Below are 72,089 nucleotides of genomic sequence, written 5' to 3' on the forward strand. Positions count from 1 at the left end.
AACTCAAAATAGACTAAAGACTTAAATATAAGACCTGAAACTGTAAAGGTACTAGAAAAAAAGAAGGTAAAAGCTCCACGACATAGACCTGAGTAATTATTTTTTGAGTATCACCCACAAAGCACAGGCAATGAAAGCAAAAATACAGACGGAATAGCATTAAACTAAAATGCTTCCCACAGTGAAGTAAACAATTGACAAAGTGAAGAGACAACCTGTAGAGTAAGAGTAATATTTGCAAACCATATATCTGATAAGAGGATAATATCCAAAATTTATAAGGAACTTAAAAACTCAGTAGTTAGAAAAATAACACGGTTGTAAAATGGGCAAAGAACCTGAGGAGACATTTCTCAAAAAACACATAAATGTCCAATAGTTTCATTTAAAAATATTCAACATCACTAATCATCAGGGAAATAAGAATTAAAACTACAAGAAGATATTACTTCATAGCTAATAGAATGGCTATCATCAAAAAGACAAAAGTAACAAGTGTTGACAAAACTACGAATCCTGTACACTAATGGTGGGAGTGTAAATTAGTATAGCCATTATCTAAAACAGTATGGAAGTTCCTCAAAGACTAAAAATAGAAATACCGTATTATCTAGTAATCCCCCTACTGAGTAAACATCAAAAGACTGAAATCAATGTGCTAAAGAGATATGTGCTGTCCCATGTTCACTGCAGAATTATTCACAAGAACTAAGATATGGAGTCAACCTATGCATCCATCAGTGGATGAATGGAGGAAGAAAATGTGGTATATATACACAATGGAACATTGTTCAATTTTTTTCAAATACAAAGTTATATTAATTTTCAGTAAACAGCAAAAAACAAAGTAGAGTCAGGCTGGGCGTGGTGGCTCACACCCGTAATCCCAGCACTTTGGGAGGCCAAGGCAGGTGGATTACCTGAGGTCAGGAGGTTGAGACCAGCCTGGCCAACAAGGTGAAACCCTGTCTGTACTAAAAATACAAAAATTACCTGGGCGTGGTGGTGTGCACCTGTAATCCCAGGTACTTGGGAAGGTGAGGCAGAAGGATCACTTGAAACTGGGAGGCGGAGTTTGCAGTGAGCTGAGATTGTGCCACTGCACTCCAGCCTGGGCAACAAGAGCAAAACTCCATCTCAAAACGAAAAAACAAACAAACAAAAAATGAAGTGGGGTCAATGCACTAATTTTTAAATCTGATACAACACTTAGCACAAACTATGCTCAATAAATAAAAACACATTATTATTAATGGAGTAAGATTATTCTTGAGATTCTCTAGGGTTGTATGTGTGTTTTAAACAAAACTGAGTGGTAGGTAAAGAAAGACACCCTACAGACGTGACTGAGAAGGGCTCAAAGAAAAGAACAGCCAAGGAGCAGTGTCCCCAAATACCAAGTTAGCAAAATGAATATGGGATTTTTCAAAGCAGACAATAAATCAGAGCTCACTGGGTTTGGAGATAATTCATGTTCAAGGCCTCATAATGAAATCTACCCATATTTCCAGATTCTTGATACGGAATCTGTCACAGTTTCAAGGAGCTTCTGCCGAAAGAAAGGAGATCACTTCTGCTGCCTAAAATGGCCTATGTCTCCTAAATTTCCTTTGACTCTGTCACTAATATAGCAAGGGTTCATTCCAGCAAAGGATTACTGCTGAGGACCAACTCCTCTCTGGTTTAGATTTTCCTTTCATAAACACATTGACCCTTGCCAAGGAGAGCTCTAAGTATATTCAATTTCTTTTCTTTTTATCCCCCCTATACAACTCTGCTTGGCTACAAAATCTAGGACTCTCACAGCAATGGCAGCATTGGTCAGAAGGTAAGTGCCAGTTCTAATGCAAGAACTCTCTAAAGTTCAATGGTCACAATTTCTTTTTTAAACCACTTCATCTGCTACAACTTTTTTTTTTTCTCTTTATCTTGCCAATTATTTCTTTTAAAACACAATCCTCTGAGCTACATTCTAAGCACCAAGTTTTTTGACCAATGCATCTCTGGTATCCTCATCTTTTTGCAGATCTATGTCATCTTGTCGGGACCAAATGGGGTATCTATCAGCTCTCTGACCAGATGCTAAGAAGGAAGAAGTAGCCTCCAACTCACCAATAGTTTTTAAGAAGGCCTGTGTAACTGTTGGTAGATCCAAGTTAATTTCTTCCATTAACTGCCGAATGATCGTAATGGCAGCTCCCACCCCTGGAAGTCCCCCTCCTTCTCTGCCTCTCCCCCCTCCTCCTCTTTCCCATTCTTACCTTTCTGCTCCTGCTGTGTTTCTGTCTTCCTCAGGCATGGGCGGAGTATCATCACACATTGTTGTATGTATTTCAAAATCAGGGCTCTTAACCCACATGTAGGAAGTGCCTTTCTGGGTAGTCCTGGACTGTTCTTTCAGCTCAGTTTTCCATCTCTCTGCGAGATGCTGACAAAAACCTGCTTCTATTCAATGCCTCCACTTAGCTGTAACAATACGTTAATCAGAACTGCCTGACATCCTCCTGAAAAAGACTTTCAATAGGGCCCAGTATGTTTCACTTCATCCTGAAGTTTAGCATCTTCTAAGATGTTTAAACACTCTTTTGCAGTGGCACTAGGAGCCAGCAGAGGAACAGATATAATTCTCTCAAGATGTCTCTCCAGCAGTACTTTTCCCCCTTTGTTTCCAAGGCCTTGGCTTTTCACATCATTTCCAGTGTATATGAGCAAGACACTATGCTATCACACATCCCCCTGCAGCTTTAAAAAGAAGCGGAAGTAAGCAGTACTTTCAGCCAGGCCACCAAGCACCATCATGTACCTGCCTGACAGCCCAAAGCCAGCATTATAGGTAACTCTGGCAGGACTAATCCCCTTCATTGCTTCACCACTGGTCCTGCTGATGACAAAGACTTTTATATTCCCATATTAGCTTTTACTCAGATGGAGTTAGTTTCCTATCCTTCTTGTGGTGGTCAGAGGGGGTTTTGCTCTACCAGAAGGCAGTCCAGCCAAACCCAACTTCCTTAATTTAGCTAATAGTACAGTTCCTGTTGTGTTTTCGTAGTTTGCCTTATTTCTTAAACACTCAGTGAAGCCACAGTCACAGTAATAGGTAATGGGGAGAGCATTACACATTGAACTTTTTCTCTTACCACATTATCCCAACTGGTTCAAAGCCCTGAGGAGAGTAGTCACTTTATTGGCCACTCTTTCATTTGTAATCACTTTAGTGTTAAAAATATTTACTCAGAGACAGGACCTAAGAGACCTGGTCAGGTAGAAAAGGTATAATCTACACTGTAGATAACACTGGTGCGCTGGCTACTACTTTTTCTACTTCTGTTTGGCTCTCCCCCGCGCCCCCCCCCACCAATGGTAATTTATTCTTCACACATTATTCTTCATTTCCAGAAGTTGTTATTTCATAGTGAGAGGTGACAACATGCTAGCAGCCCTCGCTCTCAGTGCCTCCTCAGCCTTGGCGTCCACTCTGGCGGTGCTTGAGGAGCCCTTCAGCCCGCCACGGCACTGTGGGAGCCCCTCTCTGGGTTCGCCGAGGTTGGAGCCGGCTCCCTCTGCTTGCGGGGAGGTGCGGAGGGAGAGGCGCGGGCGGGAAGCTGGGTTGCGCGGCGTGCTAGCGGCCCAGCGCGAGTTCCGGGTGGGGTGGGCATGGGCTCGGCTGGCGCCGCCAGCCCGGTCAATGAGTTCCGGGGGGGCGTGGGCGTGAGTTCCGGGTGGGGTGGGCGTGGGCTCGGCTGGGGCCGCCAGCCCGGTCAATGAGTTCCGGATGAGCGTGGGCATGAGTTCCGGGGGGGAGGGGTGGGCGTGGGCTGGGCTGGCGCCGCCAGCCCGGTCAATGAGTTCCGGGTGGGCGTGGGCGTGAGTTCCGGGTGGGGTGGGGTGGGCGTGGGCTCGGCTGGCGCCGCCGGCCCGGGGCAATGAGGGGCTTAGGACCGAGGCCCGCAGGTGCAGAGGATGCGCCGGGTCCCCCAGCACTACTGGCCGCCAGCACCGCGCTCAAATTCTCGCCGGGCCTCAGCTGTCTCCCCGAGGGACAGGGCTCGGGACCTGTAGCCCGCGACCGAACGGGGCGAGCGGGCATTTTCCTTCACGTAGGCCCGAAAGGCCACGTCGCCCGCGTCCGTGAAGGCGTCCCCGCGAGTAGTTACGGCTCGGGCTCGGCGGCGCGCTCGGCCAGGGCCCTGCACTGCCTGTATGTCCGGGTGGGCCGCCCAGGTAGGGCCCAGCGATAGGCCGCCCGCCCCGGCCGCTGCAGCCTTCCATGCAGCCAGGACATACTGCGCTGGCAAAGCCACCCGTGGCCTCCGCGGGCTCCCGCACCCCGCCCTGGGTGCAGCCGCTGCTTGGCGGAGCTGGGCCGCTCGTAGAAGGACATGGAGCTGCCGTCCTCCCTCGCGAACAGAGTTGAGGAATGGTTGGGCCCGTTGGGGTTTTGCCCAAATCCATCGCCTCCACCATGTCTTACGCTGGGCACCAGAGGAGCCACCCCTTCCCAAGCGCCTGGCACGCAGAGAGCGACTGATTGAGCCACTACTAATTTTTAGAAAGAAAATAACCCTCTTATTTGTGACAACATGGAGGAATCTGGAGAACATTATGCTAAATGAAAGAAGCCAGGTCCAGAAAGACAAATATTGCATGCTCTTAATTATATGTGGAATGCAAAATGCTTAACTCATAGAAGCAGAGTAGAATGGTGATTACCAGAGGCTGGGAGCAGGGGAGGCAATAGGGAGATGTTTGCCAAGGAGTACAAAATTTCAGTTAGATAGGAGGAATATGTTACCATGTAAATGGTGATCAAAAGAAAATAGGAGTGGCTATACATATATAGCCACTTAGTAAACTGGGTATTTAGTAAAGACAAAGTAAACTTCAGTCAAAAGTTGTCCCTAGAGACAAAGAAGGTTATTATATAATGATAAAAGGGTGAATTCAATAGGAAGATAGAATAATTGTAAACGTATATGCATCCAACTTTACAGCACCTAAAGTTAATATTGAGAGAGAAAAAAGGAGAAATTGACAGCAGGATAATGATAAGAAACGTTAACACTCCACTTTCAATACTAAATTGAACATCCAGGCAGAAAATCAAGAAATAGTGAACTTGAACAACACTTAGCCAAATGGGCTTAACAGACTTGTACAGAACTTTTCACCCAACAGCAGAATACACATTCTTTTTAAGTGTACAAGGAACGTTCTCCAAAATACATCACATGTTAAGCCACAAAACAAGTTTTAACCAGTTTAAGGAGATCAAAATTATATGAAGTATCTTTTCTGACCACAATGAAGTGGAACTAGAAATCAATAACAACAAGAAAGGGGGACAATTCACAAATACATGGAAACTAACATACTCTTAAAAACTACTGGATCAAAAAGCAAATTTTAAATACATCTTGAAGAAACATGCTAAAAGTTATGGGATGCAATAAAAGCAGTAATACGAAGAAAGTTTGTAGTGATAAATGCCTAAATTTAAGAAGTGGAAAGATATCAAATAAACAACCTAACTGTATACATCACAGAACTAGAAAAAGCAGCAGCAGCTAAGCCAAAGCTGGCAAAAGGAGAAAATAATAGGGATTAGAATAGAAACAAATCAAATGGAAAGTAGAAAAACTATAGAAAAATACCAAAAATAAACATTGTTTTTTAGAAAAGAATAAAATTGGCAAACTCTTAGCTATACTAAGAAAAAAAGAGTAAAGAAACAAAAGCAGAATTAAAGAGGAGTCATTACAACAGATCACTCAGAAATAAAAAGGATCGTAAGAGACTATTATGAACAATTATATGCCAACAAATTGGATGACATAGAGGAAATTGGTAAATTCCTAGAAACATACAACCTACTAAGGCTGAACCAAGAAGAAATGGAAAGCCTGAATATACCAATTACAAAGAGATTAAAGTAGTAATAAAATGCCTCCCAGCAGAGAAAAATCCAGGACCAATTGGCTTCACAACTGAATTCTACCAAACATTCAAAGAAGAAATAACACCAATCCTTCTTAAACTTTTCCAAAAAATAAAAGTAGAGGAAATGCTTCCAACTTATATATGAGTCCAGCAGCACTCTAATACCAAAACCAAAGACACCCCAAGAAAAGAAAACTATAGGCCAATATCTCTGATTAACATACATGCAAAATATCTTTGATAAATTGCTAGCAAACCAAATTCAACAACACATCAAAAAGTTTATACACCATGACCAAGTGAGATTTATTATTGGAATACAAGGTTGGTTTAATATGTGCAAAGAATATGATAAACCACATTAAGAGAATGAAAGATTAAAACCACATGATCATCTCTATAGATCCAATAAGCACATTTGATGAAGTTTAATATCCTTTCATGGTTAAAAAAAATCCAAGGAAAATAGATATAGAAGATGCTGTGGTATGAATGTTTGTGTTTCTAAAGTTTATATGTTGAAACCTAAACCCCAATGCAATAGTATTAAGAGATGTGGGCTTTAGGAGATGATTAAGTCAGGAGGGTTTCTCCCTCAAAAATGGGATTAGTGCCTTTGTAAAAGGGCCTAAAACAGCTTGTTCATCCTTCTACCATGTAAGAATAAGAAGATGCCATCTTGAAACAGAGAACAAGCTCTCACCAGACAATCGGCTAGTGCTTTGATCTTGGACTTGTCAGCCTCCAGAACTGCGAGCAATAAATTTTTCATGTTTATAATTTCTTATTGTAAGGGATTTTGTTATTGCAGCCCAAACAAATAAAGATGGCAGGAAATTTCCTCAACATAATAAAGGCCATTTATGATGAATCCCATTATCAATGAGGGAAACTGAAAGCTTCTGCTAAGGTCTGGTGAAAGAAAAGGATGTTCCCACTTGCCACTTCTATTTAACATGGTACTGAAAGTACTAGCAAGAGTAATCAGACAAGAAAAAGAAAGAAAAGCCATACAAATCGGAAAGGAAGAAGTAAAAGTGTCTCTGTTTGCATATAATATGATCCTTTTCTTAGAAAACTGTAAATGCTCCACCAAAAAAACTTTTTAGCAATAAAAATAAATTCAGTAAAGTTACAAGATATGAAATCAATATAAAAATCAGCTTGTTCTATACACTAACAAAGAAATATCTAAAAAGGAAGTCAAGAAAACAATACCATTTACAAAAGCTACAAAACAGAACATACTTACAAATAAATCTAACAAGGGAAATAAAACATCCGTACCACCTTTTCAAAAAAATGTTTTTTTTAGAGATGGGGTCTTGCTATGTTGCCCAGACTGGTCTTAAGCTCCTGGCCTCAAGTGACCTCCCAAATTGTTGGGATTACAGGTGTGAATCACCATGCCTGGTTCAGGTAAAAGATCTGTATACTGAAAACTATAAAACATTGATGAAAGAAATTAAAGAGGACATTCATAAACGGAAAGAAGACCCCATCTCTACAAAAAAAAAATCCTAAAATATTAGTCAGGCATTGTGGCACAGGCCTGTAGTTCCAGCTACGCGGGAGGTTGAGGAGGGAGGATCACTTGAGACCAGGAATTTGAGGGTTCCATGAGCTATGGTTACACCACTGCACTCCAGCATGGGTGACAGAGTGAGACCTTCTCTCAATAAATAAGTAAATAAATAGAAAGATATCCTGTGTTTTGGTTTGGAAGAATTAATACTGTTAAAATTTCTATATATCCTAAATGATCGATAGATTTAACACTATATAGAAATTTTAATGGCATTTTCCACAGAAACAAAAACATACTAAAATTTGTATAAACCCACAAAAAGTTTTAAATATCAAAATAATATTAAGAAAGAAAAATAAGGTTGGAGCATCATACTTCCTGACTTCAAAATTTATGGCAAAGCTATAGAAATCAAACAGAATGCTTCTGGCATAAAAGTCAACACATAGACCAATGGAACAAAATAAGGAGCTCATAAATACACCCAAGCACGTATGGCCAGTTAATTGTCAATAAGTTCACCAAGAAGACAAAATGGGAAATTGATAGCCTCTTCAATAACTGATGTGGGTAAAACTGGACATCCACCCACAAAAGAAATTTGACCCCATCTTACACCATACACAAAAATAAACTCAAAATGGACTAAACGCTTAAAAAATAATACCTCAAAATATTTAAATTCTAAGAAGGAAAATTTCTTAACATTAGTCTGAAAATGATTTTTTAAAAAATAATTCACCAAAAGCAGAAGCAATAAAAGCTAAAACAAATAAGTGGCATTACATCAAACTACAAAGCTTCTGCATGCCAAAGGAAGCAATCAACAAAGTAAATAGGTAGCCCATCAATTGGGAGAAAATATTTGCAAGCCATATATCTTATAAGACTTTAGTACTCAAGATACATAAGGAAATAACACTCAATAACAATAAAGCAAATAATCCAATTTTTTTTTTGCTTAAAACACTGCTAACCTTTATTTTTTCAGAGTCAAGAAAACTTGTCTTAAGCTACCTACAGACTTTCATAGCTAAGTAAAGTATATTACTGTAAATAGGATTTAAAGCGTGTTTCTCTCTGCCTAGGTCCTCCAGAATTTAAAAACTAGTTGTAGTATTCTTAAATTACAACAATATAGTTGTTTGCATAAGGTGGCTCACGCCTGTAATCCCAGCACTTTGGGAGGCCGAGGCGAGCAGATCACGAGGTCAGGAGATCGAGACCATCCTGGCTAACACAGTGAAATCCCGTATCTACTAAAAAAATACAAAAAAATTAGCCGGGCGAGGTTGCGGACGCCTGTGGTCCCAACTGCTCTGGAAGCTGAGGCAGGAGAATGGCGTGAACCTGGGGAATGGAGGTTGCAGTGAACCGAGATCGTGCCACTGCACTCCAGCCTGGGCAACTGAGCCAGACTCTGTCTCAAAAAAAACCCAAAAAATCTGTTTTCTGGCCGGGCAAGGTGGCTCATGCCTGTAATCCCAGCACTTTGGGAGGTGGAGGCAGATGGATCACCTGAGGTCGGGAGTTTGAGACCAGCCTGATAAACATGGAGAAACCTCGTCTCTAGTAAAAATACAAAATTTGCTGGTCGTGGTGATGGGTGTCTGTAATCCCAGCTACTTAGGAGGCTGAGGCAGGAGAATCCCTCGAACCTGGGAGGCAGAGGTTGTGGTGAGCCAAGATCACGCCATTGTACTCCAGCCTGAGCAACAAGAGCAAAACTCTGTCCCCCCCACCCCCAAAAAAAGAAGTTGTTTTCTTTTGTAACAAAACACAATTGGAGAAACTGGTTATTTTGCCAAGACTTTGACTGGAATGGTGTGGTCTACTTTAAGGAATCAAACTTGACTTATGAAGCCAAGATAGCCCTTGGAAGCTGGCCTCATATTCTGTGTACACAGCCCTTGTACAGGGTTTCTGACCTGTGGTAAGTAAAGAATATCATTTTCTCACAGGCCAGGAACCCCAAGTTATCTTAAAACCTCAAGAGGAAAGGAATTCTGCTGACTCAAAGGTGTTTAATAGTACAAATCCATGGCTGGGTTTGGCTTCAAAAAGTCTTATCTCAAATTCATTCTATGAAACAAAGTTTTTTTTGAGACAGAGTCTAGCTCTGTCGCCCAGGCTGGAGTGCAGTGGCCGGATCTCAGCTCACTGCAAGCTCCGCCTCCCGGGTTTAGGCCATTCTCCTGCCTCAGCCTCCCGAGTAGCTGGGACTACAGGCGCCCGACACCTCGCCCGGCTAGTTTTTTCTTTTTGTATTTTTAGTAGAGACGGGGTTTCACCGTGTTAGCCAGGATGGTCTCGATCTCCTGACCTCATGATCCGCCCGTCTCGGCCTCCCAAAGTGCTGGGATTACAGGCTTGAGCCACCGCGCCTGGCCATGGTTTAAATTTTAAACATATTTAACAGGCTTCCTAAAATCAAACTTTAGTCTCAAAATTGTCTTTCCTAACCCCTAACTTTTAGGTCCTGCAAAGGGCTCCTAAAGCATCTGGACAAATGGTAAACAGGATTATTTAACATGTTAGGTACATAAAATTGCCAAAACAACGCCTAATAGGTTATATTTTTAGGGAATAATATTAACATATGTTCCAAAACTGTATGAAATGTCTAAGGTTAGTGTCTGAATATGCGCTATTCATCACGATTAAGGTTGTTATGTTGGGTTATTGTAAGCCACAAAAATGACCAAATGTCTTTGTTAATTGTGTTTCTAACTGTATCCAAACTGGACATTTTGTCATTTACAGACAATTGTTGTTTTGCTTTAATTCTTTTCAAAAGGTGGTTTATAATCAAGCTGCAGGACTTTAACCAGTGCTCTCACATGTGAGTTTATCATAACAACAACAAATGCACAAAATGCATGGACAGCTAAAATGTTTATAAATATCGAGCAAAAGTTAATAAAATGGACCAAACTAATAGAAAACCAAAACAAGTTTTTACCTTTTGCTTAAAACACTGCTAATCCTTATTTTATTTTTTCAGAGTCAAGAAAACTTGTCTTAAGCTAGTTACAGACTTTCATAGCTAAGTAAAGTATATTACTGTAAATAGGATTTAAAGCGTGTTTCTCTCTGCCTAGGTCCTCCAGAATTTAAAAACTAGTTATAGTATTCTTAAATTACAACAATATAGCTGTTGGCATAAGGTGGCTCACGCTTGTAATCCCAGCACTTTGGGAGGCCGAGGCGAGCAGATCAGGAGGTCAGGAGATCGAGACCATCCTGGCTAACACAGTGAAATCCCGTATCTACTAAAAAAATACAAAAAAATTAGCCGGGCGAGGTGGCGGACACCTGTGGTCCCAGCTGCTCTGGAGGCTGAGGCAGGAGAATGGCGTGAACCCGGGAGGCGGAGCTTGCAGTGAGCCGAGATTGCACCACTGCACTCCAGCCTGGGGGACAGAGCGAGACTCCGTCTGTCAAAAAAAAAAAAAAAAAAAAAAAAAAAAAGAACAGAGCTAGGAATACCGTTTCCAGGGCCTAATAAACAAGCGTAGCCAAAAGACAAAGACAGATTTCGAGAGGTCCTTATTCACCTCTACTTCCAGGGGTTCTATGAAGAAAACAGATTTTTCCCAAAATGGGATTTGTGGTGCCTTTTCTGTTTTCCCAAGGAGTCCCAGGCCACGAGAAGTTATTTTAGGGTCTTTTATATATGCACCAAGAGTGGTAAGACAGAGTGGAGAAAAGTTATTTAGTTGACTGAGAAAAAACGTTTTCTAGGAAAACAAGATTTATGAAGAGAAAAACATAAAGGCCTTTTGAGTATTCTTATAGCTTGGATATTTAATTTTAATTAAGCTGAGAGTTCTTTTTTGCTGGGGGTGAGGGCGGAGGTTAGAATTATATAAATGTTATACCAAGTTAAATTAGAGGATTGGGTTAGGTGCAGGAATTCCCTGTGATAGTGGGAGGGATTTTTGGGAAACATTCCAGACACTGTTTGATTTGCAGCAAATCAGACCCGGAGAAGGGGATGTGAACATGAGTGATTCCTTCAAGCCCAGCCACTTCCCAGAGAGGGAGAATGGCAGAGGAGGTCTGACTGGTTGGAGTAGTTTTTGAACTGGTGGAGAAGGAGGGGGGGCGGCGCTTAAGGTAGAAGAAAATCTGAATATAGGGAACCTTTTGCCATTTGCCGTTTCTGGTGATAAAATCGTCAAGGTTCCTGAGAATTTGAAAAGTAAAGGTGCTGTTTGGGCCACTGGCTGTTATTATCCAGTTTGTATTGGGACCAGGATGCAACATAAAATTAAACGCTTTAGCTTTAGGCTCCCCAGTAAGCCAAGTTTGATGAGGTTGTGAAGACACAGTTCAGTGGGGAGCACGCAGGAATGTGGGGTTGTTTGGCACCCACGTGGACTGGTAAGAGGAAGCCAGGGGTGTCTGTTTAGTTCTAAGCGTTCCCAGACAAAAGACAGAGACCCCGAGTCCTCTTTCTGAGAAGGAACTGGGCGTCCCCAAGGCTTCCTCCAGCTTAGTCCCATGGGTCCCCCGAGGACCGGGACAGCAGGCTGGACTTTCTCTGGTACCGGGAGAAAGCCAGGGGAAGGCAGGTTTTACCCCTCAGCTGAATTAGTGTTCAGCATTGCATGTTCCAGTTGCAAACAGCAAAGGGCCTCCCAGACTGGAGCTGCGCGAGGAAGAGAGAGACAGAGAAGGGAAGAGGGAGCAAGGGTTGGAGAGTAATATATCAGTTGCGAGTGGTTGGAGGTGGATTCCAAGCCCTGAGGCTTTTGAGAGCCCACAGGGGAGTAGCCCCGGCCACAGTCTCACAGTTCCCTTCAGGGTAGGTTTCCTCCTCATGCAAATTGCTTGAAAAGTGAAGGGAGAGGCTGGGAGAGCTGGGCCTGGTGGCGGGTGGGCCTAAGGCGGCGGTGGCAGCGGCCGGGTGGCAACAGGACACCTGCTAATCGCATCTTTTCCCCACCTCTCACCTCTGCAGAGGGAGCACTATGTCTGCGGAAGAACTGGAGGCAGCCTCCGCGGAGGAGCAGAAGGAAATGGAAGATAAAGTGACTAGTCCAGAGAAAGCTGAAGAAGCAAAATTAAAAGCAAGATATCTTCATCTGGGACAAAAGCCTGGAGGTTCAGATTCCTTAAGGAAACGATTGCAGAAAGGGCAAAAATATTTTGATTCCGGGAATTACACATGGCTAAAGCAAAAATGAAAAGCAAGCAACTTCCTACTGCAGCTCCGGAGAAGACGGAGGTCACTGGTGACCACATTCCTACCCCACAGGACCTTCCTCAACGGAAACCATCCCCTGGTGCTAGCAAGCTGGCCAGCTGATTAAAACAGCTGAACTGCATGAATCTGCTAATTCCCATGATTTCTCCTTAATATGTTACTTACCTACTTTTTATTTTCTTTCATTCATTCAGTCATTTGAGACTGACAGTTTTGCAGGTGGCAGTAGTGTGTGCTGCTATTGTGGAATATACTTGTGTAGAGTTTTTGATTCGTTTAACAGTGCACTGGAGAAGAGGATGTGTTAGAGCAACATTAGTAAACTACTTGGAAATAATTGTTTGTATTACCTAACTCCAAGTGTAGTACTGGTTCTAACAAGTAACAAGCAGTTTTAAAATTTTAATGTTTTGGCTTTCATTACTTCATCTTAATTACAGCTTTGTATGTTACTCTTATTTAATATAATCTCTACTGTATTGATTTCTTCTGTATTTACCTTAAACAGAAGTTTAGGACTACAAGTTAGAAGAAAGGTCACATATTTCAAACGCAACTAGATGGGTCTCCATAAGATTTGTGTCTCTGCTTGAACTTGAATGGCCTTAAACCTGTTTCAGCTTTAACAGTAGAATTTTACTTGGGCAATATTTGCCCATTCTGGTGTAACTTATGTGTCTCTAGTGCTTAGCAGCTGCCGTTGAAGCTAATATTCTTACTCAGTTCTGTAGAGTCAGAATACCCTTTTGTTGTTGACGATGTGAATGAAGTATGCATGTGCATTGACTGTTGAATTCACTTTTGTGCCATTTTTGTAAATATAATAGTTTTGCACAACCTCTCACAAATGTCTGTATTTATTTCACGTATTTAAAAAGCAGATAATGTGCCAACCAGAAGCACAAGAGTTCCTACACAAAACTCTGTAAGTCATTATAGCTTTTGTATCATAAGAGTAGTTTACAATCTCGGGCTTATAGAATACCAAACTGAAATCTTAGTTCAATCTGTCATAGACTTAAGCTTTTCATTTGTTACTAATATCCACGACATTCAGTGGCCTTGTGCAAATAGGATGTGTTGCTTCGGAATAGCTTTTGTCCTATGCAGAACCTTTCATTTTGATATTTATGAAAGTTACAATTCATATAATTTATACAAACTTTTTTTTTTTTTTTTTTTTTTTTTTTTTTTTTTTGAGACGGAGTCTTGCTCTGTCGCCCAGGCTGGAGTGCAGTGGCCGGATCTCAGCTCACCGCAACCTCCGCCTCCTGGGTTCACGTCATTCTCCTGCCTCAGCCTCCCGAGTGGCTGGGACCACAGGCGCCCGCCACCTCGCCCGGCTAATTTTTTGTATTTTTAGTAGAGACGGGGTTTCACCGTGTTAGCCAGGAGGGTCTCGATCTCCTGACCTCGTGATCCGCCCGTCTCAGCCTCCCAAAGTGCTGGGATTACAGGCTTGAGCCACCGCGCCCGGCCTTATACAAACTTTTTAAATGTAGAAACTTTTTACTTCCACACTCAACTTTGGAGACACTAGAGTTAAAGTCTTCAGTACTCTGCATTCCATGCCCCCTGCCACCTGCTTTTCTTCCCCTTTGTTCTTCGAGTCAAATGGTATTGGGTTGTTTGTTCTATAGAGAAACATATCCTTACTCTTTTATATAACACAGTAATGTTGTTTTCCTTCTAATTTCTCAGTTGTTAATCTCTCTCTCTCTCTCTTTTTTTTTTTTTTTTTTTTTTTGAGATTAGGGTCTTGCTCTGTCACCTGAGCTCTAGTGCAGAAGTGCAATCATAGCTCACTGCAACCTTACTCCTAGGCTCAAGTTAACTATTCTTAATCCTTTATTATTACTAATATTCTACAATTGTTTAAATAAAAGGAACTTTATGATGAAACAGTACAGAATACTGGCTCAAGAACCTACATCAAGATGAGCTGAATTTTGGTAAATTATTTTAGGAATTATGACAAGCTAATAGAATTGGGCTTGTGACAATGAGAGGAATTTATATGACGGGTAAAACTTACTCATATTAAAAATGTTTAGCTATTTGCTTCTATAGATGTCCACTTTAATGAAATACCAATTTAGTTTTACTCATGGCTTATCTAGTTAGTAAGAACTTTAACAGACTTTATTGGGACAAGTGTACCACTCTTGTAGGAGGTCCTCTCACAAGCAGTTGTAGTGCCGTGCCATGATACTCAGGATCAGTAGCTTGAGATGTTACTATTTTTCTCTTCACCTTTGACTTGCAGAGAGCCTCCGCTTTTTGGCATCTTTTCTGAATCCTGTTCCCATTAGTGTACCTGCTCTCCTGTGATCCCAAATCGTCGTCAATGGTGCCTCGAACACAGCACCTTCAGTTAAAGGCTGCCTAGTGCTCTGGGGAAAGCTGGCTGATTATCTTCCTGCTCTACTCACCCTAAAATGCATAAAAGCAACATAGTCACTCCTGTGCTCGTTTGTAATTGTAAAGATCAGTTATATATAGATTTGTAATGAGAGCAAGTATATATCATTATAGGATCAATTTAAGAAGTTTAGGCCGGGCGCGGTGGCTCAAGCCTGTAATCCCAGCACTTTGGGAGGCCGAGACGGGCGGATCACGAGGTCAGGAGATCGAGACTATCCTGGCTAACACGGTGAAACCCCGTCTCTACTAAAAAAAATACAAAAAACTAGCCGGGCGAGGTGGTGGGCGCCTGTAGTCCCAGCTACTCGGAGGCTGAAGCAGGAGAATGGCGTAAACCTGGGAGGTGGAGCTTGCAGTGAGCTGAGAACCAGCAACTGCATTCCAGCCCCGGTGACAGAGCGAGACTCCGTCTCAAAAAAAAAAAAAAAAAAAAAGAAGTTTAAAATATCCCAAAGTAGAATTTCTACATCTAGTCTTGTTTTTTTTTTTTTTTTTTTCATGAATATTTGCAAGTGATTACCCTTAACTTCACACATAACAGATTAATCTGGAAGATCAGAGAGGCCACGTTATTCCTGATTGTGACAGAATTGATCCTGTGGTTTGGGTCAAGTAACAAAACATCTGCGTGAGTTTTGTTTGTAAAATACACTATTAATATTTGACCTACCTCAAAACGTGTTGAGGATCTGTGAAATGCTAAGTGCCTAAAATAAAATACTGCTGATTGTCTTTTTACTAAAAGTGAATTTCCTCATTAAGCCAACCTGCCTTCTGTAAGTCACAGTGCTTAAATCTCAGGATTTTTCAGTAGGAGAGACCTGTCGTTAAGGATTTGCAGGTATAATTGCTTAGCCTTCATCACTGGTGATTGGGATAGAGAGGTTTTACATTTTTCTGTTTTCTGTCCTGCCTCAAAGCTCAGTTTATTGGAGACATTTGTAAGCTATTGGATTATCACTTGAATCAAGATTTCGACTAGTGAGCTTAATTGTCCATTTCTTATGATTTCAAAGCTATAGTCTGAGAAATGGCTAATTTTAATAACTGTCCTATCATAAATTAATGTTGGGATAAACTGAAGTTGGAGATAAATACTTCATGAAAACTAACTAAAGTCTGACATAAATTACCTGTTTTACGTCCAATAGCTACTACATTTGATAGAACAGTTTTGAGAAACATTTCATTCTTGAAGGCAGTATCTGACATGGTTCTCAGCAAGTTGGAATAGTAAGGATTGTTGGGTTGTTTTGACGAGTGGAAGCAGCATGTTTGTAGCATACAAGTTATTTAATAATCTTGTGCTGTTGACCTAAAAATATGTCTTAACTCTTCATCAAGGCAAGCCTGGTGAAGCCTTTACTTGTTACTACTTCAACAGTTGGAATTAGTTGCTCTTTTTACTTGATGAAACAAAACTATACCTCTGAATATTTATGGATACTTTTTACAAAATCAGGCTTGTGTTCTTAATCCAAATTAGTAAAGTTTTATGGAAGCTGAAATATAATACAGTAGTCTCCCCTTATCTGCAAGAGATGCATTCCAAGACCCCTAGTGGATGCCTGAAACCTCAGATAGTACTAAACCCTTTCTAGACTATGTTTTTTCAATCTGACAACCAAGGAGGCTACTAAGCGACTAAGGGGCAGGTTGTACACAACCTGTGTGGACAAGCAAGACAAAAGGATGATGCACACCCTGGGCAGGACAGAGCAGGAGGATCATGAGATTTTATCACTCCATGGCTTGTGATTTATTTTATGTTATTATTATTATTAGTTTTTGAGATGTAGTCTCGCTCTATCACCCAGGCTGGAGTACAGTGGTGAGACCTTGGCTCACTGCAGCCTCCGCCCTCTGGGTTCAAGCAATTCTCCTGCCTTGGTCTCCGAGGCAGCTGGGAATGCAGGCGCCCACCACCACACCCAACTAATTTTTGTATTTTTAGTAGAGACAGGGTTTCACCATGTTGGCCAGGCTGGTCTTGAGCTTGTGACCTCAGGTGATCCACCCTCCTCTGCCTCCCAAGGTGCTGAGATTACAGGCATGAGCCACCATGCCCAGCCGGCTTGTGATTTAAAACACAATTTTAAATTGTTTATTTTGGAATTTTTATTTCTGGAATTTTTTATTTCTGGAATTTTCCACATAATATGTTTGGACCAAGGTTGCCTCGGGTAACGAACTACGGAAAGTGAAATTGCAGATAAAGGGGGTTTCTGCTCCTGTGCTCTAAAACTGGTGTTTGGGTGATCGGGAGCAGGTAGCCAATGGGAAGAGCACTTCTGAGTGATAACGAAAGCAGTTTCTTTGGTGGACTTTTCACATTCTCCAATGTTCAAGCATATTTTCCACTTTCCATTTTCTCTTTCACCTTATGTTGCCTCTCCATCCCCCATCCCTGCTTATTTCTTAAGCCCATTGATGGCACTCATTAAATTGTGTTTAGGGCTAATGAATCATTGTTCCTTAATATCCTTTTCAACATGCCACAATTTAGAACCCATTTAAAATGTTCTAAAACAATATCCTAATCTGAGTATTAACTAATTTGAGCCACATTCCCAACACTAACTCAGCACACACTGCCAGTCTTCCCCAATATCTCCTCTCAATTCCCCACCACACTATAAAATTGGAATCAGAAATCTCACTCTCATTGTTCATCTAAGAATAAAAACACGGATTTTAATACTGTTTTACTAGTTTCAGCCTTCTAAGTAGGTAGGCCTCTAGGTATTCTGCAGATCACCAGTGGTCTTGATAGTTATTAATATACATTCATATTATGTTATTTTTCAACCAAATCGCAGTTGGAAAAAAACCTCTTTAATATTATGCCCTTGGATCTGTTACTTCATCACTAATACTTGTGATGCAATAGGACACTTCGCCTGTACTAAAAGGGCCAAGAGTAAATGCCTTGTTTTGTTGTCATAGTTGTTAAACATGTCTATAGAGTTGGCAGTTAATGCTGAATTTGTCAAATAGTCCTTCCAAAATTATACTTGTATTTAAAAAATAAATGGATCAACCTAATTTCTATTGATTTAATTTGCAGTTTTGTCTTATTATTATTATTAAAGTGGCATGTTTTTCAGTGTAGTTTTTCTAAAGTTGATCTCTTTACATTTCAGCTCTTACTGTATGCGGAAATAAAATGACTTGTAATCTTTGATTTTTTTGCATTTGTAGAGGCTTTGTACTTAAGGCAGGATTACATGTTTACAGATTGTGAGAAAAAAAAAGAAAAGTGAAGGGAGAGAAAAGATGGGGCGAGTGGCCCGAGACCTTCAGGATCCAAGAGTTAACTCAGATTAACTCAGATACTTTGTTCAGCCAATTTTCAGACTTCTTTTTTCCTAACATAAGCACTTAAGGATAAGCCTTTCTGTAAGAACTGCCTTACACGCATCATACAGTGCTTTAAATGTAGTGTTTTCATTCTTCTTCTAGTCTAATTACCTTCAACTTCTATTATTAGTCTCTTAGACCCATTAGTTATTTAAAATTGTGTTATTAGCAATTTCTGAGTTCACGGGGTTTCCTTTTTTAAAATTGCTCTTTACCTTCGTTGCCCTTCATAGTGCTCTCCGTGGAAACTGCTTTCGATCTAGTAAGTGCTTATTCTTCGTGCATGTCCCCAGACTTGAAATCGCTGTGTAATCTCTAACTGTGTTTGTCCTGGCTTAGTGCATCTAACGAATGACTGAATGAATGCATCTTTGCCTTACCCCCAGGCCTGAAGCCTCGTCTTGGTCTCTTTCTCAATACCTTGGATCCTTGAAGATCAAGGTCCTGGTTGTTCTGGCAAGTTCAACCCCATCTGGCCTCATGATCAGAGTCCTGTCCCTGAACTCAAGACAAGGGAGGGATGGGCAGAATTTCCTCATGCTGTGCCAGGAAATATGAGTCTCATGGAGCATTGGCTGTGTGCCTGGGCAAATTCACTGCCTCACTGCCCTGTGCTGAGATGATTTCTATCTTTTTTTTTTTTTTTTGGAGATAGAGTGTCACTCTGTCACCAGGTTGGAGGGCAGTGGTGCGATCTGGGCTCACTGCAAACTCCCCCTCCCCAGTTCAAGCGATTCTCTTGCTTCAGCTGCCCAAGTAGGTGGGACTACAGGCGTGTCCCACCACGCCTGGCTAATTTTTGTATTTTTTGTGGAGACAGGGTTTCATCATGTTGGCCAGGATGGTCTTGAGCTCTTGACCTCATGATTCACCTGCCTTGGCTTCTCAAAGTGCTGGGATTACAGGCATGAGCCACTGCACCCGTCCAATCTCTCTTTCAGGGATAGATATTCTCTCTTGCAGCTCTGCCTGCCAGACTAAGCCTGAAAATATCTCTGCATCTGGCATTCCTATGCCACCTATGTGGGGCACAGTCTTGACCCAGAACAAAGTCCCTCCAAGTGCACCCTACTCTCTTTCGATGACCGTTTCCCTGCTCTGAGATAGATGTTTATGACCTGCCAATAAATGCAGTGATTCAAAGTCCAGGGCCCACACTCCTCATTCATACAGCCATATTTAGGGAGGCTCTAGGGAGAAAAGCACAGCTTGACATCAGTTCATGAAGAGCCTCTCCATGGCTCCTGCATCTGAGACAGCTGGCCTGACCTCCAAATCATCCGTCCACCCCTGCTGTCATCTGTTTTCACGGTGTGAGATCAACCCACAGGAATATCCATGGCTTTCGTGCTCATTTTGGTTCTCAGTTTCTACAAGCTAGTGTCAGGTAAGCCTTTCAGTTTGGATGTTGTTTGTCTCCTTCTTGTTGAATAATATTTTGAGTTCATTCATGACAATGATCTCAGCACAGCGAGATGCAGGAATCTTTAGTGCTTGCATTCTCCAGCTTCCCCTGGCCTCAGGCTGGCAACTACCAATGCCAGGAGCTGTGGGAAGCACAGGGCAGCAGGAATTCAGAAGCAGACTCCGTGGGCTGTTTCTCAAGGACATGAGCACTGTGTGCACTATTATAGCAGCCCAGAATAATGGGAGCAGCCCTGGGAGTGGGGAGGGAACACACCGAGAATGCTAAGGTAAATATATTGTTTTCCCCAGTGGGCTGTGGGGCTTAGGCAGGGGAGGTCTCTAATAAAATCCCCAGGTTTTTGACTTGGGTATCTGGGTGGAAGGTGACACTGTTTATGATGTTTGGAGAAAAAGACAATGTGTCCATTTATGCACATGCTGAGTTAGAAACACCTGTGGATATGGGGTAAAGCACCAGACCTTTAAGTGAGGAATAAGTTGGAACCTGGCATATTCTAGGCAGAAATCCACTCTTCTTTCTCCTTCTAGTAACCATCAACACAAAGCCTGGTGTATAGGATATTCAGTAATCCAATAAATTTTGCAGGGAGAGATGGGGACTGGAGTAGAACACTGGGCAGGGAGAGATAGGGACTAGAGTAGAACACTGGATTCTGGGTGGTCAGTGTCAAGCCATAAAAAGTTCATTTGACTGTGCTCACTTTCTGTCTGAAACAGTTCCATCCTGCTATTTGTCTACCTAGGACTGTTTTGCTAAACAAAGCCAAGAAAACAGAAATAAGGGCATCAAAATCCATGTGTGTTGGCCGGGCGCAGTGGCTCACACCTGTAATCCCAGCACTTTGGGAGGCTGAGGTGGGTGGGTCACCTGAGGTCAGGAGATTGAGACTGGCCTGGCCAACATGATGAAACTCTGTCTCTACTAAAAATATAAAAATTAGCTGGGTGCGGTGGCAGGCACCTGTAATCCTAGCTACTCGGGAGGCTGAGGCAGGAGAGTTGCTTAAACCCGGGAGGCGGAGGCTGCAGTGAGCCGAGATCGTGCCACTGCACTCCAGCCTGGGTGACAGAGTGAGACTTTGACTCAAAAAAACAAAAACAAAAACAAAAAACCACAATTCATGTGTGTTACTCACAAGAGAGCCTCCATTTAAGTACATTCTCACCCATTTTCTGACGAGCTTTTCTGTCTGCTTTCTGTTTCTGTGTGAGGCAGCAGGGCATCCTGGAAATGACCTTGGAGGAAGTAAGACTATTTTTAAAACTTTCCTTTTCTCTGCCTATGAGCTTGTGGCTAATAACTTCTATTAGCATCAGTTTTTGCTTATGATGAAATAGAGGTAATAATATCACATCTGTGACATCCTGTGGCTGAAGGGCTACTGTGTGGACTGCAGGAACTTCTGCATGTAGAGCATGCAGCACAGAGCTCCACTGGTGCACAGTATGTTGCAACCACAGACAGTGTTATTCCTTGCTCACGGGAGACGCTGTCAGCAAGACAAATGACAGCAGCAAGGCTGGCCGGAGAAACAGACATGTACTAAAAACTGTTTGCCCAGCTTGAGAGTCTCACGCAGCCTTGAGGGCAGCACTCACAGCAGCCCAGCTGACAGGTTGGTTCCCAAAAACTGATCTAGAGCAACGGCCTTTCTGCAGATGGTTTGTTTAGCAGATCATTCTCAGAAACAAAAGCGACAAGGTGCAAAGAGTAAGGCCAGTGGGAGGAAAGCCATAGAGGGTGCACTAATGAGCAGCTTGCGGTGGTGGCAACTGGGACCCAGTCCCACCGTGTCCTTTAGAGGAACCGTATAGATGACGGCTCAGGATCTTCCCAACATCCACTGCTTCCTGTTCCCCACTGGGTGAGATGTGCCCCCTGGGACCATTAAAATCGCAAACCTTCTTGGCTGCCCTGTGCCTGGGCTGAGTAAGTTCCAAAGGTTGCAAGAAGCCATCAGCAGAGAGGCAGAGACCAGGCTCCAGGGGCGGAGCTGTCAGCAGACAGGGAAATGCCCATCCCACTGCAGGGGGACTCAGGGTTGGGTGGTGAGGAGCAGGGCCTCAGCATCTGCTACACCAGGTCAGCAGCTGGTCAGACATCAGGCGGCAAAATCACACCTAATTTAATAATACTCTTAATACATTTCAGCAAGATTTATAAAATGTACTTAAGCTTAGACATAATTAGTGCTAAAATTAAAAACATCCGCTTATCTGGAAATGAACACATGGGATCCACTTTGCCTCTGATGCACATGCAGACAGCACACACAGGTAGATCCATATACCATAAATGGATACATGTGAATGAATCAAGAGACACTGCCAATCAAAGGGGTGGGTACTTGGAAGGTGAAGGGAGTGGGCCTCCATCATTTGTGATCTCTCTAAGAACTCTAATCATACAGAGTTGTAAGTGTGATTTACATCAGGAAAATTACTTAGTTGACCACAAAACCGAGAAGCAAATGCACAAAGAAAGTAGCACTCATCATTCACGAGCGTACACTCATCTATGGGCTCCCTGTTTGCGGAGCCCATTCTCTGTGCTGGGCATGGGGAATCCTGTGCTGAGGAAAACACACACACTCTGTCCTCATGAAGCTGAGAGTTGTTCAGGGAAGACTCGCAGAAAACAAACAATTATGTCACTTGCAGCAAGATGAAGACAGTTTCAAGTGAAGATCAAGACAAAGCTGTACCAAGAAAATACAAACAAATAAACAAACAAAAAAACAGGTAAGCCATGTTGATAAAGCACTAGAGTCAGGGTGTCCAATCTTTTGGCTTCCCTGGGCCATGTTGAAAGAAGAAGAACTAACACTAACGATAACTAATGAATGAAAAAAATCACAAAAAGTCTTATAATGTTTTAAGAAAGTGTACAAATTTGTATTAGACCATATTCAAAGCCGTCCTGAGCCTCATGCAGCCCACAGGCTGTGGCTTGGACAAGCTTTTGCTAGATGAAGTACTATTCAAGTACGAAATAATAAAGTGGAAAAACAAAATTATTACCTGGAGTAAAAGGTAGGTGTCATGGAAAAGATATGTCACAATGTGAGTGCACTAAAGAGCAAGTCTCTGAAACAAAAACTACAAAATCTCCTCACTGTGTCATACCATGTCCTTCAGAATGTGGCAGAAGTCTACTTAAAAAAAGAAGCCCAAATAAATGTGCCTCAGCAGAGAATATGTATTTCTCTCTTGTATCCATAAAACATTTACAAGATGTAATCATCTATTTGAAGGAAATAAATTTCCCCAAATTGGATATTTTATGGCCACTTACTCCCCTCCTGAGTCATTTAAAAAGGTTTTTAGCATAGAAGATGCAAAGGCGGTGGTGTGAGTGTTCATTAAGCAGCTGGGCAGAGAGCATGTGGAGGCAGATTCTCCTCTAGTCAGGAGGTCTGCATTTGGAAGGTGCTTCTCAGGCCTCTGAATAACTCAGCCCCAGAGACAGGGTTTCCTCATGTTGAATGTGGGAAATATTGATAGCACATACCTCACCTCATCTCACATGAGACGTGTGTGAGAACCGAGTGAAGTAACTGACACGGAAGCATTCTCGCAAGTGTAAGAAGATGTGCAAATCCAAGTCATCAGGTTTAGAAAGAAGACTGATGGATCCCCCACCCCACACTCCACACATCTCCACCCACCAGAGCCCTGAGAAGGACTCAAGTAGATTTTGCTCAGTTATCTGTTGTGTTTCCTCCTATAGGACAGTGGCAAGTGACTGGACCGGGCAAGTTTGTCCAGGCCTCGGTGGGGGAGGACGCAGTGTTCTCCTGCTCCCTCTTTCCTGAGACCAGTGCAGAGGCCATGGAAGTGCGGTTCTTCAGGAATCAGTTCCATGCTGTGGTCCACCTCTACAGAGATGGGGAAGACTGGGAATCTATGCAGATGCCACAGTATCGAGGGAGAACTGAGCTTGTGAAGGACTCCATTGCAAGGGGGCATGTCTCTCTAAGACTAAAAAACATCTCTCCCTTGGACATGGGCCTGTATGGGTGCTGGTTCAGTTCCCAGATGTACGATGAGGAGGCCACCTGGGAGCTGCAGGTGTCAGGTCAGTTGTTTATTTATGACTGAGTTGTCTTGTAAAGTCATGCTACCGTTATCAGCTCTTGAAAGTATTTCAGATAATGAAATAAAACAGATTTTCCAGATTCTGACATGATGTAAAAAGGCTTCAGTGGGCATCCCTGACCTGAGGTTTCTGGAGAAGAGCCTGGCCCTGCCATCACACAGGTGGGGTCATGACAGAGAGACAGTCACCTGCACCAGTCACCACCTGACAGGATACGGAGGAAAGCCACTCCCACCCTGTTGGTGAAATGAGAGTGATGATGCCTGTCCTGTTTCAATTTCTTTTGTTTTCTTCTTTTTTCTTGACTTCTTGTGTGTTACTAAATTTTTTTAGGATTCCATTAGAACTTATTGTTAGTCTTTTTTTAGTATAACATTTTGTCATGTTTTCTTAGGTGCTGTTCTAGTGTTATGATATTCATATGTAATTTGTCACAATCTACTGTATCAACATTTTACCACTTTGAAGTATGGAAACTTCATTTTCATTTAGATCCCTTTAATCTCCACAATTTAAAAATAATACTGCCTTGAATATTTCTTCTATATACATAAGCACTACATCAGATAGTGACTTAATTTCTGTTTAAACCATCATAGGTAATTTTTATTTTTAGTTTTTAGTTTTTAGTTTTCTTTGAGACAGAGTCTTGCCCCATCACCCAGGCTGGAGTGCAGTGGTATGATCTCAGCTCACTGCAACCACCACCTCCCGGATTCATGTGATTCTTGTACCTCAACCTCCTGAGTAGCTCAGATTATAGGCATGCGCCACCACACCCAGCTAATTTTTTTTGTATTTTTAGTAGAGATAGGGTTCTGTCATGTTGGCCAGCTGGTCTCAAACTCCTCGCCTCAAATGATCCCCGGCCTCGGCCTCCCAAAGTGCTGGGATGACAGGTGTGAGCCACAACACCCAGCCCGTATGTGATTGTTAAACACTAATAAAATGGAAAATCTATTGTAGTTTTCCTTAGTCTTCTTTTTCTACTGCTTTTCTTCTTTCCTAATATTCCAAGATTCTTTCTTTTATCATTTCCTTTCTGTTTGAAGAATATCCTCCAGCCATCCTTTTAGGATAGGTCTGCTAGTGACAAATTTTCTTAGTTTCTGTTTATCTGAGAATAAACATGCAAATGATTTCCTCTTTATTTGTGAATAATGGTTTTGCCAGATATACAATTTGTGAAGTTTCCTGATGGTTATTTTCTTTCAGCAGTTGAAAAATGTGCTACTTCTTTCTGGCCTTGAAGATTTCTCATGAAAAATCTGCTGTCATTGGTTTATATATAATGCATCATTTATCTCTGATTGCTTTCAAGATAGTTTTATTTATTTTCAGAAATTTAATTATGATCTATCAAGGCATGAGTTTCTTTGCACTTCTCCTATTTGGTGTGCTCTCAGCTTCTTGAAAGGACTTTCACCTCATTTGATTAGATCGGCCATCATTTCTTTAAATACTCTTTCAGCTCTCTTCACCTCTCCTTCTGGGACTATGATGATATAAATGCTGATATTTTGTTATTGTCTCATAGGTCCTAGAGGATCTGTTTTTCCTCTTTAGAAAAAATCTTTTCCTCTCTCTTCACGCTGGTTAAGTTCCATTGTTGTATCCTGGAGTTCAATAATTTTATTTTCTGTCATCTCCACTCTAGTATTGAAGCTACCCAGTTAGTTTTTGTTTTTGTATTTTTTTCCTTCCAATTTGTTTTTTATAACATCTATGTTTTTTGTGAGTTTTAATTTTTTTGAGATAATTCATAATTGCTTTTTGAAACACTTTAATAATAGCTATTCTTGTCGGTCTTGGCAGTCACATGATTGCCTATTTTCATTCAAGTTGATATCTAATTGGTTCTTGGTGTGTGATGGGTAATTTTTAGTTGAAATCTAAATGGTTTAGTTATTGTAAGACACTCTAGACCCTATGTAAAGCTTCTGTTTTGCAGGCAGTCACCATGTTTAGATTTATGACTCAGGTCCTAGTCTATTTTTGGTGGTTGTGGCTCCAAATACAATTTAATTTTCAGAGACTTTACTGTATTATTTTGGTCTGCTTTGCTTATCTGATGTCCCTGGAGATTCTGATCATCTTTTCTAGTACCGACTGTGGCAGTAAAAGGTGTTTCCCCATGTTGCTCCCCAGTGTTTCTTGTGAGAGAGGTGATCATCTGGCATAGTGGGACAAAGAACTCTTCCCCTGGCCTCCAGTCAATGGGGCTCATGGTCAATTCTTCTGCCAGCACCACTTTGCATATCTTGTACTTTCAGCCATTTAGGGGTGGAAAGATTCCCATCGGGCCACTTACTTCTGCTGGAGGTGGGAGTCGGGGAGTGGTCATAGGATGCTCAGCTGCTGTGGTTTTTCTCTAGTCCTGGGGTCCCTAGTCAGTCCTCCTTAGTCTTTCCACTTTTCACAATGCACCTATGCTTGCCTCATTTCCAGGGTTTATAATTTTACTTAGAGAAAGGAGCAAGGAAGATAAGTCTACATCATCTTACTTGAGCCCCCTTCCTTGGTGCTTATACCATCATCATTCTTTCATTAATTTATTGACTGACAAACATTTATTATGCTCCATGCATTGATCCAGACCCTGGGGAATGGCAGAGAACAGCACTCAGAGAGAAAGTTCTGTTTGGAGTGGTTAAAAGGCAATATCAAATCATCAAATTGAAGTCAACCACATAAGGGGTACTCTCCCACATTTCCCAAGTCACAAATCTGGATGTCACAATAAACCCTTCCTTGATGTTCAGTCCTATTGAATCAACCTCTCAAATAGATTCTGCATCTGCAGTTCCCCTTCTCAAAGCCCTCCTCCTCCCCAGCCCTTCTTTTCTCTCACTGGAGTCACTTCAGTAGTTGCACAGCGGGTCACTCTCCTCCAGAGTGTTCTCTGTGGTCCCTCCTCCATGCTGCTGTCTGGAGACCTCTCTAAGATACAGGTCTTGCCATAACTCCCACCTGCTGGAGGCTGGTAAGAGCTCTACTGATCTACAGTTCTTAAAGTGGCTGTGGGCAAGTCCACATTGCTCAGGTCAGTGAATGTATGACCTCCATGGCTTGCCGTGTGCCTTTTTCAGACCTTGTGTCACACCCCTACTCTCTTATACATCATTATCTGGAATACAAATACTCATGAGTCCTTCAAATCACTGTGGCATGTTAACTTTTCACATTGTGGTTTGCACTTGCCTCTTTTTGTCTAAAATGCTTCCCCTCTCCCCAACCTGACCACAACAAAACTCCTATTTTCTGACACAGAAGGGTCCAAATGTCATCTCCAGGAAGCTGTGACGTTCCCTGACAGTTATGCACTCTTCTCTGTGCTAACCTGACCATGCTTTCATAGTTGCATTTCACTATGAAATGTATTTTATACAGTTTCCTCACTATTTGGTCAATGAGTTTCTCATTAGAAGGGGCTGTGTCTTATGCACTGCATCCTATTTCATACTTAGGAATATCCAGGCATACATAGTGGTTCCTAAATAAATGCTGAATGAACATAGACCACGGAAAGTCTTGCAGTAGTATTATGAGTGGATGTGTGTGTAAGAGAGAGAGAGAGAAGGATGTGTGTGTGTTGTTATGGGTACAGCCTTGATGAACCAGACTCAAAATAGCTGTAAGCTTGAAATTTGGTCTTCACTTTCATCTTTCCCTGTTTTCTTCCCAGCACTGGGCTCACTTCCTCTTATTTCCATCGTGGGATATGTTGACGGAGGTATCCAGTTACTCTGCCTGTCCTCAGGCTGGTTCCCACAGCCCACAGTCAAGTGGAAAGGTCCACAAGGACAGGATTTATCTTCAGACTCCAGAGCAAATGCAGACGGGCACAGCCTGTATGATGTGGAGACCTCCATTATAGTCCAGGAAAATGCTGGGAGCATATTGTGTTCCATCCACCTTGCTGAGCAGAACCACGAGGTGGAATCCAAGGTATTGATAGGAGGTGAGTGGGGAGAAGGAGGAGCAAGGAATGGGTGTGTGCATAGGCAAGCCAGGGTAGAGCAGCAGCTTGTGTCTGGATTGCTGTGTAGTCCCACCCAGCTTCAGTGATTTGTTTTGAGAGTCCAAGATTGATGAGGTATAAAAAACAAAACCAAACATTTGATGAGGCAGAAGTAGAATTGTGTACAATTCCAAGGCAGTAGAATTAAGTATTTTCTTCACCACACAATATCCCAATGGTGCAACACTCACAACTCAACACACACAAAACTGAAGGAAATTAACTCCAGGACTAAGAAAATAATTGTTTCTTCAGTTTGAGAAAACATCATTGCTCCTTCATGAAGCAGAATAAAAACGTAGAAAATTTCAGAAAGGATTTACAAATAGTAGGAAAATGTACATAAACTAAAATGTTTCCAGAATCACACTCAATGTAAAAGGATTTAATTTGCCAGTTAAAAGACAAAGAATCTCAGACTGGATTTAAAAATCTCATTGCTTGAACCCGGGAGGCAGAGGTTGCAGTGAGCCGAGATGGCACCACTGTGCTCCAGCCTGGGTGGCGGAGCAAGACTCCATCTCAAAAACATAAAAATAAAAATAAAAATAAAAATAAATAAATAATAAAAATCTCAATTGCAATTCATAAGAGGAAAAATGTAGCACATATGACCTATTCATTGAAAATAAAAAATACTAGAGAAATATTAATCAAGAAGAATCCAACAGATATATTAGTGTCAAGAAAAGGAAGACATGGTTTTAAGAAAAAGGACATTAGGAATAGAGTTATTTCAAAAACATAAGTTCACTCAGTATAAGAATATGAAAATTTTAAATATATATGTACCTGATACATGTAAAATATAAAAAGAAAATATCAACAGAAATATAAGAAAAAAGATCATACTTCAAGTTCTAAAATTTATTAAATAAGTAGACAAAATGAGTAAGAATATATAATATTTGAAGTAAAAATTAATAAGCCTGAAATAACATATTTTTGGAGAAGGATTCCAGGTTTGTAGAATACACATGAATTTTTACCACACTTGGAACTTTTATAAAATTTTATCAGATATAAACACATAAAATGGTTTTCAGAAAATTTTCAAACATTGATCTCATGCACACAAAATTCTCTAATCATAATTTAATAAAGTTAAATGACCATAGCAAATGATAGTTTAAATTCTTAAGTGTTTGAAAAATTTTTAAACATAAAAATAACTGAGAAATTGAAGAAAGCATAGTGATAGGTAGAAAATTCTTAAAACTGAATGATAATAAAATTACAATCTATCATAATGTGTAAAATGGAACTAATATGGTTTTCTGAGTCAAAATTTTATCCGGCCAGGTGTGGTGGCTCACGCCTGTAATCCCAGTGCTTTGGGAGACCAAGGCGGGTGGATCACCTGAGGTCAAGAGTTCAAGACCAGCCTGGCCAAAATGGTGAAAGCCTGTCTCTACTAAAACTTCAAAAATTAGCCGGGTGTGGTGGCGGGCACCTGTAATCCCAGCTACCCGGGAAGCTGAGGCAAAAGAATCGCTTGAACCTGGGAAGTGGAGGTTGCAGTAAGCCGAGATCATGCCACTGCACTCCAGCCTGGGGGACAGAGCAAGACTCCATCTCAACAACAACAAAAAAATTATATCCTTAAATCCTTAAATGTTCTTATTAGCATGAAATAGCTGAATATTGATATTAGGCATCAATATATATTTCAGAAAACAGCAAAAGAAAGTGGAAGAAATCCTAAAGATATAGAAATACGGAAATATTAATACAAATAGTGCAGATTAATATATCTAAAGTTAGATGGTTCAAAGTGTTATTAAAATAGATAAACTGGCAACATCAGTTAAGAATAAAAGAGAAACAGCACAATTAAATAATGCAGGAAATAACAAGAAGGCACAACTAAAGATTTAGTAGAGATTTATAAGATAAACTGCTTTGAATAACTTTTTCCTTTTCTACTGAATGTGATGAAGTGAAAGTTTTCATAGAAAAATGTAAAATACAGACCAGGTGCAGTGGCTCACGCCTGTAGTCCCAGCACTCTGGAAGGCTGAAGCAGGCAGATTGCTTGAGGTCAGGAGTTCGAGACCAGCCTGCCCAACATGGCAAAACCCCACCTCTACTAAAAATACAAAAATTAAGTGGGCATGGTGGTGTGTGTCTGTAATCCCAGCTACTCGGGAGGCTGAGGCATGAGAATCACTTGAATCCAGGAGGCAGAGATTGCAGAGAGCTGAGATCACCCCACTGCACTCCAGCCTGGGGGACAGAGTGAGACTCTGTCTCAAAAATTTTTTAAAAAGAAGACAAATATAAAATACAAAATCCGAAGGAAAGATAGACTACCTGACTAATTTGTAACCACGAAAGAAGTGGAGTCAGCATCTAAAAGTCTTCCCACAAGGAAGACACAAGGGCCACATTGTTTTATATGCAAAGTCTACCAAATATGCAAGAAAAGAGAAAATGTATCTTTCAGAAAGTCATCCAGAAAGCAGAAAAATAGGAAATATTAAACTAATTTTATTGAGTCAACATAATTTTGGCACCATAACAGACATGGGCAACTCGAAAAAGGAAAAATTTTTACCAACATTATTCATAATTGAAAATGTAAAAATCGTACCAAAAATTTTGCAAGTAGAAAAGTCCACAAAAACATATCTTATGACCAAACTTATCCTGGAAAAAAATGTTAAGTCAACATGGGAACATATATTAATGTAATTATTTCCATAATTAGTTAAAAGAGATAAACTATAATTTTCTTAGTAGACATAAATAAAACATAGATAACTTTCAACATCTATTCATCATGATTTCAACACTTGCAAATCTAGAAATAGAAGAAAACTTTTTATCAATCTAGAAATAGGAGAGACCTTGCTTAATCGGATAAAAAGATATCTAAAGATACTTGCAGCAAACATCATACAAAATAGTAAGCCACTTAATTTTTTAAATACACACAGAAAACATACCTAATGTGTCATTTAAAATCATAACATAAGGAGATTGCATTAAACACTTCTGTTCCATATTATATTAGAGTACTGTTACTATTAGCAGTCACTTCAATAATGGAAGAAAATGTAAAAGTTACAACTTTTAGAAAGAAAAAAATAAAATGGCCATTGTTCACAGTCTATATGATTATATAAATGGAAAATTGAGGAAAATTTACAGACAAATTCTTTCAACTCATAAAAGAACCCATCGTGTTCATGAAAAATGAGATGAATAAACAAAATCAATTGCATTAGTAAACACCAGCAAAGGAAGAAAAACACATGCCATGTACAATAACAATAACAAAATGTTAACCAGGAATAAGTCTAATAAAATGTTTACAAAATCTTATTGAAGGGTATCACAAAACTGCATTAACAGACACTAATGAAAACTAAAATAAGAGAACAAATATAACACCTTTCAGATAAGAAGATGCATATTTTTAAAGATATCAGTTCTCCTACAATCGCTATACAGATTCAATACAATTCCATAGAAAAATTTCAGCACTTTTTTGTTTGTTTTTTGAGACGAGCTGTCACTCTGTCGCCCATGCTTGAGTAGAGTGTTGCAATCATGGCTCACTGCGACCTCAACTTCCCATGCTCAAGCAATCCTCCCACCTCAGCCTCCCAAGTAGCTGGGACCACAGGTGTGCACCACCTTGCCTGGCTAATATTTTTTAATTTTAAATATTTTTAGAGATGGGGATCTCACTTTGTTGCCTAGACTAGTCTCAAACTCCTGTCCTTAAGAAATCCTCCCACCTTGGCCTCCCAAACTGTTAAGAGTTTTCTTAAAGCCTAACAAGTCAATTCCAAAATTTATGTGGCAAAACAAATAGCCAAGAAGTGCTAAGATACAGTGGAATTAAGAGCAAGCTAAGAAGCTTAGTCTTATCTCAGAGACGTATCCCAAAGCTTTGAAGATTAAGCCAATTAAAAGTATTGGCACAGAGATAACTCTATGGATCAACGGGAAAGAACAGAAAGCCCAGAAACAAATCCAGGCTTGAACAGAAGCTGGAGGTGCACAGAGGTGACCTCGCATGTGTGGCAGTGTGTAAAGCAAGGTCCACCCAATAAACATTGCCAGCACAGTCAATACCTGCTTAGAAGAAGATGACATTGAACTTCTGCCTCATTACACACACACACACACACGCACACCCACGTGAATATATATATAAAATCCAGATGGATCAAGACTTATACAGAAATGCAACGCTTTAAATCTGTAGAAGAAATTAGAGAAAAATGTTTTCATCTTGGGGTACTGGGAGATTCCTTAAATGGGCGTGAAATTGTCTCACCTGCTTAGTAATCACTAAGGGGTCTGTGGGACTGTTTTTCAGAGAGGTTTTTCCAGCCCCCACCTTGGCGCCTGGTCTCTGTGTTACTCGGATTACTCTGTGGTGGCCTGTGTGTTGTTGTAATGGGGATGACAATTGTTTTCTTCAAATCCAAAGGTAAGTGAGAGAGAGAAGGACGGGCCCATACCTTCTTCAGTGGAGCTGGTGTCAGGCTGCCCTCACACACCTCCGGGCTCTGTTGTTCCAGCCCTAGACCCCCAGGGTCCACCACCTGAGGCACAGGGAACCCAGGCTTCAGCCTCCTCTGTGCTGGCCTGAAATGGCTCCTTCAGAAAATGCCAGCCTCTGCCAACCCCTTTCTACTTTACATGGAGCACAGGATAAGCAGATAATTGATTTTCAGTACAAAAAGAGTTCACATAAATTCCTACAAACAGGCTGAGTGAGTTGGCTCGTGTCTGTAATCCTAGCACTTTGGGAGGCCGACGTGGGAGGATCATTTGAGGCCAGGAGTGTAAGACCATCCTGGGCAACATGGCGAGAACTCCTCTCTACAAAAAAATTTCACAAAATAAAATAAAATAATTAGCCGGGTGTGGTGGTTCATGACTGTGGTACCAGCTACTCAGGAGGTTGAGATGGGAGGCTGGCTTGAGCACAGGAGGTCAAGGCTTTAGTGAGCCATGTTCGCACCACTGCACACCAGCCTGGGCAACAGAGTGAGACCCTGACTCTAAAAATAAATAAATTTCTACTAGCTACAACAAGAGTCTTATAAGAAAATTGCAGGGTAGTTGCAAAGACTTCATAAAAGAGGAAATAAAACTCACTGACTGAGATAAAATGATAATCTCAATAAGAGTCTTCACCCCAGAACAAATTTCCTCCTTGGTAGTGACACTTCCCCCTGGGGATGAGGCTGCCCCCGCTTCCCCTCCCAGCCACCTTCTCCCATCTCCATCCCCCCGCCTCCCCTCCCAGTCGACTTCTCCCATTTCCATCCCCACTTGTTGTTCCTCTCCTTAGCATGAACCTTCCCGATCTCTTGCTCCCCCCAAGACAGCTACACTCCGTGCAGGGGCTGCGGAGATGAGCACATGTAAGTGTTCTAGGAGAGGCCCTGCCCTTCACACCTGCAGCTTGTCCCACCTGTGCAAGCAGCCAGGGTCATGTTTGTACCTTGCACACTCCTGTGTCCACCACTGAATATACTGTTTCTGTTTCAGGGAAAATCCAGGCAGAATTGGGTAAGTGTGTGTCACGTCCTGAGCCTCCCACACATGGTTCTCCCGGGTCCCTCCCTGATCCACAGCGTGAGCCTCTGGAGACCCCGGCTCCAGGTTGGACAGGAAGTACCAGCAGGTGGAGGAGAGCAGCTGCCTCGCTGTCTCCACCCACTGCTAATGAGGTGCCCCTCAGATATCTGGAGGGCTTAGGATAGGCCTCAGGGCCTGGAAGTCCCCGTCTGTGCCTGTTGCCCATTGGTCCGCTGTGTGTGTGGTGGGGGGAGGTGTTGATCACGAGCTCTGAGGGTGTGTGGACCACAGGGAGGAACCTGAGAAAAATTGGTGGGTGATCCTCAACCTCCCTGGCCTGATGCTTTGAGACTTTACCCAGTCCTGTGTCAACCGCCAAATCGTCTGCTTTTTGTTTGGTGGAAACTGCAGGATAAACTGGGTGAGAGCGTTATCACATGCAGGGCTTTCCTCCCACACTCCCCTTGGGACCCCACTCTGTGATGTCAGCCTCTTATGTGTGTTTCTTTTTTTCTTTTTGTTTCAGACTTGGGGAAGATATACAAACAGGCAGGTGAGAGACTCTCCTCCCTCAACTTATTCTCTCTTCCAAGTTCCTCATTTATGGATTTTTATATCCTGAGGCCCATGGGTCCCTGCAGAACCAAGTTTGTGATGGGGACCCTGAATTGTCTAGATTCTGGGGGAGGTGCATTTTGTAGAGAAGCCCCATAGCCTTCTTCAGATCTCTTGAGAGTGCCCATGACACTCACAAAGGTCCTAATCCTTGGTCTCTCCCTTCTCCCTGTGTCCTGTTCCCCACGGGAGTGCTGAACTGCCTGTTCTGTCTGCTTGCTTTCAGAATTGAGAGATGCCCGGAAACACGCAGGTACCGATGCCTGAGAGGGTAACAGTGGGCATGGAGTAGGAAGATGACTAGTGACAAATATGGAGCCCACCCGGCTTGCAGACAGCAAATCTGTGATGTGCCAATCCACCCCAGGGTGCCGCTGCCTCTAAATACACTTCTTGGCCCAGGACTTGGAAGGAAAAGCATAGGGACTGGGTCAGCTCGGAGGGGTCACAGGCAAGACGCCAGGGAACTGAGGGCACCAGTAGCTGGCTTCCAGGGGTCTGTGCTAAGGCGAAAGAAGTGAAGTCAGCAGAAATGGGTGGGTGGAAGGAAGGTGAATCCTGGAGTCACTCAAGGTCTCACAAAGTCAAATATGGGCTTACCTGGGAGTGCAGTGGTTGGGCTGGGTGATATAGAGGAGTTGAACCTCTGGTGGTTGAGTATCTCCAAGCATCAGTGAGGCACAGGAGCCGCCCTGGAGAAGAGACGTGGCTCGGGGGATAGTGGGACTGGCCGGATCCTACCCGGAGCCAGTCTGCAGTGGGAGGGTCGACCTCTTATTCCAGCCCAGATTTCCTCTTCAGTAACTCACGCTTCCTCTCTCCCCCACCGCACCCCAGTGGAGGTGACTCTGGACCCAGAGACGGCTCACCCACAGCTCTGCGTTTCTGATCTGAAAACTGTAACCCATAGAAAAGCTCCCCAGAACGTGCCTTACTCTACGAAGAGATTCACAAGGAAGAGTGTGGTGGCTTCTCAGGGTTTCCAGGCAGGGAAACATTACTGGGAGGTGGATGTGGGACACAATGTAGGGTGGTATGTGGGAGTGTGCCGGGACGACGCAGACAGGAGGAAGGACTCTGTGATTTTGTCTCCCAATCATGGGTACTGGGTCTTCGGACGGATGACAGACTATTTGTATTTCACATTCAATCCCTATTTTATCAACCTCTCCCCCAGCACCCCGCCTACACGAGTAGGGGTCTTACTGGACTATGAGGGTGGGAAAATCTCCTTTTTCAATATAAATGACCAGTCCTGCATTTGTACCCTGACATGTCAGTTTGAAGGCTTCTTGAGACCCTATATCCAGCATGTGATCTATGAAGAGAAAATGGGCACTCCCATATTCCTATGTCCAGTGTCCTGGGATCAGAGAGAGAAGACCCTGCTTAAAGGGCCCGACACCGCAGACCCAGACACAGCCAAGGGAGAGTGCTCCCCACAGGCGACCCCAGCTTCCTCTCCGAAGCCTGCGCACAGGAAGTCATACCTCCCATTCTTCAGGGTGCTGAGGTTCTTCTCTCCTAAGCCCGGCAGCGGCAGCAGCTTCCAGATGAGGGAGGATTGGCCTGTCCCTGTGGGAGTCAGAAGCCATGGCTGCCCTGAAGTGGGGATGGAATAGACTCACGTAAGATTTACTTTGTGAAAACTCCATCCAGCTAAGTGATCTTGAACAAGTCACAACCTCCCAGGCTCCTCACTTGTTAGTCAGGAATAGTGATTCCCACCTCACAGGTCCTCACAGGTAAAGATTAAAGAGACGATGAATGTGAATCCTGCTTGCAGGTTTGATGGCACAGTGTTTGCTAATGATGTGTTTTTACATTATACATTTTCCCACCATAAACTCTGTTTGCTTATTCCACATTAATTTACTTTTCTTTATACCAAATCGCCCATGGAATAGTTACTGAACACCTGCTATGTGAGGCTCAAAGAATAATGAGGAGGGAGGATTTTTCACTGATTCTATAAGCCCAGCATTACCTGATACCAAAACCAGGCAAAGAAAACAGAAGAAGAGGAAGGAAAACTACAGGTCCATATCCCTCATTAACAGAGACACAAAAATTCTAAATAAAATTTTAGCAAATTAAACTAAACAATTTAGTTAAAGATGACATATAACTACTCAGCGTGGTTTGTCCCACAAATGCAGGGTTGGTTTAATATTTAAATATCAACCCTGCATGAAACCCTGTAATTCAGCACATTAATAAAGTAAAAAAGAAAACCATATGATCATTTCAATAGATACAGAACAAAAGTTTTATAAAGCCACCATCATTACTGATAAAACCTGTCAACAAAGAAGATATACAGATGAAAAATAAGCACATGAAGAGACACTCAATGTCATTAAATATTAAGGAAATGCAAAGTAAAACCACAACAACATACCATTATCATCTATTAGAGTGGCTAAAATGACAAAGACTGACCATAGCAAGCACTGGTGAGGATGTAGAAGGAGGGAAACTCTCATGCACTGCTCATGGGAATGTCAAATAACGTAGTCACTTTGGAAAACAGTTCAGTAGTTTCCTTAAAAGTTAAACAGTCACTAACCATATGATCCAGCATGGCTGGATCTATTTTTTTTAGATCTAATTATTTTTCCAAGAGAAAAGGAAATATGTGAATGTTCATAACAGCTTTATTTGTAACAGCCAAAATTTGAAAACAACACAAAGCTCACTAGTTGATGAACAAATTATGATATATCCATGCATATAAAGTGCTACTCAGAAACAAAAAAGAATAAGCTATTTTATACACACAAAATCATTAAATCTCACAGGAATTATTCCAAGTAGTGCTTGCTTCGGCAGCACGTTTACTAAAACTGGAATGATACAGAGATTAGGCCCCTGCACAAGGAGGACGTGCAAATCCATGAAGTGTTCCATAGTTAAATTTAATTTTATGATAAAGAAAAACATTGGAAGGATCTGGCAAGATGTCTGAATAGGAACAGCTCCTGCTTGCAGCTCCCAGCAAGACCAATGCAGAAGGCAGGTGATTTCTGCATTTCCAACTGAGGTACCCTGTTCATCTCATGAGGACTGGTTAGGCGGTGAGTGCAGCCCATGGAGTGCAAGCAGAAGCAAGGTGGGGCGTTGCCTCACCCAGGAAGTGCAAGGAGTGGGGGACCTCCCTCCGGGCCTCCCTCCGCCAGCCAAGGGAAGCTGTGAGGGAGTGTGCTATCTGGCCCAGACACTACGCTTTTCCCACAATTTTTGCAATCCACAGAACAGGAGAGTTCCTCATGTGCCTATACCACCAGGGCTCTGGGTTTCAAGCACAAAACTGGCTGGCTGTTTGGGCAGACACTGAGCTAGCTGCAGGCTTTTTTTTTTTTTTCGTACCCCAGTGACGCCTGGAACCACAGTGAGACAGAACTGTTCACCCCCTGGAAGGGGAGCTGAAGTCAGGGAGCCAAGTAGGCACACGCAGCAGGTCCCACTCCCACAGATCCCGGCAAGCTGAGAACAACTGGCTTGAAATTCTCGCTACCAGCACAGCAGTCTGGAGCTGACCTGGGACGATGGAGCTTGGTGCGGGGAGGGGCATCTGTCATTACTGAGGCTTGAGTAGGCGGTTTTCCCCTGACAGTGCTAAAGAGGCCTGGAAATTCGGACTGGGCAGAACTCAACACAGCACGGCAAAGAGGCTGTGGCCAGACTGTGTCCCTCGATTCCTCCTCACTGGGCAGGGCATCTCTGAAAGAAAGGCAGCAGTCCCAGCCGGGCGTGGTGGCTCAAGCCTGTAATCCCAGCACTTTGGGAGGCCGAGGTGGGCGGATCACGAGGTCAGGAGATCGAGACCATCCTGGCTAACATGGTGAAACCCCGTCTCTACTAAAAAAAATACAAAAAACTAGCCGGGCGAGGTGGCGGGCGCCTGTAGTCCCAGCTACTCGGGAGGCTGAGGCAGGAGAATGGTGTGAACCCAGGAGGCGGAGCTTGCAGTGAGCTGAGATCCAGCCACTGCACTCCAGCCCGGGCCACAGAGCAAGACTCCATCTCAAAAAAAAAAAAAAAAAAAAAGAAAGGCAGCAGTCCCAGTCAGGGGCTTATAGACAAAACTCCCATCTCCCTTGAACAGAGCACCTGGGGGAAGGGGTGGCTGTGGGTGCAGTCTCAGTGGACTTAAACGTTCCTGCCTGCTGGCTCTGCAGAGAGCAATGGATGCTGACAAGGAGGGTTCTTCCAGCATAGTGCTCAAGCTCTGCTAAGGGACAGACTGCCTCCTCAAGTGGGTCCCTGACCCCTGTGCCACCTGACAGGGAAAGACCTCCCAACGGGGGTTGACAGACATCTCACACAAAGGAGCTCTGATTGGCATCAGGCCAGTGGCCCTCTAAGATGAAGCTTCCAGAGGAAGGAGCAGGCAGCAGTCTTTGCTGTTCTGCAGCCTGCACTGGTGATACCCAGGCAAATAGGGTCTGGAGTGGACCTCCAGAAAACTGCAGCACACCTACAGAAAAGGGGCCTGACTGTTAGAAGAAAAACTAACAAACAGAAAGCAGTAACATCAACAAAAGGACCCCCACACAAAAACCCCATCCAAAAGTCATCAGCCTCAAAGATCAAAGGTAGGTAAATCCACAAAGCTGAGGAAAAACCAGCTCAAAATTGCTGGAAATTTCAAAAACCAGAATGTTTCTTCCCCAAATGACCGTAACTCCTCTCCAGCAAGGGCACAAAATTGGACAGAAAATGAGTTTGACAGAATTGACAAATTGACAGAAGTAGGCTTCAGAAGATGGGTAATAACAAACTCCTCTGAGGTAAAGGAATGTGTTCTAACCCAATGCGATGAAGCTAAGAACCTTGACAAAAGGTTACAGGAACTGCTAACTAGAATGATCAGTTTAAAGAAGAACATAAATGACCTGATGGAGCTGAAAAACACAGCACGAGAACTTCGTGAAGCATACACAAGTATCAATAGCCGAATCGATCAAGAGGAAGAAAGTATATCAGAGACTGAAGAACAACTTACTGAAATAAGGCATTAAAACAAGATTAGAGAAAAAGAATGAAAAGGAACAAACAACGCCTCCAAGAAATAGGGGACTATGGGAAAAGACCAAACCTATGCTTGATCAGGGTCCCTGAAAGTGACAGGGAAAATGGAACCAAGTTGGAAAACACACTTCAGAATATTATTCAGGAGAACCTTTCCAACCTTGCAAGACAGGCCAACATTCAAATTCAGGAAATACAGAGAAAATCACTAAGATACTTCCGAGAAGAACAACCCCAAGACACATAATTGTCAGATTCACCAAGGTTGAAATGAAGGAAAAAATATTAAGGGCAGCCAGAGAGAAGGGTCAGGTTACCTACAAAGGGAAGCCCATCAGACTAACAGTGGATCTCTCTGCAGAAACCCTACAAGCCAGAAGAGAGTGGGGGCCAATATTCAACATTCTTAAAAAAAATTTCAACCCAGAATTTCATATCCAGCCAAACTAACCTTCATAAGTGAAGAAGAAATATAGTCCTTTACAGACAAGTAAATGCTGAGAGATTTTGTCACCACCAATCCTGCCCTACAAGAGCTCCTGAAGGAAGCAGTAAATACGGAAAGGAAAAACTGGTACCAGCCACTGCAAAAACACACCAGAATATAAAGACACATGCACACACTTTATGTTTATTGTGGCACTATTCACAATAGCAAAGACTTGGAACCCACCCAAATGTCCATCAATGATAGAATGGATAAAGAAAATGTGGCACATACACACCATGGAATACTATGCAGCCATAAAAAAGGATGAGTTCATGTCCTTTGCAGGGACATGGATGAAGCTGGAAACCACCATTCTCAGCAAACTATCACAAGGACGGAAAATCAAACACCACATATTCTCACTCATAGGTGGGAATTGAACAATGAGAACACTGGGACACAGGGCAAGGAACATCACACACTGGGGTCTGTTGCGGGGTAGGGAGCTGGGAGATGGATAGCATTAGGAGAAATACCTAATGTAAACGATGAGTTGTTGGGTGCAGCAAACCACCATGGCACATGTATACCTATGCAACAAACCTGCATGTTGTGCACATGTACCCTAGAATTTAAAATATAATTAAAAAAACAAAAACAAAACCAAAATTGACAAATGGGATCTAATTAAACTAAAGAGCTTCTGCACAACAAAAGAAACTATCATCAGAGTGAACAGGCAACCTATGGAATGGGAGAAAAATTTTGCAATCTATCCATCTGACAAAGGGCTAATATCCAGAATCTACAAAGAACTTAAACAAATTTACAAGAAGAAAACAACCTCATCAAAAAGTGGGCAAAGAATAGGAAAAGACACATCTGAAAAGAAGACTTTTATGCAGCCAACAGACATATGAAAAACTGCTCATGATCACTGGTCATTAGAGAAATGCATATCAAAACCACAATGAGATACTATCTCATGCCAGTTAGAATGGCGATCATTAAAAAGTCAGGAAACAACAGATGCTGGAGAGGATGTGGAGAAATAGAAACACTTTTACATTGCTGGTGAGAGTGTTAATTAGTGCAACCATTGTGGAAGACAGTACGGTGATTCCTCAAGGATCTAGAACTAGAAATACCATTTGACCCAGCAATCCCATTACTGGGTATATACCCAAAGATTATAAGTCATTCTACTATAAAGACACATGCACATGTATGTTCATTGCAGCACTATTCACAATAGCAAAGACTTGGAACCAACCCAAACATCCATCAATAATAGACTAGATAAAGAAAATGTGACACATATACACCATGGAATACTATGCAGTCATAAAAAAGAGTGAGTTCATGTCCTTTGCAGGGACATGGATGAAGCTGGAAACCATCATTCTCAGCACACTATCAGAAGAACAGAAAACCAAACACTGCACGTTCTGTGGGAGTTGAACAATGAGAACACATGGACATAGGGAGGGGAACATCACACACCGGGACCTGTTGGGGGTTGGGGGGCTAGGGGAGGGATGACATTAGGAGTAATACTTAATGTAGGTGACGGTTGATAGGTGCAGCAAACCACCATGGCATGTATATACCCATGTAATGAAACTGCACTTTCTGCACATGTACCCCAGAACTTAAAGTACAATTTAAAAAAAAAAAAAAAAAACCACCAGCATTCCTATACACCAAAAATAAGCAGAGAGCCAAATCATGAGTGAACTATCATTCAAAACTGCTACAAAGAAAATAAAATACCTAGGAATACAACTTACCAGGGACACGAAGGACCTCTTCAAGGAGAACTACAAACCACTGCTCAAGGAAATAAGAGAGGACAAAAACAAATGGAAAAAACATTCCATGCTCATGGACAGGAAGAATCAATATCGTGAAATGGCCATACTGCCCAAAGTAATTTATAGATTCAGTGCTACTCCCATCAAGCTACCATTGACTTTCCTCACAGAACTAGAAACAACTATTTTAAATTTCATATGGAACCTAATAAGAGCCTGTATGGCCAAGGCAATCCTAAGCAAAAAGAACAAAGTTGGAAGCATTGTGTTACCTGACTTCAAACTGTACTACAAGGTTACAGTAACAAAAACAGCATGGTACTGGTACCAAAACAGATACATAGACCAATGGAACAGAACAGATGCCCCAGAAGAAAACACACATCTACAAACATCTGATCTTTGACGACCCTGACAAAAACAAGCAATAGGGAAAGGATTCCCTATTTAATAAATGGTTCTGGGAAAACTGGCTATTCATATGCAGAAAACAAAAACTGGACCCCTTGCTTACATCTTACACAAAAATTAAATCAAGATGGATTAAAGACTTAAACTTAGAACCTAAAACCTTAAAAACCCTAGAAGAAAACCTAGGCAATATCATTCGGGACAGAGGCCTGGCCAAAGACTTTATGGCTAAAACACCAAAAGCAATTACAACAAAAGCCAGAATTGACAAATGAGATCTAATTAAACTAAAGAGCTTCTGCACAGCAAAAGAAACTATCATCAGAGTGAACAGGCAACCTACAGAATGGGAGAGAATTTTTGCAATCTATCCTTTTGACAAAGAGCTAATATGCAGAATCTACAAGGAACTTAAACAAATTTATAAGAAAAAAAAAAAAACAACCCCATCAAAAAGCGGGCAAAAAGAAGACATTTATGCAGCCAACACATATATGAAAAAGAGTTCATCATCACTGGTCATTAGAGAAATGCAAATCAACACCACAATGAGATACCATCTCATGCCAGTTAGAATGGCGATCATTAAAAAGTCAGGAAACAACAGATGCTAAAGAGGATCTGGAGAAATAGGAACACTTTTACACTGTTGGTGGGAGTGTAAATTAATTCAACCATTGTGTAAGACAGTGTGGTGATTCCTCAAGGATCTAGAACCAGAAATACCTTTTGATCTAGCAATCCCATTACTGAGTATATACCCAAAGGATTATAAATTATTCTACTATAAAGACACATGCACATGTATGTTTACTGCATCACTATTTACAATAACAAAGACTTGGAACCAACCAAAATGTCCATCAATGATAGACTGAATAAAGAAAATGTGGCAGCCATAAAAAGGAATGAATTCATGTCCTTTGCAGGGATATGGATGAAGCTGGAAACCATCGTCTTCAGCAAACTAACACAGGAACCAAACACTGCATGTTCTCACTCATAAGTGGGAGTTGAACAATGAGAACACATGGACACAGGGAGGGGAACATCACACACCGGGGCCTTTCGGGGGATGGAGGGGGAAAGGGGAGGGAGAGCATTAGGGCAAATATCTAATGCATGTGGGGCTTAAAACCTAGATGATGGGTTGATAGCTGCAGCAAACCACCATGGCACATGTATACCTATGTAACAAACCTGCATGTTCAGCACATGTATCCCAGAACTTAAAGTAAAATTTTTTTTAAAAAACAGTTTTTTAAATTACTCCAAGTAAAAAGAGACAGACTCCCTCCCAAGATATTGTCTGACTCAATTTACAATAAAACTCTAGAAAATGCAAACTAGTTTCACTTAAAAAGCAGCTTTAAGTGTACAATTATCTCAAAATGAAAAGTTTAATGAAAAACATGATTCATCTGAGTCTCAGTTCATTATATTGGCAGTTGAAATCAGGAAATGTGAAACAGTTTCAGAGATTCAACTAGTGTTAGCACACATCAAATAGTAATGAAACAAGGCTTTTAAAAAATCCCTCACTTCCAATATTAGAACAATTATCTTTAATCATAACTGAAGGATGCCATTCACTATACCTCCCAAAGTAAATAAGGACAAATATTATGAACAAGGAACAGTAAGTGAAAAAGTTAATACTACATAATAATGGTAGTCAAAATGGAATCAATGAGTGCCAATACAATGAACCTCTCCCCTCAAAAATTCCAACCACCATGTTGCTTTTCATTACAAAAAGGTGAATAAAACAAATCAAAGCAGCTATAGACAGGAACACAGGTCCTGGTGGCTGTTACTGAGACCCAGAATAGTGCCAGGTCAAATCTCTGTAAAAATGAGCTATTGGAGGCTCTAAGGACCCTGGCTCCTGGGGCCTTCCTCTGAGTTTTCCCCTTAGGGTAGTGGATAGGGAGCTGTGTCCTAGGTCCCAAATCAGAAGTTAGGCCAGAGGGTGATATCAGCAAGACGGCAGAACAGGAAGTCCCATGTTTCACTTCCTCCCCAACAGAAAGTTCAACTAGAAACCATCCACAGACAAGAACACCTCTGTGAAACTCCAAAACTTGGGAGTGAGCCTGAGACACCTATGTGGACCATAGGGCCAAACAAAAACCACATTAGAAGGGTAAGAGGTATGGTCTCGCTTTAACCACTTTGCTCCTTCCCCTCCCCCAAGTCCACACAGCACCACACAGAGAAGATTCACTTTGATGCGTCATTTCTACAGTGAGAAGAGGGCCAGAGGTGGACATCCAGCTTCCCTAGCATTCTAAAATGCTTCCCAGGAAGCCTACCACTGTGGCCCTTCCTCATGGGGAACATTGAAAGTAGAGGCAAGACTAGACTGTCTTGGGTCAGGCGGAAACAAAGAAGTGAAGCAGAGGTCACAGTGATGATAACATGGATTGTTGGGATAGCTCTGTGTTCCTGCCAGTGGTGGTGCCCAGTCAGAAGTGCCAGCCAATGGCAGGATCCACCCACAAACCTCAGCTAGTTTCTCCCAGAAGTTGTTCCAACTGGCTTGAGTACCTAGATGGCCAGCCTCCATGACCAGCCTCACAGCCTATGCCAAGGCCATACTCGGGCATGAAAATTCCCATCACAGTGCGTTTAGGCAAAGCACAAGGGCCACATGTACTTGACATGAGAGGCCAAACAGACACTTGACCCAGCTACAAAGCCCACCCAAGACTCTGCCCAAGCAGAGAGATACCTGCCACCAGACATTTTTGCAGAGCACAGGGGCTGGACCTGCCCAACACAGGAGACCACACAGCAGTCTGAACCAACCCCGGAGTTCACTCCAAAGCTGGAGAGCAAGCCCATATCATCCATTTTTACTGAGCACAGCCTCTAGTCTAGTTCATCCTGAGCAACATTCTGCTTTGCTTTTGGGTCCATCCTGCAGTCCTGTCCAATTGCAGAACTCAAATAGCAAAACTGCTTGGCCAGGGAATATATGCTGTGACCTGGCCTCATTAGTGGTAACTGCAGTACCCAGTCAGCAGTTCCACATGATTGCAGAGCCCAGCCAGTGGTCTTGCTGGACAGTAGAGCCCAGCCAGCAGCCCCACTTGACCTCAGAGAAAAGGCATCAGCCCACCCAACTAGAGAACTCAACAGCAAGCTCTGCCTGCCTGTGGTCACTACCAGTTGGCCCATCCAGAATCACAGGCTAAACTAAATAGTGAAGGTTAATTCCTGTGAATGAATACCTGTAAAGGCTGGAAGAGGTGGCAGTCTCCTCAAATGTATAGATGCCAACATGGGGACACAAGGATTAGAAAAAATTAGGGAAGTATAAACCGTAAAGGAATATAGATTTATGCAATAACTAGCAAAAAAATTCAGGATAATTCTCTTAAAGAATTTCAATGAACTGTAAGAATATACAGATAAAAAATTAAATGAAATTTGGAAAACAATAGATCAATAAACCAAGAAGTATGACCAAGAAATAGAAACAATTTTTTAGAAACCAAATATATATCCTGAGATTAAGAATACAATGATTGAACTAAAAAAAGTCAACAGAAAACTTCAACAGCAGGCTCAATCAGGGCAAATAAAGAATTGATGAGCTCAAAGACAGAAATTTTAAAAATGATCCAGTCAGAAGAGCAAAAAGAAAAAGAATAAAAATGAAGAAAGACTACAAGAGTTATGGAACATTATCAAGAGAACTAATTTTTGCATAATAGGAGTTGCAGAAGGAGAAAAGAAATAAAAAAGATGAGAAAAAATGTTAGAGAAATAATAGCTAAAAAGTCCCAAATCCATGAAGAGATACCAACATTCAGGTACAGGAAGCTCAGAGGTGCCCAATCAAATTTAAACTGAAGAAGAGTTCACCAAGACACATAATAGTCAAACTACCAAAAAGCAAAGGAAAAATTGAAAGCAAAAAGAGATTAGAAACATACCACAAATAAAAGCTAAGGTAATTCATCACTACTATGCCTGACTTACAGGAAAAAGAGTGCTTTACACTGAAACGAAAGGTCACTAAAGAATACCATAAAACACGTGAAAGCGCAAAACAATGGTACAAGTAACAGATTCACATTCAGAATACTCCAGGACTAGAGAGGTGGTGTTAAAGCAATTTTATCTCTAGTATGACAGTTAAGAGACAAAACAATTAAAAAATAAATTGTTAAGGAATACAAATTACAAGATTACATAAATTCTGATTTCAAAACATAACATGTATGTGTGTAGGGGACAAAAATGTAGAGCACTTAGATATTTTAGTTAAACCTCATAACCACAAAGCAAAAACACCTAGTAGATGCACAAAACAAACATAAATAGGATTCAGAGCATAGCACTACAAAAGAACTATAAAACTACAAAAGGAGACTAAAAAAGAGAAAGAAAGAGAAAGAAGGAAGGAAGGGAGAAAGGAAGGAAGGAAGGAAGGAAGGAGGGAGGGAAGGAGGGAGGGAGGGAGGGAAAGAAGGAAGGAAGGAAGGAAGGAAGGAAGGAAGGAAGGAAGGAAGGAAGGAAGGAAGGAAGGAAGGAAGGAAGGAAGGAAGGAAGGAAGGAAGGAAGGAAGGAAAGAAAGAAAGAAAGAAAGAAAGAAAGAAAGAAAGAAAGAAAGAAAGAAAGAAAGAAAGGGCCGGGCGCGGTGGCTCAAGCCTGTAATCCCAGCACTTTGGGAGGCCGAGACGGGCGGATCACGAGGTCAGGAGATCGAGACCATCCTAGCTAACACGGTGAAACCCCGTCTCTACTAAAAAAATACAAAAAACTAGCCGGGCGAGGTGGCCGGCGCCTGTAGTCCCAGCTACTCGGAGGCTGAGGCAGGAGAATGGCGTAAACCCGGGAGGCGGAGCTTGCAGTGAGCTGAGAACGGGCCACTGCACTCCAGCCTGGGAGACAGAGGGAGACTCTGTCAAGCAAGCAAGCAAGCAAGAAAGAAAGAAAGAAAGAAAGAAAGAAGGAAAGAAAGAAGGAAGGAAGGAAGGAAGGAAGGAAGGAAGGAAGGAAGGAAGGAAGGAAGGAAGGAAGGAAAGAAGGAAAGAAGGAAAGAAAGAAAGAACCGACAAAACAAAAATTACAAAATGGTAATAGTAAATACTTATCAGTATTTACTTTGAATGAAAATGAATTAAATTCTCCATTCAAAAAAAAAAAATAGTGGCTGAATGAATTTTTTTTTTAAAAGACCCAACTATATATACTGTGCTATGGTTTAAATGTCCCTGCCAAAATTCATGTTGAAACTTAATTGCCATTGTAACAGTGTTAAGTGATGGGACTTTTAAGAGGTGATTAAGTCATAAGGACTCTCTGGTCTCATGTGGGGAAAAGAGAGGTCAGCCTGTTACTGTGTTTATATAGAAAGAAGTAAATTTAAGACACTCCATTTGGCTCTGTATTTGAGATGCTGTTAACCTGTGACCCTACCCCCAACTTTGTCCTTGCAAGAGACATGTGCTGTGGTGACTCAAAGTTTAATGGATATTGGGCTGTGCAGGATGTGTCTTTGTTAAACAAGTACCTGAAGGCAGCTTGCTAGTTAAAAATCCTGCCCACCCTGGGCAATGGAACATCTCCGGGTAAAACCCATTGTGTGCTTTGTTTACTGGGTAAGGAGAAAACCGCCTTTAGGAATAAGGTGGGACTTGCTGGAGCAATGCTGCTAAAAGGTTTATGGAGATGTTTGCATATGCATCTCAAGGCACTGCATTTTCCTTTAAACTTATTCATGTTACAAGGATTTTTGTTCATATGTCTTACTGCTGATTTCCTCCCTACAATGATCCTATTGTCCAGCCACTCCCTTATCTTTTTGATGGTAAAGATAATTATCAATAAATACTAAGGGAACTCAGAGGCCGGTGCCGGTGTGGGTCCTCTGTAAGCACAGCACCGGTCCCCTGGGCCCCGCTTTTCTTTCTCTATACTTTGTCTCTGTGTCTTATTTCTTTTCTCAAGTCTCTCGTTCCACCTAACGAGAAACACCCACAGGTGTGGAGGGGCAGGCCACCCCTTCAGTCTCATGAATAGATTAATGCTGCTATTTTTAAAAAATTTATAATTGCCTTGTCTTATGGTTCTGAGATTAATGCTATTATCACAGGAGTGGATCAGTAATCACAGCAATGAGTTCCTGATAAAACGGATGAGTTCAAAAGATGGTTTGCTAGAGGACCCTAATGCCTGGACTCTCCACACCAAAAAAACAAAAGGACCCAAATAATGAATAAACAACTCCATTTGGACTGTAGTGTATGAGGGAGAACGCTGGAGTACAGCAGGGAAAAGACACGAAACCTATGACCTAACTGGACCATTTGGGAGGGCTGCATAGAAAAGAAATGAAGACGCTCAGCCTCTGCTACACTGTCTTCCAAGCCAGGATTAACTTAAAATAAAAAGACACTTCTCCCAGCAGGAAAAAGGTAACCAGGAGGCCCCCAGGAATCCCCACTAATGTTATAGACACCTGCAACCTTTGCTGCTAGAGAATCCTGCAGTGCCCACAGGCCCTGAGACCAGTTGGGGGAGCTGCCTGGCATCCATGCAACTGCACTACCCCAGAGAAGGGACCCACTTTGTAGGCCACTCCCAAACACATTACCAAAGCTGCTGCTGTATGGCACCATCTTGAAACTGGATCCACAGCTACAGTGCACCCTGCTGCAGGAGCCAGTAACCACTGCACCTTTTCATCCCTGAGGGTATGCAGCCATTACATCATGTTTACACACAGTACTGCACCATTCCCCAGCCAAGCTTCTACAGGTTACTACTTCCCGGGAATAAGCTACCAAGGAGGCACCTCACCTTCTGCATCCTAATGACTGCAGAGCCCCAACTTCAACCCTTCAGAACCTACATCCAGCACCCCAGCACCATAATCCACACAACACTCTGCCTGTAAAAGAAGAGACAATCTTGCCCGGCAAAGAAGCTGAGTCTTTACCAGCTGTGTACACATTCAGCACACTCAATAGCCAGGTGAGCTGGTGAATCTGAGCCAGTAGGCCCTCATGTGTCCTGATGCAATCACCAGTCTGATGCACCACTTTCTAGGGGGACCTCATCCCCAAACTGGCAAACTAGCTCCTGCATGCCACCTGCATGGTCACTAACTGTGCACATCACTTCCAGGGGGACCCCACCCCAAGCCAGCAAATGGCATATGGATCCCCATATGCCACCAGCATGCTCACCAGCCAGACATGCCACTTTCATGGGAGCCCGGCCCTGAGCCAGCAAATTTGCCCCCATGCACTGCTGGCATACTCATCAGGCCAGTGTGGTGCTGCGGGGGGAGGCCTGCTGTGAGCCAGCAGACCTGTCAATGCATGCAGCCAGCATGTTCACCAGCCAGGCACACTACCCAGGGGAGCCCGGCTGTGAGCTGATGGACCTGTCAATGCATGCAGCCATGTGCTCATCAGTCAAGTGAACCACTCCCAAGAAAGCCCCACCCCAAGCCAGCAGATCAGCCCCTGTGTGCCACCAGCACCTCACCAGCCAGGGTGTTGCTTCCAGCAGGTTCCAATCACAGGCAGCTTGGCCCCTGCACTTACTGGTGAGGCACACAACTCCCAGGTGATCCCCATTCAGATCTGGCAGGCCAGTTGCACAAACTTCTGCAGCCTAGACCACTACGGCTGAAAAACTGCACAGAGACTACTGTGCCCATTCAAAACCAAAGCCAATGAACTCTACCCAAATGACACTCTAAGACATATCTGCAGGCGAAACTTTCCCTGCAAAAGTCACTCCATAATATCAGAGGCGGCAACCATTGTACCAGATCCACAGATATTAATGCAGGGACACAAGAAACATGAAAAAGGAAACATGAAATCAACAAAAGAGGACAATAATTCTCCAGTAACTGACCCCAAAGAAATGGAAAGTTATGAATTGCCTGAAAAGGAATTCAAAATAATGATCTTAAGAAATGCAGTGAGAAGCAACAGAATACAGAAAGACAACAAAATGAAAAAATAAGCTATGATCCGAACAGTAAATTCAACAGAGATAGAAATAATAAAGAACCAAATAGAAATCCTGGAACTGAAGAATTCAATGACCAAAAAAATGCAGTTGAGAGCTTCACAACAGGCTATATCAAACAGAAGGAAGAATTTATAAACTCAAAGACAGGTCTTTTGAAGTAACCTAGTCAGAGGAATGAAAAAGGAAAAAAACAAAAAAGAACAAAGAAAGCCTACAGGACTTAAATGACTATTAAGCAAAGAAACTTTTGCATTATGAGAGTTCTAGAGGAAGAAGAGATGTTGAAAGGCACAGAAAGCTTATTTAAGAAAATAATAGCTGAAATCTGCCCAAGCCTTAGAAGAGATATGAACGACTAGATCCATAAATCTTAAAGGACCCTTTATAGATTCAATCTAAATGGGTAGTCTTTGAGGTATATTATATTCAAACTGTCAGAAATCAACTACAAAGAGAGAGTTCTAAAATCAGCAAGAGAAAAGTAACAAATTACTCATAAGGAAAGCTACAATAGACTGTCAGTGCATTTCTTAGCAGAAATATTGCACAATAGGAGGGGAATGGATGATTTATTCCAAGTGCTAACAGTACTTCCCAGACAAGCAAAAGCAGAGAGAATTCATCACCACAAGACTGGCCTTACAAGAAACATTTAAGAAAGTGCTTCATCAGCCCGGCGCAGTGGTTCACACCTGAAATCCTAGCACTTTGGGAGGGCAAGGCAGGCAGACCACGAGGTCAGGAGGTCGAGACCACACTGGCTAACATGGTGAAACCCAGTCTCTACCAAAAATACAAAAAACTAGCCGGGCGTGGTAGCAGGTGCCTGTAGTTCCAGCTACTCGGGAGGCTGAGGCAGGAGAATGGCGTGAACCTGGGAGGCGGAGCTTGCAATGAGCCAAGGTCGTGTCACTGCACTCCAGCCTGGGCAACAGAGCAAGATTCCATCTCAAAAATAAAAAACAAAAATAAAGTGCTTCACCTGGAAGTGAAAGGACAATAACTACCAACATGAAAACATATGAAGGTATAATCCTCACTGGTAGACATAATTAATAATCAAATTCAGAATACTGTTTACTGAAATGGAGGTATATAATCTTTCATATCTCCAGTATAAAACGTCAAAACGATCAGTGATAACTATAAGTTGTTAAGGGCCACCCAGTATAGAAAGATCTAAATTGAAGCAACAAGATATCAATTGTGAGAGAGGAAAAGTCTAGAGTATTTGTTTGTGACAAAAGTTAAGTTGGTATCAGTTTAAAAGTCTATTATAACTATAAGATTTTTATATAAATCCCAGAATAACCACAAAGAAAAAATTACAGCAGATACACAAATGAAAAGTAAAAGGAATCAAAGCTTATCACTAGAGAAAACCAACAAATCACAAATGGAACTAATAAAAAGAAAAGAATCTATAAAACAACCAGAAATTTAAAAAATGACTGGGGTAAGTTCTTACCTATCAGTAATAACCTTGAATGTAAATGGATTAAATGCTTCAATTAAAAGATACAGAGTGGCTGAGGGTTTTTTTTTTTTAAAGATCCAACTATATGCTGCCCACAAAAAACTCACATCACCTGTAAGGACACATATAAATGAAAAATGAAGGAATGGAAAATAATATTCCACATAAGTGGGAAACAAATAAGAATAGGAGTAGCTAAGTTCACTTAAATTAGACTTTTGTAAAAAGAGACAAAGTCACTATATAATAATAAACAGGTCAATTCAACAAGATATAATAATAGTAAATACATGTACACCCAACATTGAAGCAAATATATAAGCAACTATTATTAGATTTAAAAAGAGATGGCAATAAAATAATACAGTACTACAATACAACAATAGTGAAACGGGAAAAGTTCCCTTGTCCCCAAAGCAGGGCTTGTGGCTCACTCCTTCGGCACCCCACTGCTCATACCTCTAGCGGAGCATACAGACGGGCAGGCTGTGGGGCTCCGGGCCCAGGCAGTGTCTAGGGGTCAGTGTTCACAGCTCTGGAAGCCGCAGTGGACGTATGTTACAGGGTGTTCTTTTAGTTTTGCAGTCTATATAGGCGGTTTGTGTTAACCAGCTCAACATGGAGTGGGAAGGTTTTCCCCTGGAGTCAGGCCGCTTAGCATCCTGGGTTCGTCTCCAGCTGTCCTGCAAAACGCTGCATCATCGTTGTGCTTCGGCTGGTCGTCGGCCTTTGGTGTCAGCTTCTCTAGACGTCCAGCCGCCTGAGTGTCTGCCCGCCAGGTCTGGGAGGTTTTTATAGACACAGGAAGGGGGCGTGGCAGGCCAGGGTGGTCTTGGGAAATACAACATTTGGGCGGGAAACGCCTGTCGGCACCTGGATCCCTGGGGGTGGAGCCCTAGCCACGCCCTCATCTACCTGCGCTTCCCTTCCGCTTCTGTATCGTTTAAAGGGACCACACTCTTCCCTTCCCAGCACTTCCCTTCAGTCTCAATAGTAGGAGACTTCAGCCTCAGCTCTTAGCAATGACCAGATCATCAGACAGGATGTAAACAAAGAAACATCAGATCTAAACCACACACTAGACTAAATGAACCTATCAGACATTTACAGAACATGCTGTTCAAGGCCGGGTGCGGTGGTGCATGCCTATAATCCCAGCACTTTGGGAGGCTGAGGCAGGTGGATCACAGAGCCCAGGAGTTAGAGACCAACCTGGCCAACATGGCGAAACCCTGTCTCTACCAAAAACACAAAAATCTGCTGGGCATGGTGGTGCACTCCTGTAATCCCAGTTACTTGGGTGACTGAGGCACGAGAATCGCTTGAACTTGAAAGGTGGAGGTTGCAGCGAGCCGAGATCGCACCACTGCACTCCACCCTGGACGACAAAGCAAGATTCTGTCTCAAAAACAAGCAAACAAACATGACAAAAGCTGCAGAATACACATCTATCTCCATAGCACATGGAACAGTCTCCTGAACAGATCATATGTTAGGTCACAAAACAAAGCTTTAACAAATTTAAGATCTAAATCATTTCAAGTATATTTTCTAACTACGATGGTATAAAACTAGAAATCAACATCAGGAGAAAATTTGTAAACTTTATAAATACATGGAAATTAAACAGCATGCTCCTCAACAACCAATGGATCAATTAAAAAATTAAAAGAGCAAATTTAAACTGTCTTAAAACAGGTAAAATTGAAAACACAACATACCAAAACCTCTGAGATGCAGTTCTAAGCAGTTCTAAGAGGGAAGTTTATAGCAGCAGACATGTATATTAGCCATGTGTGGTGGCTCACGCCTATAATTGTAGCAGTTTGGGAGACAGAGGCAGATGGATCACCTGGGGCCAGGAGTCTGAGACCAGCACAGCCAACGTGGCAAAACCCTATCTCTACTAAAAGTACAAAAATTAGCTGGGCATGGTGGCACATGCCTGTAATCCCAGCTACTTGGAAGGCTGAGACACGAGAATCCTGGAAGGCAGAGGTTGCAGTGAGCCGAGATCCCACCACTGCACTCCAGCCTGGACAACAGAGGGAGACTCTGACTCAAACAAACAAACAAAAAAAAAACCTACATTAAAAAAAGAAGAAAGATCCCAAATAAACAACCTAATATGCGCCCCAAGGAGCTAGAAAAATAAGAAAAACTAAATCCAAAATTAGCCGCAGAAAAGAAATAATTGCTATTAGAGCAGAAATAAGTAAAATAGAGACTAAAAATACAAAAGGCCAATGAAACAAAGGCTTAGTTTTTTGAAGATATAAACAAAATCAACATACCTTTAGCAAGACAAACTATAAAAAAAAGAGAGAAGACTAAAATAAATAAAATCAGGGATGAAAAAGGAGACATTACAATTGATACCACAGAAATACAAAGAATCATGAGAGACTGTTATAAAAAATTGTATGCTAAAAATTGAATAACCTAGAAGAAATGGATAAATTCCTGAACACACCACCATCCAAGAAAGAATAATGAAAAAATAGAAAATCTGAGTAGGCCAATAATGAGTGAGGAAATGGAATCAGTAATAGAAAAAATCTTCCATCCAAAACAAAAGGCCCAAGTTTAATGGCTTCATGGGTGAAATGTATTTTTTTCACAGAAACAGAAAAAATATCCTAAAATGTATATGGAATCACAAAAGACAAAACCCAAGGCAATCTTGAGCAAATAGAACCAAGCTGAAGGTATCCCAATAATTGATTTCAAACTATATTACAAAATGATGGTAATTCACCATGGTCCTGGCATAAAAATAGACATGTAGACCAATGGAACAGAATAGAGAGCCCAGAAATAAACCCACAATTTTATGGTCAATGTATTTTGGACAAAGTTGCCAAGAACACATAATAAAAAAAAAAAAAACTAGTCCCTTTAATAAAGGCTATTAGGATATCTGAATATCCATATGCAAAAAAAAAAAAAAAAAATTAGACCCCTGTCTCACATCATATATCAAAATTAACTCCAAATGGGTTGAAGACTTAATTATAAGATCTGAACCTATAAAACTACTAGAAGAAAACATAGGGGAAAACTCCACAACATTAGTCTGGGAAATGATATTTTGGATACAACCTCAAAAGTGCAGGATAACCCAATTTAAAAGTGGGAAAAGGGCTTGAATCAATGTTTCTCAAAAGAAGACATACAAAAGGCCAAGAACATGAAAAAATGCTGAACCTTGCTAATCATCAGATAAATGCAAATTAAGACAACAATGAGATATCACTTTATAGCTGTTTGAATGGTTATTTTCAAAGAGATGAAAGATAACAAGTATTGGAGAAGATATAAAGTAAATGGAATTTTTCTACACTGTTGGTGGGGATATAAATTACTATAGCTATTATTTAAAACAGTATAGAAATTCCTCAAAAAACTAAAAATAGGATTATCGTATGATCCAGCAGTCAAGGAAATCGATATGTTGAGGAGATATCTGTATCTGTGTTTATTGCAGTATTATTCACAATAACCAAAATATGGAATCAACCCGTGTCCATCAACAGATAAATTGATCAAGAAAATATGGCATATATATTATATATATAATATGGAATATTATTCAGCCATAAGAAGAAGGAAATTCTATCATATGAAACAATTGGATGAACCTGGAATAAATTTGTGCTACATGAAATAAGCCACGCACAAGGAGGACAAACATTGCGTGGCCTCATTCACATGTGGAATCTAAAACAGTTTAACTCATAGAAGCAGACAGTAGAAAATAGCAGTTACTAGGGGGTGGGTGGGGGATGATGGGGGAGATGTGGGTCTAATAATACAAAATTTCAGTTAGATAGAAGGAATATGTTCAAGGGGTCTATTGTACATAACGGTATTTGTAGTTAATAACAATATATTGTATATTTGAAAATTGCTAAAAGAGGAGTTTTTAAGTGTTCCCATCATAAAAAAAATAAGTATTTGAGATGATGGATATATTAATTAGCTTGATTTAATCATCCCATATTGTCTATGTGTATACCTATGCAATATATATACAATGATTATATGCATATGATATATATCACAACCTCACTTTGTACTCCATAAATATATAACATCATAATGCCAATCTACAATAAAAATAAACTGAAAAAATAAATTAAAATATGATAACATAGAGTGTGGAATAATAGACATTGGAGACTCAGAAGGGTAGGCAGATAGGAGGGGGACGATGGATGAGAAATTCCTTCATGGATACGGTGTACACTATTTGGGTGATGGCTACACTAAAAGCCTACACTTCACTGTGCAATATATCCATGTATCAAAACTGCACTTGCACCCCTAAGTTTATATAAATAAATTTTTTTAGTTGCAACAGTTTTTTCAAAAGGAGTTAGGCCGACTTATTGTCCCTGGGGAAGGATGGATGGCCCTGAGGAGCCTCAAGGAGAGGAAGCAGAGTGGGTTGTAGAGGTTGGGCTGAGTCCAGGGACCAGAGGGAGCAGAGAGTCTAGGAGCATGCGGTGAGTGGCAGAGGTGATGGCCGGTTCCCTGTGTGTCCTGCAGGGAGTAGTAAATATGAGTCCAAGAACTGGCAGGTGATAGTCATGAAGGACATGAGTGTAGGCTGGGCCAGGCAGGGGCATTGTGTGGGAACAAAATGGTCAGCTCAGGGAATGCTACTGAAGGAGGCATCAAAAGCTTAGCTCCTGAGAGGAAAGTAGAAAAAAGTCAGGGAGGGCCCTGACCAGGGAAAGGGCTGGCTACACACACACACATACACACACACACACACACACACACACACAGAGGTATTTGTGTGTTTGTGAGACGGGGGGGTGGGTTGTGGGCTCTTCTGTGGTTTAATCTCTCTTAATGCAGCCAACAAAAAGCCAGCTGAGTTACTCACACCTAAAACCTGACTTGACATCCTAGATTGGCCAGGACTAAGAAGTCCCTTTGAGTTACTGGAAACTTATTCTTATGAAAGTAATGCAGGCTCACCTTTCAAGAGTAAAATTTGACAAAAAGCACTGTAATAAAAAGCAACAATCTCCCAACTGTGCTCCCTTCTGCCTTTTTTCCCTATGCTTCCAGGTCTTGTTTCCCAGAGAAATAACTGTACGGCTTCTGTTTGGGGTTTTTCAGGTTCTTAACTTCCTTAAGTTACCTGTTTATATCACCACTACCTGTCGATTGGTTTTCTGCTGTGAGGGGTCAGGGCTGTGAGGCATCAACAGTGCTCTCTACCTCCTTACCCGGTCCTTACTTCCTCACTATTTACACTTCCTCCAGGGTTACAGCTACATTTTTGAACAAATACCTTTCAACTAAGAAAGTTTTACAGAACTTCAGAGATAAATGGAAAAAAATATACTGCCCATTAACAATGGTGGAAATAAAATACTTGAGACATTTCAAGCAAAATGAACCCGTAGCAAAATAAAGTGATGAGACATGTAACATAAGAAACGGTGGTGAACAAAACCACCACAAGGAGTGATTATTGCTGTAGCAGCTCCAAGTGCATCTGTGATGCTTAATGCAATTTCTAGGACGCAATTCCTAAAATAGAAGGTGAAAAGATTCTATGTTAGAGCATCTGAAATTTAACTTCCACATGACTTCAACAAAACCTGGAAGTTTGGGTGGGGAAGAGTAGAAAGGAATGGAAGAGAAGTAAAAGCATGATCCACATTTTGTCTCATTCAGGAATGACCATCACTTCTAGACATTAAAGAAAAAATATAAAAGTGTAGATATAGTTTATAGTCTGGGTGAGGTGGCTCACACCTGTAATCCCAACACTTTGGGAGGCCAAGGATGGAGCATTGCTTGAGACCAAAAGTTCAAGACCATCCTGGGCAACATAGTAAGATCCTGGCTCTACAAAAAAATTAAAACATTAGCCTGGCATGGTGAGTGCCTGTAGTCTCAGCTGCTTGGGAGGCTGAGGTGGGAGGATCACTTGAGCCCAGCTTGAGCCCAGGAATTTGAGGCTACAGTGAGTCATGATTGTGCCGCTGCACTCCAGCCTGGGTGACAGAGCTAGATCCTGTCTCAAAGTTTATATTGTTTATATATATATATAATATATAAGTTTATATATATATAAGTTTATATATATATATAAACTTTGAGTTTTATATATATCTCAAAGAAAGAATACTGTATCACTCAGTCGCAAAAGCAAATATAAAACAGAAAGCACGTTTAATAGGAACATAAAACAAGAGAACAAAACTAAGTCAAAGCAAATTAGTAACTGCTATAAATGTGACAAATTTAATTTCCCTTAAAAAATGAAGATTTTATCTTGAGGCAGAAAAGAAAGGTGACACTTCTTATAATAGTTCTTAATAATGACGAAAGCAGCAAACACTTATTACTTGTAATCCAGATACTGTTTTAAATGCTTTATATATAGCAAGTTTTTGTTTGTTTGTTTGTTTGTTTGTTTGGAGACAGGGTCTGGCTTTGTCACCCAGGATGGAGTGCAGTGGCACGATCTTAGCTCACTGCAACCTCCACCTCCCAGACTCAAGCCATCTTCCCACCTCAGCCTCCAAAGTAGCTGGGACTATAGGTATGCGCCACCATGCCTCACTAATTTTTTAAAATTTTTTGTAGAGACAGCGTTTCGCCATGTTGCCCAGGCTGGTCTCAAACTCCTGGGCTCCTGCCTTGGCCTCCCACAGTGCTGGGATTACGGGTGTGAGCCACCACACCTGGCCTAGCAACTTATTTTTAGTAACTTATTTAGAGATAAAATAAAACAAGACCACAGAAAGAGTTTGTAAACAAAGGAATGGGCAAAGACAGTCTAGCAGGAAAGCAAAAAGGAAACTTGAAATGACAATAGTAATATCACCTAAAACATAATACAAGAAAAAAAATTAAACGTAGCACAGATGTTTGACACTGGTAAAAGATACAGTCCACTTAGAAAGTGAAGTACCCAGGCCAGGTGTGGTGGTTCACACCTGTAGTCCCAGCACCTTGGGAGGCTGAGGCGGGGGGATCACTTGAGGTCAGGAGTTCAAGACCAACTTGGCCAACATAGTGAAATCCCATCTCTACTAAAATTACAAAAAGTAGCTGGGTGTGGTGGTGCACGTCTGTAGTCCCATACTCAGGAGGCTGAGGCAGGAGAATCGCTTGAACCCAGGAGACAGAGGTTTCAGCGAGCTGAGATCACACCACTGCACTCCAGCCTGGGTGACGGAGCGAGACTCCATCTCAAAAAAAAGACAGTGAAATGCCCACATAATACATTGCAGTAAAGAACAAATAGCAAAGCTTGGGAGTCAGAGAGTCAGGACCTTGGGGAGGCCAGGCTGTTTGGGAGTAGAGGGTGTGTGGCTCCTGCAGCTCTCACATTCTCAGGAGCCAAAGATGAGCACCTGTGGCTCGGAGGGAGCCAGTGGGCTTCTCCTCTTTCCCAGTGCCTGTGCATGTCTCCATCTCTGTGACAAAGCACAATGGTGGGCACTGTGCCAGCTGACAGGCACCAGAAAGCCAATGTGAGCTCCCCGGAGAACGGCCAAGGAGAACATGCGGTAAGGAAGCTCAAGGGGCCGTGTGTGGGCTGCCGGGGGAAGGTGGATGGGGAGTTAGAAAAGGAGGGATCCACTCCTTGCGAGGCTGGCATGACTTTGCATTCTGTCTCCTCTGGTAGCCCACGCCAGGCGTGAGAACAGCCTTTGCCCTGGGGATGAGGGTTCTCCCACTAGCCCTCCAGAATTCCCTCAGACGACCTCAAGGTGAGGGCTGCTGTGCGCCAAGGAGGCTATACAATGGGGCATGTTCTCCATTGTCCACCTGATGGCTCCATACTGGCTTGGCTAGCCCCTAGCCTTTTCCTACCCCACGCGTGCTAATTACCCCCCTCCACGTGGTGGCCTCTGGCTTCACACCAGCTGCAGCAGCGAGGCCTGGCTGGGGCCACACACTTGGTGGAGCCAGTAACAGCTCCGCCCCTTCGAGCGAGGCGGGTGCTCCCCGGGTGCCTCTGTAGTCACCCAAACTGTGACTGCAGACCCAGGCCGCCTGCTCTACAGATCAGGCAGGATCCCCGCCCTCCTGTGTGGGGCTAGCCCCTAGCCTTTTCCTACCTCCCACATGCTAATTACCTCCCTCCACGAAGAATGTCCTCCTGGGCTGCCCCATTGCTTCCCTGATCCTACTGTTTATGCAGCATCCATTTTAAGTATACCTTGGCCCTGAGCCCTCCTCTGTCTCCGCAGGCCCGGGGAACTGCACCAACTGTTTGAGCTCACTGTTCAGCCCCTTTTGCTGTTCTAGGGACATCTTTCCACATTAATAAGACTGGGTGCCCAGTCTCGCCAGCCTGTCTGAGCACGGACAGTCACCTCCAGGTCCATGGCTGTAGCTCGCTGGCTCCTGTCTCCCTCCCATGTAGAGCCCTGCCGCCTGCACAGGCCCCTCTCCAAACACAGGCACTTCTGGGAGTCCCTGCGGTGTCCTGCTGAGGCAGAAAAATTAAAAATACATATGCATTCATTCACTCTAAGAAAAGTAACAGGCAAGGCAAGGGTTAAAAAGAAAAGTACACTTTTTCCTCTGCCTAGCAAGCTCACTTCAAGGATGGTTATAAGATAACACTGTCCAGAAAGCCAAGGCCAAAGGAATGGGCTCCAGACACCCCCTGCCCCACTTCCAGAGCAAGGTTGAAGGAAAAAGAAAGGCAAATTCTTTTACTGTTCCTCTTTCCCCTGGCTTCTTCAGCGTGATCGTGTTTTACGAATGTCTGTATTTAGTCAGTTCTTGTTTTTCTTTCAATGCAGCTTCAAGACCACCGGCTACGCAAGGCCACAAGTTATGCTGTGCTATAGATTAGGTGACGTATGATTAACTGTTGTTGTTTTGTTTATTGTAAGTTCACTGACAAATACCCCACTTTGTCTTTGTTTAGGGCTCAGCTTTTTGGACGTGAGTCCACTGAGCCGGTGTGTACCTAAAATAAACAATCCTCCTGTTTTTCACGTCCGTCTCTCCGGTCCTCAGTTTACCACAATACTGCATGTGTTTGAGCTGCTCGTGCCTCAGCTCTGGCCTGTTCCCTGGAGGGGATGTCAGTGTGGGCTGCAGCTGGGTGGCTAGTGCCTCAGTCCACTTATGCCCAAGTCGCACCATGGCCTACAGTAAGATGGGGTGGGCTGGGGTGGGGTAGTGCTTGCTTCTTCTTTTTTGAGCTCTGCTCCACTAGAGAAATCCCAATCCAGCACCCCTGCATTTCCAAGCGGCACGGGAGCAGGTTTTGCAGGCTGCACTAACAGCAATGCCCCCAGGAGTTACTCCTTATTGACCTTGCCCTGAGGAGAAGGTTATGGTGGGTTAAAAACTGGGCATCAGCCCCTTCCTCATGCTTAGTTAGTGGAGATTACAGTCTACTCTCTTTCACTGTTCGGGGACTGCCACCCTGCCTCCCAGGAGTCCCAGCTTCACTGGCACAAAGACCCTGCACCCAGCTGGAGCCTTTTCTCCCCACTTTGAGCCTCTGCAGCTGTCACTGTCTACAAAACTCTCAGATACCTTTCCCCTCCTTCTGTGACCCTGGAGAGAGATTTTATATGGGAATTCAAGATTTTTCTCAGAGACAGGATGTGATGACTTCCTTGTTTTGTTCTATCCACCTTGGTTTTCATAGCAAAGGGCAGAGCAAACAGCATATATCTTTGGGAGGAAGATGGATAAATAATTCTCTCACATACCTTGGCCTCTGGAGCTCAGCTGCCAGTCCACGTCTACGGAATCTTAGCATCTAGGACCAAGACACTTCACAGCAAGCATCACCCTTTGCAGAGGCGGTGAGATCACCAGGACTCATCTACCATTGCAGACGTTTTGCTGCTACCTGACAGGTAAGTGGCTCATTCTCAACAGCTGCCTACACCTCCACTTTTCAGAAATGGCAATCAGAAAATGAAGGTGGGAGGCTTTGGGAGGGCGTACAATTAGTGGCAGCATTTTATTATCTGAGCTTGGCTGCAGCATGGGACGTTCCAAGTGTGGCCAAGAGGAGATGTCCATGCCTGTTTAGGTAGGTCCCATCTCAGGAGGCAGGATCCTGATACATCCCATTGCCCCTCACCAGATGAAAAAGATTTCAAGCCTCATGGCAGTTCCCTTGTTGGGGCAGTCCATCTTCCGTAGAGACTAAGAGGGTAGAAATCCTCTTGTGGACCTGTTGAAATCGAACCAGTGCAGGCAGTGGGCACTAGCTGGGGTCTGCCGGGGGCAAGGGCATTGCAGGGGTGCCAGGGAGGCCAGTGGGAGAGGGCCAAGGCCCCACTGACACCTGGGGACTTGCAGCTGGGGGAGTGGAGGATAGGAGACAGGCAAAATTCACCAGTTCCACAGCTTACAGAAGTAGCAAAGCAAAGACTATACTTTCAGGGATAATTTCTGTACTTTATTACTGGAGAAGTTTTCTGCTCTGGGACCCCATAGTCTCCTCACACACATGCAGGGCAAAAAATGCCTCCTGTGTTTGGGAGAGCAAGTGACATGGCATTTATTAATAAAAATGGATTTTCCTCCCGGGTCTCCTAATGTGGTCATGTAAGTGTTAAACGTAGTCTTAAAATTATGTTGGGGAATCCCCAACATCTTACCCTACCCCGTAGAGACCCTGGGACCGCTCAGGGCAACACCAACAGCTGCATGGCAGGCGAGGGAGTCCTGTGGGAGGATGTGGCCTTTGGACACTGCCAGGTTCGGAGATGTCCTTGGGAGATTTACCTTTTTGTCAGGAAGACAGTGTTAAGTTCAGGCAAATAATTATATGTGTGGACAGAATCTGAAATACACCAGTATAGTAAGTAAGAGAGAGATTGTGAATGTGTAATGCAAACGGAAAAGCAGGTTTTATTTTGTTAAGTTAATCACCAGGGAATCAGCTGAGGTTCCTTCTAATGCTCTTTTTCTCTAATCTTGCTTTGCTGAAAGTTGCAGAAAAGGACGTGTGTAGAGAAAAATGGGACATTTCAGGGTGGATCAGAGGACATCAATCCATAGTGATTCGTGTGAGTTTGTCAGGTGGAAGCAGTGATTTTTAAGAGTCACTGATTAAAAATAAACATTCCAAAGTGTATTAGGGAGATGCCGTTTATTTGTGAATCAAAAAGCTTTTTTCTCAGTCTCTTAAATTACGGTTTTCATGTAATAAGAATGATTTATATGTTTAGTTAAAAGTTGTTTTCCTTTCAAATACAGACCTTTTAAAAAGACTTAGCTTGAGTAAGTACCTTTCATTCGAAGCTTTTCTTGTGCCTAATCTTAGGAAATCCAGAATACTATTCGATAGAAATTATGTTTTCAACTTGCCTTTGACATCTGTCCCACTGCATTTTGCTTTAAAGTTCTTCATTTAACAATAAATTATCTTAAAAAAAAAAAAAACAGTAGCAAAGCAAAAAGTACTCATCTTTAAAGACAGACTCAAGACGGAGGGACCGGAAATCAAAATAATGTCAGGGTTGTTTAGGAATTGCAGGTGCAGGAGGAGAGAACAGGAATGGGGTGGGCTGGGGGCAGTGAGAGAGAAAGAAGAAAAAAATAAAAATAAAAAGAGAAGGAGAAGAAAGAAATGGGCTTTTCCTGGGTGCAGGCGGTGACATTTCTCAGGACACTTATTTCTCCCTGTGCCTTCCGGAGGGAGCAGCCCATGGCTCCTGGAGGACAAGGAGCAGGTGCGCACCGCTGGAGCTCAGCTGCAGCTGGAGGATCCCTTGGTGGTCCTTGCGCACACCGGATTTCGATCTTCCCCATGCGTCCAGTCCCTTACTCCTTCCCCAGGCAAAACCTCCTCACCAGGAATAGAACCTGAAATCAATTTACACTGTAATCAAAATAGCAGAGAGTGGAAAGTGTTTCCTTCAAGGAGGGGACTTGAACTTCAAGTACGGATTGAGCATCCTCGATCCTTAACTGGAGAGTGAGGTCAGAAAGGGCGGACTCGGGGCAGCAAACAGGGAGGAGGGTGCTGTTCAGTAGTCGCTGATTTTTTCCTTCAGGAACTTGCCAGACCATCTGTCTCTGACTAAAGGCTTTCAAGATGATACCCTTGAGTGTTGGGAGCAAAGGGACCAGGTACATGTCCCTCCTGGCTGAGAAGATGCTCTTGACAAAGTCTTAGGGAGACCTCAGTTTTAAGTTGTTTTATCTGGCAGTGGGATTTTAAAGTTTTTATTCATTAGTTGGTTGGTTGGTTGGTTTTGTGGCTGGCACCCTGTGAGCCGGTCACTTCTTCAGTGTCTCTGTGTGATGGCAGGTTAGGGTGAGTGTTTGGTCTGTGGCCAGCTGGTTCCTCAGACGATCATGGTTTTGGGTAACAGGAGTGACTGAAGGGTGTTCCCAGACACACGACACAGCTGGTGACGAATCTGAATTCGAGAAGCACAGAGCGTGGCTCTGGAACCGGACAGTGGGGATGGAACCCCCTCCACCTCTCACCCACTGTGGGTCAGAGCAAGTCACTCAGCTCCCCGGCCTCCGTTTCCTTAGCTATAATTTGGACCTATTAGTAATGATAATAATAAAAATATTAATAATACTTGAGGTATAGATAAGTGCCTGATAGATAGGAAGTACCCAATGCATGTTCGTTTTTATTACCGTGAGCACGTGTGTGTGTATGTGTGTGTCTGTGTGTGTGTCTACAATCCTCCTCCCCTGAAGCATCCATGATGGAAATCACACGGGTGTATCACAACAGAGAACGGAGGTCCCTCTAGCACTTCCACGGTTCTGGAACATCCTGCCCCAATCCCCTGTCCCCGGGAGGTGGCAGCCTGCCCCCAGCCCAGGGAAATTGGAACGAGTGTTCCTCTGCAAGGAGGCCAGCTATGGGACCTGTCTCACGCCCTGTTACTACCTTATGAGGGGACCTGTGTCACAACCTTACACAACCTCGACTAATTCCCCAGAACCCAGCCCACCCAGATGGATGTACAAACACACTCTGAGCCCCGCTTGGTTTTGGAAGGCACTAGCTGGACACTGACATGCCCCTCCTGGCTTTGCTGTCATAGGGCTCTAACCTGTGTCTAGAATCCAGAAGAAAAGACTGAAGCATAAAGGAAAAGAGAAGGGAACAGAAGAGAGGGTGAGAAGCTGCACAGCCAGTGTAGACCCCTTTGCTAGAACCCTTCCTTGCAGCTTCCCCACCTGTCACAGAGCGGCTTCCACCAGTAGCCACCGAGGGTGAGAGTCCGGACTGCCCAGCCAGAGCCTGGACCTTGCCCAAGGCCTCTGCCCATGTCATTGTGTGAATCGGATTCCCATAACTGAGAGCTGTCAACACGGCCCCGCCTCAGGGGGACGCCACCTCCTGTCCTTGAGACCTTCTTGAAACACACCTGGAGCTGTCCCAACCTGTCCTCTGTTTGTCCCCTCAATTTCAGCTCTAGGAGACAGGGCCATCAGCCCATGAGCCTCACGGGCCACCCCTCTTCCCTTGTATTCCTGCCTACCCGGGTCCCTCCCAGCCTAAGGGTCCCTGGGAAGCCTCTACCACCTCATTAACTCACCCTGCACACCCCCGTGATCCTTTGGCCACTGCACGGCCCAGCAGCTTTGAAAGTCCTTCCTTCACACCTGCTGGTGGTGTTGCTGACAGCATGGCCCGTGTCTTGCAGCCACAGGACACCAGAAACACCTGCCATGCCAAGGTGTAAGAAGAAAAGCCAAGCCATGGGGGCAGACGGGGAGACAGAGAGGGCTGGACAGAGGAGCCCACCATGGCCTTCCCCAACAAGGGCACTGTGATACAGTGAAAGACAAGGGGTGCAGTCCCAGGATGAAGACAGTGTGTGGACATTTGCAAGGCAGAGGGGAAGGGGGTGCTGACTTTGATTTCAAGAGCTCCCAGCAACCCATGGGAGTGGGCACTGGTTTCTTCCATGGTTCAGGCAGAGATTTAGGTCCAGCCAATTACAAAATCTGCCTAAAATCTTGCACAGCTAAATGCAAGAGAAATATGGAGAGTTTTGTGTATCTCTAGACTCACTGGCTGCAACACACTCTCTGGCCTTGAGTCATTAGTGGCGCCCAAGGGAGCAGAGCATCAAGAGTGAGGGGGCAGCCCTCGCCTGGGCTGGGTCTGGGCCTCCTGGGTCACAGATGAGGAAGGGGTGGCTAGATGGGATGACTCCATCACTGTGGCCCCCAAGATGCTCTCGACAGAGACAGTTACCAGCTGGCCTCCTGAAGGCACAACTCGAGGTCCCAGGCCTGGAGGAAAGTGTCCCAGGATGACACTGGGGCTGGCAGGCAGCCACCCGCATGCACTCCACTTCTGAGAGAGCAGAACTCTGTGTTTGTTCCTCTGTGTTGTGGACCCAATGTTCCAGACCAAAGGGAAGTGGGACGAAGGTTGGGTTGGTGGTGGTGAGGCAGGGAGAATGAAAATGCATCTGAGATCTTCAGAGATTGCCCTTTGTTTGAGCAAAGTTGCTAAGCCCAGAAATGTGGGGGGGCGGGGGCACTAAGCCCCCACACATTGTGTGACTCTATTCCTGTCTCTAAACAATAAGCACAGAAGCTGCTTCCTCTGGGACCCTTCAGCCTTGTCCCCTTACAGCTCTGTGAACCTGAGCAAGGCCAGGGATGCCATTAACAGTGTCCCCTGGAAAAATTAGAAGCAGCTCTCACATCCGGCTAAAGAAGTCAAGCACTGAGGCTTGTCAGGAATTTAAGAGCAAGACAAAAATAACTGAGGTCACAACTGACGTCTGATGGAGTGAGTTCCAGCTCCCCCAACCTCTGCACGTTGCTCCAGCATCCCTTTGTCCCTCTCCAGGTGGCCCCCACTGCTGACGAGAGATGGTGGATTTCCCAGTCTCCCTGGACTTCTTGAAGCCAGTATCTCTGACCAGCAGTCTAGTCTTCCTCATGCACCTCCTCCTCCTTCAGCCTGGGGAGCCCAACTCAGGTATTGTGTCTGATCCGCAGCCCAGCCAGCCAGGACATGAATGCCACCCCTCCTGTCAGGTGCTCCCCAGGGATAAGATCTTAGAACAGACCAGGGCGTGCCAGATGCTAAAATACAAAAAGGACTTCCATCCTGGTTGTTAAAGAAACACTACGCCTGAGCATTATCCAGCCTGTAGTGTTCCTCCACCGTCTCTCCAGCTCCCACTGCCTCTTGCACACTTCCCAGCACTCCGAAATCCGCAGGCATAGCAGGGAGCCGAGCGAGAGGGTGCCAGGAAACTCATTGGCCTGTGTTTGTGCTGAACCCATTGATACACGTTTTTAACTTTACCCCTTGCAAAGCTTCTCTCATGAAAGATGTAGCCAACAGAGGGTGTAAACTAATAATTCAAAGGTGATTTCCTAATTTCCTGGACTGGAAACCAGGAATACTGGGGTGACCGCAGCATAGCCCAGGTCTTCAGCAGTCTGTAGTCAAGGGAGAGGTGTGGATGTGGCATAAATGGCTGTCCATTTATGTGACCATGGCTGAGAGAAAGGGGGGGGGAGGGGAGAGAGAGAGAGAGAGACAGAAAGGGAGAGAGATTTGTGTCCAAAGACTTTGGGAGCACAGCTAAGAGCAATGATTTGTTCCCAGAAAGCTGAGGAGAGCCATAGAGAGGGAATAGAGTTTGAGCAGAGGCTTGCAGGATGTACATTCTCCAGGAAGATGACAGGTAGGGGATAAGCTGAGGTAGGGTGTGCCCAGGGAAACAGCCAGACATCGGTGTGTGGAGGGACAGCCGGAGAGAACCTGGAGAGGGAAACTTGTCGGAAGGGTATTGGATATTCACCCAGCCGGCAATGAGGGGCCTCAAATAGTGTGAACAAAGGAAGGTCCCTCCATTTCCTGTGGGCCAAGTGCGGGACAGGGGGGTCCATGACAAGAGAGCTTTGGGATGCTTTCAGCTGAACTTGGAAAGAAAGGAGAGAACAGGTACAGAGGCCAGAGAGAAGAGGGAGTGCCTGTGGGGTGGCAGGGAACTGTGCATGTGGAAGACCTGCGCAGGAACAGTGACTCTCATGGGAACTGCAAACCAGACCAGACCAAAGGGAGCAGAGAGGTCCCATAAAGAAGCCTTCAAAGAGGAGGGTGATCAAACGAAAGAGCCCAACAAATAAGTCTCAACGGAAGGATTTGGTTGACCTTTTGATAAGAAAACCTGTGGAGCAGGGAACCCTCGTAGATGATTTTTGATATCCTTTGTGGAACCTGTACATGTGAATTATTTTTTAAACTCGGAAAATCAGACAAACAAAAATAAGAAAATATCTATTCTCATCATGCAGAAATTACCACCATCAGCAATTTGGTGTCTCCTTTCAGATATTTTTCTCTGCGTATTTATGCAAATACATGTTTTTACTTAAGATAATATTGTACAGATTATTTTGAAACTTGCTTTTTTGATCAAAGATTCCATCTTACTTCATGCTTTGGTCATATTTACATAATTGTCCCCAAAATAACATTTGTACCTGATTGGATGAAACCAGTTACCAGCTCAGCACCACAAATCTGGTTGTGATGTCACCTGTGTATTTGTTTAATTGTGCACTCACATTTTTTCAAAAAATTACTTGTTCAAGGATCCAGGCCAGTTGTCCTGTAGAGGATCTCACTTTTCTTGTTTGCATGGCTTGCTGTAGATTCCTCAGCTGTAAAGGGGTGTGATAACTTTTTTATAATTGGATGAGGGTTGCTTTTGCTTGTTCTGATTTGTCATCCTAGAGGTCAAGGTGGTAGGCCCTGAGTATCCCATCCTGGCTCTCGTCGGGGAGGAGGTGGAGCTCCCGTGCCACCTATGGCCACAGCTGGATGCCCAGCACATGGAGATCCGCTGGTTCCGGAGCCACACCTCAGACGTGGTGCACCTGTACCAGGAGCAGCAGGAGCTCCCTGGCAGGCAGATGGAGGCGTTCCGGAACAGGACCAAGTTGGTCAAGGACTACATCGCCTATGGCAGCGTGATCCTGCAGCTTCACAGCGTCGTCCCCTCCGACGAGGGCACGTATGGCTGCCGCTTCCTCTCCAACAACTTCTCTGGCGAAGCTCTCTGGGAACTGGAGGTAGCAGGTGCGTGGACTGACCTAAGGCCCTGCAGGGGAGAGGGAGACACAAGTGCTTTGCCCGAGTAGAGGTAGAGTCACAGAGAATGGAAGAATGTTGGTAATTTTTTAAAAACATAAAAGCTGATGGATAGGCCCATTCTCAAATCAACAAATAAAACAAACAGTTCACCAAAACATACACAAACAGCCCTTAAACATATGAAAAGGCTGGGCACAGTGGCTCAAGCCTTAAGCTCAGGCTTAATCCCAGCACTTTGGGAGACCGAGGCAAGCAGGTCACTCGAGCCCCAGAGTTCGAGACCAGCCCGGGCAACAAAGGGAGACCCCATCTCTTAGCCAGGTGTGGTGGTGCGTGCCTGTAGTCCCAGCTACTCAGCGGGGCAAGGTGGAAGGATCTGGCTGCAGTGAGCTTCACTTGCCACTGCACTCCAGCCTAGGCGACAACTCTGTCTCAAAAAATATATATGTATATGATATATGTTGTATATCATATATATTTATATATAATATATCATCTATTTATTTATATATAATATATCATATTATATATTATGTAATATTTATAAATTATAAAATTTATACATATATAAATATTAAAATGTTACATATTATATATAATATATTATGAGTAACAAAATTACTCATAGGGAGAGAAAGGCAAATCAAAGCTACATCAAAATGCAATTTATTTTTAACTGTCAGACTAGCAAAATTTCAAAAGCTCTTCCACGTGCTGTTGATGGAGCTATGGAGAAGCAAGCTCTCTTGTACCATGTTAGTGGAATTCAAAGTTGGAAAGCTCCAGAACAGGGGAATTTGGTAACACTTAAGAGGACTAGCTGTGTGTCTACCCTCTGACACAGCAATCCCACCTCCAGGAACTTACGCCACCTCCGACCCCTCCAATATGAGAAAAGCATATGTATGAGTTTAATCTTTGTAAAACTTTTTAAAAACAATTGCAAAATAGTGGAAACTACCTAAATATCCAAGCATAAAAGCTGAGTATGCTCTATCCACCCAATGGAGTAATCTATATTATGTAGTATGCATCTGAAACAATGATGAGGTGGTCTCTGAATGGATGCAGAGTGATTTCTAGTATTGTTAAGGGAGAAAATTAAAATGCAAGGTTCAATAATATATACTTGCATGTGTAAGAAAGAAGGAGAAACATTGCAAAAAGGAACATGGGAAGGATAAACAAGAAATTAATGAAATTGGTTACCTAGGGTGAGGTGTGATGACATGGAAAGGATGGAGTTTTTTTCCTGATATACATTTCTATACAGCATTGGCATTTAAACCACATTAATGTTTTGCATACTCAAAATATAATGCTAGTTCCACAAGGATGGAGAGATAAAGGAGTGTGTATGATGCAGGCACTGGAGCTCTGGGGGGATTCAAGAAAAAGAGAAGAGTCACAACTCGAATGTATTAGAATTTAGGGTGGTGCTATTCTTCATTCTAGGAAACTGTCCCTTGCCTAATATGATTAAATGCCAGGAGTCCTTCCCCACCCAATGACCCCTTTCACATTTCCAAATGTCCCTCAGGGGTATTATTGTCCCTACATGCTACCACTGACTTAGACTGTCATTTCCAGTTCATGGGTGGGGAGTTGCAAGCCCACACATGTCTTAATAGCAGCCACACTTCATAATGCTTTATGGTGACTACAAATGGTGAACAGTGGCATGAACTTTATGCGTGATTTCTCGGAAGGACCCTGATCTTTCCCACTCCTCCTGCCTCCGCCAGGGCTGGGCTCAGACCCTCACCTCTCCCTTGAGGGCTTCAAGGAAGGAGGCATTCAGCTGAGGCTCAGATCCAGTGGCTGGTATCCCAAGCCTAAGGCTCAGTGGAGAGACCACCAGGGACAGTGCCTGCCTCCAGAGTTTGAAGCCATCGTCTGGGATGCCCAGGGCCTGTTCAGTCTGGAAACATCTGTGGTTGTCCGAGAGGGAGCCTTCAGCAATGTGTCCCTCTCCATCCAGAATCTCCTCTTGAACCAGAAGAAAGAGTTCGTGGTCCAGATAGCAGGTCAGTGGTTGTCAGCTCACACCCGTCTTCCTAGTCCTCACATCCTACATACACATTGGCCCAAAGGCAGTCTATAAAGACACAATGGTATTGCGCCTGTCTGCGTATAGGGTGTGTTGGCCTTGACACCTGAAAAGTCAGTAACTTGGATATTAGGAACACACTAAGAACACTGCTGAGACCCCAAACAGTCAGTGAGGGAGGCCCCAGAGAGCCCACCTTTCTGTGCGTAAGGCCATACACTAAAACCCAAAACTCTGCTCATCAGAGGCCATCATGAGAGCCAATAGATTCATCATGCTATCTCCCAAACAGTATTTATTGAGTTTCCGCAATGTGACCCCAGTCCCTACCCTCACGTCCCATGCCAGTGGAAGATACAGACAATAAGCAAAAGAAGTGCATCCTGTCACGTCAAGTTAGAAGGTGGTAGGTGCGGCCGGGCGCAGTGGCTCACACCTGTAATCTCAGCACTTTGGGAGGCCAAGGCGGGTGGATCATGAAGTCAGGGGTTCAAGACCAGCCTGGCCAAGATGGTGAAACCCCATCTCTACTGAAAATACAAAAATTAGCTGGGCGTGGTGGCAGGCACTTGTAATCCCAGCTACTTGGGAGGCTGAAGCAGGAAAATCGCTTGAACCGGAGGGGCAGAGGTTGCAGTGAGCTGAGATCTGGGCGACAGAGTGAGACTCTGCCTCAAAAAAAAAAAAAAAAAAAAAAAAAAAAAAGAAGGGGGTAGATGCTGTAGAGAAAAATGAAGCAGGCCGAAAGTAGTGAGAGAAAGGCAAATCAAGGCTATGTTAAAATGCATTTTTTTTTTAAACTGTCAGACGCAAAATTTCAAAAGCTCTTCCACGGGCTGTTGATGGAGCTACGGAGAAGCAAGCTCTCTTGTACCATGTTAGTGGAATTCAAAGTTGGAATTCACGACATGGTGAATACACTTGCGCCCCTGAATTGTACACTTAAAAACGGTTAAGATGGGAAATGTTACGTATATTTTACTACAATAAAAAAAGAATATTTTTTAAAGATCTGAGATCAAAGCACCATTTTCTAATAATTAGACGACACAGACAGAAAGTTACACTAATTAAACTGCCGCAGCGTGTGTGAAAGGCCAATGCGTTCTGCGCTGGCTGGTGCTGTAGGCACTGCCTCCGGCCTCGTCCGGCCTCGGGGCGGGTCCTCCCTGGGGAGCCGGGAGGGAGGTGGGAGCTCGAGGCCACGCGCAGGTGGTTTCGTTCTCACTTTTTCCAAAAGCGTGGTAAGAACCAAGGTAGAAGCCGAATGTTTGCAAACAAGCGAGGAGACGAGTTGTGGACTAGACGGCGCTGGCGCAGAGCAGGAGCCCTCTGGACGTGCAGCGCCTGCCAAGCCCCGGGGACCCTCCCGCCTTCGGACGTGGGGCAAGAGTGGAAAGGAGCGGAGCGAGGGCAGCGCGTGGCCGCAGAAGCCTTGAGCGGGGCTGGGGCGCTGGTTCCCTCCCTCACACGCTGCAGCTCGCCCTGGCCCCGTCCGCAGAGCGCGCTCGGCTCCCACCTCCAGAGCTCCAGGCGGCCGCCCCACGCGCATTTCACCCACGGCTGCCCGCGAAGTTCCCTCGGGAGGTTTTCCGGCGCGCAGCGGGCAGGCCGGGCTTGT

The 72,089-nt window shown here is 43.3% G+C and overlaps 2 protein-coding genes and 2 pseudogenes across 2 annotated transcripts in view; all 4 read left to right on the plus strand.

Annotated features, from left to right (window-relative positions):
• Window positions 1-12,441: 12,441 nt before the first annotated feature.
• On the plus strand, window positions 12,442-12,779 carry LOC111527312 (annotated as a pseudogene).
• A 6,838-nt stretch (window positions 12,780-19,617) lies between these two features.
• Window positions 19,618-36,410, plus strand: BTNL3 (butyrophilin like 3). The gene is made up of 8 exons (XM_023193572.2): window positions 19,618-19,848; window positions 23,620-23,967; window positions 27,674-27,949; window positions 32,343-32,456; window positions 33,527-33,547; window positions 34,083-34,109; window positions 34,398-34,424; window positions 35,009-36,410. Exons 1-8 carry the CDS (start codon window positions 19,800-19,802, stop codon window positions 35,791-35,793), a joined length of 1,647 nt encoding a protein of 548 aa, XP_023049340.1. The 5' UTR covers window positions 19,618-19,799; the 3' UTR covers window positions 35,794-36,410.
• Window positions 36,411-36,987: 577 nt separating this feature from the next.
• Window positions 36,988-37,087, plus strand: LOC111527332 (annotated as a pseudogene).
• A 31,000-nt stretch (window positions 37,088-68,087) lies between these two features.
• The window catches only part of BTNL9 (butyrophilin like 9), a 7,967-nt gene continuing 3,965 nt past the window's right edge, over window positions 68,088-72,089 (plus strand). Inside the window, exons 1-2 of the mRNA XM_023193560.2 lie at window positions 68,088-68,403; window positions 70,164-70,445. Of these exons, the coding sequence (XP_023049328.1) occupies window positions 68,157-68,403; window positions 70,164-70,445 (529 nt within the window). The 5' untranslated portion in view covers window positions 68,088-68,156. The remainder of the gene's footprint in view (window positions 68,404-70,163; window positions 70,446-72,089) is intronic.

Source organism: Piliocolobus tephrosceles, chromosome 4 (genome assembly GCF_002776525.5).
Source record: "Piliocolobus tephrosceles isolate RC106 chromosome 4, ASM277652v3, whole genome shotgun sequence".
NCBI classification, from domain to species: Eukaryota; Metazoa; Chordata; class Mammalia; order Primates; family Cercopithecidae; genus Piliocolobus; species Piliocolobus tephrosceles.

Bases quoted from the DNA above. Each gene is read 5' to 3' on its own strand.
- BTNL3 (XM_023193572.2), top strand. From the start codon at position 19,800: ATGGCTTTCGTGCTCATTTTGGTTCTCAGTTTCTACAAGCTAGTGTCA. The intron at 23,968-27,673 runs GTCAGTTGTTTA...TTTTCTTCCCAG, and splicing joins CTGGGAGCTGCAGGTGTCAG to CACTGGGCTCACTTCCTCTT. The intron at 33,548-34,082 runs GTAAGTGTGTGT...TTTTTGTTTCAG, and splicing joins GAAAATCCAGGCAGAATTGG to ACTTGGGGAAGATATACAAA.